Raw genomic sequence first — 72,089 nt, 5'->3', positions numbered from 1 at the left:
TGAAATCCAGACCTGTAGGTGTAAGGGGCCTGTCATCATGAAATGTGACACGTTGCCAATGTGGGTCAATGGAATGAGGTATTAGGTCAAGGGGGTTACCTCAGTCATCATTCCAAATGTATTCCATGTAAGGACAGTCACGGCCACTAATGCGTGTTCAGACTCTTTCAGTGTTCATCGAAGGATTCATAGATCCACTTGGAAAATACTCTTGGAATCAGTTGTAGCACCATCTGCACCAGTCTGGCCCATAGTAATGACAGGGCGCAACTCAATCTCAGCTCTTGCTAACTACAAGCAGAGCATACTAATCCCACCTGAACATGAAATTTCCAGCATTTCAAACTATCATTTTGCAACTTGAGGAAATTCCATATGCATGCTCAAGGCTGCGCAGCACTTTGAAGATGTCTGTGAACTACTGGTAGTTCATAGGCAACATAATTTTTTGAGACATGATCTGGACTAAGTAATAGGTAGGAACATACACCTAGCAAACAACATTTTCAGCAGTTTAGTCCAGGATACATTCCCACCTCATGCAGTAAGGGCCAGATATGTGTTTGCAGAGTTAGCATTCTCTGGGTGCTAAATTAGTTACAGGTACCATGTAAGATATGATATTCAGTACACAATGTATAGTGCTGGCCAATCCCTGACATTATTACATTATGTTGGAAACACAATACTTTACACGAGTAATCAGATTGTTCAGTTAGACTCTGAGGCGCAATGTTACCTGTGGGAAAGAAAATTATGAAGTAAATTATTGAAACATACGCATGTGAGAGATTTACCTGTTTCTCTGGTGAGCCATAGAGTTGGCCATAAAGGAAAAAAAAAACGCTCCAGCTCCTCTGCTGACACGGTACAGGCCCTCTAAACTGCTTGGCTTGCAATGATTGCTCCCAGAGGGGACAAACAGCAGCTAAAATGAAGGAGGTCTTGATACAAGCAGAGTCAGAAGGCAAGTGAGTTTTTTCCAAATTGCAGCAGCCAGCTTATATGGACACAGCCGTTGGCACTCAAACACTACAGTCACAAATGTTAGCCTATGACTCTGTCCGTTGTGCACTCATCCATCCCCTGCACAGTTGACTTCGTCAGAGGTGTCAGACACACAATGTCCAATATGTGAGGTCAGGCAGCCGCGATCATTGCAGTTGAAAATGCTATAAGGGAGAATATTAATTATGCACCACCACCACAAATGAAGGATCACATCTCTTAACATGTGAATGACCATTGACAAATAGTTTTATTAAACATTTCATCTGTCTGGTGCGTTACTGTGCTTTTAGGCTTGACTAGCGCAGTGTACTGTACACTGCTGTTGACAGCATTTTCTCCAGTTCCACATTTTAATAAGAGATAAAGAGGTGTAAATAATACAGCAGTGAGGTATAATTTATACATCAATGAACAAACAACACGTCTGGGCAACAATGTGGATTCGTGATGGATATTGAACAATACACAATTTAGAAGGAAATGTCTATTTTGAAATCTGAAATAGTTTTGTACTGTCCCATCAGTTTTGGCTTACTATTCACATATGTTACTGTGGACATTGTGACCAATGACCATGTACGGTTTCCATTCTCACAAAGCTACTCTGGGAGAGGGAGAAGATGACAGCCTCCAGTGAACCGCCCATTTCCAGGCCTTCACGTAATGGAAAAAAGGGACATCACCTGCATGTTTTGCTTGAATAGACAAACCATTCTGTATCTTTGTCAGAAGTTGGAGCTTGATCTCCTGCCTCAAAACACAAATCCCACATGTGTAACACCAATAATGAAAGTGATGGCAGCATTGGATTTAGTGGCAACAGGCTGATTTCAATAAACAGTGGCATTATGTGGTGGTATGACCCAACCAAAATGCTGTCATGTGCTAAAAGATGTGCTTTCAGCAATGGTGAGACACCTTGACAGCTACATCTGGTTCCCCAGGTGTGAGCATTTAGCCAATGTGAAGGCTGGATTCTTTGGACTTGCTAGGACACCACATGTTGTTGGAGTCATTGATGGCACAGATATTGCCTTATTTCCACCACATAAACATGAGCAAGTTAATAGAAATTGGTAAAACTTTCATTCTATCAACTTCCAACTTGTCTGCTTGGCAGATTTGTACATTTACAATGTATGTGTCTGCTTCCTATGATCTTCCCATGATTCCTCTGTCATGAGCAATAGCACAGTACCTCAGCTGAAATCCCAACTTCAACAGGGAAGGGTCTGGCTTGTGAGTAAGAATGATCTGAACTCACGTGGAGGTGATGTCAGGTAGTATAAACAAGAAGTATGTAACTTATTGTTTCACCTCTAACTGTCTTCCTTCTAGGAGACTCAGCCTATCCCAACTGGTCATGGTTGCTGGCCCTGATATGGAATCCTACAACTCCAAGGAAAGCTGGTTCAAAGAGACTCTTGAAAGGACAAAGCGGCCAGTGGAGTAGGGTTTGGGGCACCTGAAGGCCAGATTCTGTTGTCAAAACTGGGGAAGCCCTTCTCTACTCACCCAAGAAGGTGTGCCAGATCACGGTGGCCTGCTGCATGCTCCACAACCGAGTCCTGTAATGGAACATATTATTTATTACAGAAGACGGAGACCCTGAAGTACCACCGGGTGAGGATCCTGGAATGCAAAATGATTATGATAGTGGTGAGAAGGAAGGAGCTGACATGTGGCAAGATCTCATCAGCATCTTCCTCTCATGAGTATAAGTATATTGGTAACATGTCATAACTTGTACTGTGACAACAACTCTTGTTGTGATGATGAGAAGAGTATAATATGGGAAAATGTCATGGAGGGTAAGCTCTAGTTAATCCAGGTGGAAGTTGTTTTGTTGCACAAGGTTATGACACATGGTGATTACTTGTGTTTTGCTTTGTTGTGCTCTGATTTTTTGTCATGGAATGCATACTCCAGGAGTTGTCTATCTAAACTGTCTCACCTGTATGTGTTGACAGTTAATTTTCATTTCTTGCCTGCTATCTTCTCAGGTATTTTCACTATGGCATCATCTTTCAGACATTTTAGAGTTGTGACATTTGTGAGTATATGGTGCTGTTTGGATTTACAATGGGGACAATGGTTGTTCCTGGGTATGACAGGGACAGCATTTCGATGTGAAAATCAGGTAAGCTTGCATAGTTATAAGATGGATGTAGTGATGAAATCAGTTAAATTGTTCCTTGTCATGTGGTGCTCCTAATTCAATGTGTGTGCCACTGTATGCTACAACAAAATGTTATGATGGAGGCAAAACACGCTATCGTCCCTCCAGATTAGCTAAATGGTCATTGTGTGTGATGCGTATGTAGTTGTTGATGTCTCTCATCATTGTAGGGAAAGGTGCTTGTAGGACAACACAAATATTTGTTGTTGACATTCCACCAGACGCTGGGAATATGGTTTGCAAAGATCCTGTGTTCAGGCAATGTAGTACTGCCATGTGCATGTCTATTGGTGTTATTGATGGGGGATTACCAAGGTGTGATGGTTCCAGCTGGAGACATAGACCAATTAAAGTTTGCCTATTCATAAAGACATTATCAGATGTATACTCTCCTTCCATGTTGTGCATGTTTGCAAAATTAATTGGGGACACTGTTCAAAATTATTGGTGTCATGTTTAATTTGCAAAGTTTCTGACATGATGCCTGGCTATTGGTGGTACAAGAGCTGAAATTTATTTAAGTTGGGATATGAGTACACACTGGTATGAATGTATTTGTGAGAGATGGTTGTTGTCCTTGGCTAAACATTGTACATATCCAACAGATCCATACTTACACAATTACATCTCAGTGAATTATCAAGTTCATGTTGAATTAATGCATACATTGCTAGATGTGAGATGGAAGGCAGCAGGTAATGAGTTCAGTACTGGTAGATTTATTTTAGTGAACACAGATAAAATAAACAATGTGTAATACAAACATGAAAAAATGATTGACTCCCAAAACCTGGTCGCTGGTGTCCTTGGAGCGAGCGTCCACAGCAGCCTCACTCTGCCTACCCACAGTTACCATACTATGACTCCTCTCACCACAAGCATGTGCCCTTGGCTAGAGTGCCCACTCCCACTGGTTGCTGGCTCCTCTGTAACTGGGATGGTGATTGTCACATCAGGATCCACATGATGGTGGTTACAGACATTGTCACAGAGTCCGCCCCTGGAACCACTCATACTTATTAAATCGATTACACCTGAGCACCCATCTAGAAAGCCCCCGGATTTAGACCTTCCCCAGGATGGGCAAAAAGTGCACTCTTCACATTCTATCATGCAGGGCATGAGCCTAATGGGGGTGGTGGGCTCCCCGCCACCAAAAAAAAGAGAAGGGAGGGGGGAAAAAGCAGATGGGTACTTTAGATCAAAAAAAGGGATGCAATACACACAAAAGAAAGGGGGTGAGCAGGTGGCTGATGACATTTTATTGGAATGCATTTTGGGGAAGAACATACTAAATTATTTTATTCACAAAATCGACTTTTGCAGGCTCACGTGGCCAGCTCATCACCCCAAATAGCAAATAAAGAGACACTTATGCTAGGAAAAACCCATAGCGTGGAGGTAGCGAGGGAAGTAGATATTGGACTGCATAGCCCAGGCATGAGAGAGATTGATCCACCTCCAGTACAAGCCAGAAATCCTAAAATATAGCATAAGGGCACCTCTAGAGACCAAAATTTGGTTCATCCTAAGCGCTTAATTTTAAATTCCTTATGTTCTAATATTATTGCTGATTTGGAAGGGGCCCTGCATTTACCACCTGAAAGTTTGATGTATGTTACAGTATTAGAAAATGTGCCTCTTTTGACTGGGGGTGATATTTTGACAAAAGCTCTGATGAGAAAGCCAGCCCACGGGTGGAATCTAGTTTCCCATAGGAGGTAAATAACACAACCCTCTTTGCGCGAAGAATGAAATGGGTTGGTCCAACAAAGAAATCCTCTGCGGTAGACTGCATCATGATTAATTTCAAAGACCCTTGGCTGGTGAGGTGCCTATTGGTGAATTTGGATTATTGTGCAGGGGCTAAATAAGGGATTCAAGTTAACCCGTTATTTTTACGATCCACAAACACAAAGCATAAACCTAGGTTTGCCGTCCATATGAGCTCATGTAAATGTTCCAATCTCAAATCATTTCGAGATATTGAGCTCCTTAGACACCCATGATTGACTTTCGAATCATTTGGAATCCTTGCACGGAAAAGGCAATTTAGGTGGCCCAAGAGGATAAGCAGGTCAAGAAACATTCTTCCCACCAGGAGAGGCTGGCTCCCTGAGTTCTCCACCCAGGGACCTTGCCTCAACCCCACTTTTGGAAGAGCTAGAAGACAGATTAGCGAAAAAAAATAACATAACATTGATTAGTTGGAACATTTTGGGAGTTTGGGCTAAAATACATAATCCAGACTGGTTAAACTTTGTGTCCTTATCTACCTCCAGGAGACATGGTTGGTTGATCCTTTTTATATGGATGGTTATTTAACCATATACCAACCAGTGATCCCTTCTTGAGCAAGGAGGGCCAGAGGGGACCTTGCTATCCTTATCTCCCCTATCTTAGTAAAGATTAAGGCAACCTTACAATGGTATTCGCCTTACTTCATGTTTGTTTTATTATTGACCTAGGGGAGGAAAGCTATTATTTAAATAACTTTTTACAGTAATGCACCACACGGTTCCTTAAAGATAATTCTTGAGGACATAATGGATTGCCTCAATTCCTCCACCTGGCTTCAGGATAATGAGATAAATATGCTTTGGGTAGGAGATTTCAATATGCCTTTATGCCAAGTAGAGGATTCTCATTTGTGTACGTTTTTGATTGAGGATAGAGAAATGGTGACCCATTTTAGACATGCAGAAGCAGGGGATGCTTTGAACACTTATTAGTAAATATGATTTTTTGTTCCCTATGAAGGTGGTGTCTCAAAACAATTATAACATCCCTACATTTATGGTGAATTCTCAAGGGAGTTCCATAGATTTTATTCTTATCAATTCAGATGCCTCCTACTTCATCCAGGAGTTAAGATCACTCCACATTGTGTCAGTGACCATAACCCTTTGTGCATCAAATTAGTTTACAATATTAAACTAGACCTAAAGAACAGGGAAGGGGGCAGAATACATGCTTTTAATAGAAATGCAGGTATGCAAATTAAATGGGAAAAGGTGGATCAAGTAGTGTTTAATCATTCAAGAGAATTAAAATTCCATCAACACTTGTTTAACACATCCACCAAACAATGAGCGTGTAGTTCAGAAATATAAGCAGTTGAGTGGTGCCATTTCTGTGGCACTAGTTATTGATAGGTTAAAATCAGTACCAATAGTATACCGTTTGTTCCATTCCATGTGCACGGCTGGGCATTAAAACTCCAAAAAAGTGTTTAAAGCAATTCCTGGTTCCCTTGAAGAAGTTAAAAAGGTAAGGTGCCGGTATAAGGCCACATTACAAGAGAGGAAATCTGAAATTAGAGTTAAGGCTTCGGAAGATCTAATGGCAGCCACCCAAACGAAGGGTACCTCCAAATTTTGGTGGGTGATAAATCATCCATATTTTTCTGAGCAAAAGACAAAATCATTTGAATGTCTGATTCCAGAAGATGCATTTGGGCGTGACATTTTTCAGGGGTTTTTCAGATGGATAAAGAACAATTCCAAGAAGGGGATGAAATTATAAATCATTCTCACACAGAATTAAACCCAATGCCAGTAGGTACTCTCATTGACATACAGGAGTTTATGACAGCAATAAACCGATCTTTGACAGGGAAAGTGTCAGAGCCTGATGGGGTCTCTGTGGATCTATTGTAAACAATGGTGCATTTTTGGGGCCCTTTAGTCACATTTGTCCTACGGAGTGTAGTTGAGAGCAATATTCCTCCTTTGTGGAAATTAGCTATAATCATTCCAATTTTTAAAAAAGGTAATAAGCAAAATCGAACTTGTAATAGGATAATTTCCCTCATAGTCTCTACTGCTAAAATATTAGGACATGTGATTCTTTTACGATTGGAGTAGTGGGTGGTGGAGGAAAATATCCTTTCCCTAATCCAGTATGGCTTTAGGCCAGGTTTAAGTACAGCAGACCAAGCTTTAAATTTGCATCTCATTCTTAGCAAATATGTAATAGCTAAAAAAGGAGCCATTCATATGGCTTTTATAGATCTTTCAAGCACATTCTTTCTGGTAAATAGAGAGAAGCTTTTGTATATAATGGAGTCCCTGGGTAGTGATCTAAAAATGCTGAATTTAATAAAACACCTACATGCGGACCTTAGAGTGACAGTGTGGTACGTTTCAAAAGGTGAGTGAACACTCCCAATTTCATCAAGTCGGGGAGTAAGACAGGGATGCATTTTAGCCCCGTTTTTATTTTTGATATATATAGATGGCTATATGATTACCTGCTTCGGCATAGCAAGGAGCTCCCTAGGATGGGGCAGAGACAGTTCCCAGTCCTTTTATATGCAGATAATGTAGTATTGATTTCACGAACAACAAATGGTCTTCAAGGTCTTTTAGATATTTTTTAGTTTTCATGCACGATTTAGATCTAGTAGTGAACATTGCTAAATCCTATATAATGACAAGTGGCTCCTGAACACAAAGACTAAGAATGGGTGGGACTGTCCTTAAAAAGGTGAAGGACTTTTATTATTTAGGTATGCATTTACGTTTCCCTCTGTTATGGAACTCCCACCTCAAGGTTAAGAATCAACAATTTGAAAGGAATATAGAGGCAATCTTTCGATTCACCCATAAATTAGGCCATAAACCCATACCACAGACAGTGGCCCTCTATAAATCTAAGGCCCATATTTATACCTTTTTAGCGCCACATTTGTGTCATTTTTTTGATGCCGAAACAGCGTAAATTTACAAAATACAATTGTATTTTGTAAGTTTGCTACGCTTTTGTGTCAAAAAGCAGCGCAAATACGGCGCTAAAAAAGTATACATATGGGCCTAAATGTGTAACGGCAGCCACTAATGGCTGCACATAGATTGTTGTTGGTACCTAAGATGCAAAAATATTATTTGTCATGAGAAATTAGGTCTACAGTATTTAGAGGATCCAATTACTGTCTCTCCACACCTTCTGTGGATTGGATGCTGGAGAAACCCAGAGGCTAGTTTGGTGCAGGATTGCTTGACCGATTGTTCAAATTTGGCCAACATAAACAGGATTCCGTGGCTCACATATTTAAAAATGCCATTTCAAAATCTGGGCCTCTGAAGCTTGATCTCAGACCCTAAATCTTTGGCTGAGAATGCAAAAGAGATAGTGAAACAACATTACAGGGAAAATGCTACGACCTATAGACTTCAGAGTGCTCTGAAGATGAAAACAGTCAAGCCTTATATTCGGATTTCAACTACAGATGCCATGAAGCTTATCTAGCCAGGTTTCAGAATCCATCAGTATGTTCTGTTCTAACCTTGGTTAGGCTAAGTTCAATCCATTTTAGAGTGGCCTTCCCCATGCAATGTATTAGGGAAAAGATTTGCCTGCTTGTCCTTGTGACGCTAAGTTGAAGCAGAGCACATCAATTTATATTATTTTGCATACTGTATTCTGCACCAAGATCTGCTTTTATATTGCCAATGCTGCATAGAGCGAATGTTAGACATGCTAAGGAAGCAATGTTCGATGTACAAAAATTGTCTATGATTATAATCTGCCACTCCATACTGAATTTTAGTAGATCTGCTACTGTAATTAGGAAACAATGTGAATTGGTTGACATATCTGAATGATTGGAATTAGACATATGTTAATGAATTTGAAATGTCTTGTAAGACCCTCCTAATGATTAGGGAAGAGTATGATCTGATGGACGTAATTGAAAATTTGATATTTTAGTTTTAATTGATTTTCATATGCATGGTTTTAATGGTATAACGTATATGTTTTAGAACATCTAAATTGTATCATTGCTGTTTTATGTGATTTTATGGCAATTGCTGAATAAAGATTGACTGACTGTGGTTACTCTGGTAGGTACACAGGTTGTGGTGGATGATGTTTGCTGATGTGGTGTAGCTGGGGTGGGAGGGGTTATTGTGGGCCCAGTGACACTTACAGTTTATGTTTGCCCAGGCTAACCAAATGGACCAGCACCGTCCTCAACCAGATCACCAGGGGTATTGTCACCCTCAAAGGTTTGGTCCTGGGGTAGTGTGGATGTCTCCTCTGTCTGCAAGCTCTTCCCAAGTGTTCTGCCAGATAGACCTGTTTTGAAATAGAGAACGATGGCATTGGTGGAAGTGTATTATCTACATCTTAAACTTTTGGGGCACAGTAAGTAGACACCTAGGAGAAGAGAAAATAGATAGAGGTTACAATTGTGATATATTTCAGTGGCTTTCAAGTTGTTGACAAGACATTTGTAGACATAAAATTTATATCCTTAAATTATGCAGGTCATTATATGACCTGAGGTGTTTACCTTTAGGATTGAGGGATGAACATGGCATCTCCCCAACATTCTAGCCAACACAGTGGAGAGTTAACAAGTATATATGACCATTCCAAAGGCCTAGCTGTGTACAATACAGGCAATCACAAACCTTAGTTGAATATTTCACATTAGTCATCATGCGACTAGGGCTGGACGTAGAACTCTGCTTAGCTGGAGGAGTTTGAGGAGTTCAGGCACATCGAGTTTTGCAGAATAGCGCAGAATTCAAGAATTTTGCACTCTAGTGTGGGGAGGGGTTTGTTTGCGCTTGCAAGATTTAGTTTTGGCTCTCTCTCACAAGCATGACGATACTACTGGGCCGCTAGTGAGAATGCACAAGACTTTGAATTCTCTTGTGCTGCTTTCAGGTGTGCTGGCAGCCACAAAGGGGCCCCTGGTGAACACAAAGTAACGCCTGAAGTAGATTTTCTCATCTAAAACCACTAAATCTAGTCAGAAAGAGATTTTGACTAGATTTATTTTTCCAATGCACCATGCAGTCTGTTTCTCAGATTGAGAACCCTTCTATTATTCTTTCAAACAGGGAGGAAGTGCGTGAGAGACTGCAGCTTCCTGTTCCTGTCCAGCATGCTCCTCCAAGTGCTTTGTCCATCCCTGGTCACTTTTCACTTGGATTTCAAGGTGGAAGGATCCCTCTCTTTGACTTCTGGCTATACCTTTGGGTAAGAACTTTGCTTTTGTTGAATCACACAAGTGAGTTAAAAAACTCTTGTATAAAGATGTGCTTGTTTCACTGAGCATGCACCAGTATTTCTTTTTACTTTAATGTGGTACTTGATTTTAAAATTGTATTATATTGGGCCAGCTAGAGTTTAAGTATGGGCCTACTTATTATTTGTTTTGAATTTCATTGATTTTTCACCTTTTCCAAAGGAAATTTATTGCACATATCAGTACCTTTTCTACATGTTTGTAACATTTGCAATATTATTTTAGTATGTGGCCTAGATTTCCGAAGGGCTATTTAGCCAGTCAGCCCAATACTAGTAGTCATCAGTGCATGATATAAATGTTTCAGTGGTATATGTTTTTAGAACTAAATTTAGGGCAGGGATGACAATGGATTAAATGTAAAATGTTGGCTACTGTTTGCACTTCATTTGTTTTGCAAAAAGTGTATATTTTTGGGGGGTAATAATTCTTGATGGCATAGGAGGATGTTGTTTGACTATGTGGCTGGCAGCCATTTTATGCATGCAGCCATTGCCCCTTTGCCATAGGCTTGCATCTGTCCTTCTTTGTTCTCCTTGCTCCTTGTTGGTTGACCACATGGTTGGCAGCCATTTTGTGCATGTAGCTAGTGTCCCTCATTTTGCCATAGGCTTGCATGTGTTCTTTGTTTGCCATGCCTCCTTGCTCCTTGTTGTTGACCATGTGGTGGTCTAGCCAGTGTACCTCCCTTTGACGTAGACTTGCATGTGTTCTTTGTTTGCCATGCCTCCTTGCTGTTTGACCATGTGGCTGGTTGGTAGTCATTTTGTCCATCCAGCCAGTGCCCCTTGCCATAGGCTTGTATGTGTTCTTTGTTTGCCATGCCTCCTTGCTCCTTGCTGTTGCTGTTTGACCATGTGGCAAGTTGGTAGCCATTTTGTCCATCCAGCCAGTGTCCCTTGCCATAAGCTTGCATGTGTTCTTTGTTTGCCATGCCTCCTTGCTCCTTGTTGTTGTTTTATCATGTTGCTGGCAGCCATGTTGTGCATGTAGCCGGTGTCCCTCCCTTTGCCATAGGCTTGCATGTGTTATTTGTTTACCATGTCTCCTTGCTCCTTATTGTTGTTGTTGTTCTTTGACCATGTGGTGGGCTGGAAGCCATTTTGTTCATCCAGCCAGTGTCCCTTGCCCTAGGCTGGCATGTGTTCTTTTTTGCTATGCCTCCTTGCTCCTTGTTGTTGTAACTCATTGTTTGACCACGTTGCTGGCTGGCAGCTATTTTGTGCATGCAGCCAGTGTGCCTTTGACATAGGCTTACATACAAGCGTCACAATTATTGATACTTTTTTAAAGAGTTTTTCTATTTTTTTATTTTAATTTTTATTTTATTTTTTAATGCAATTTTTTATTTGTTTTTTATTTTATTTTTATTTAATTCTGTATTTTGCCTTGCTCCATCTATCCATATCCATCCAATCCATTCCACCATCCACCAAAGATGTACTACAGCATTTTGTTTCTTAGGTGTAATTCTATTTCCTCCAGGACACCCTGGCTGTTGAACAAGGCAGACAAATCAACAGCATATTTCATTTTGTTAATGATTGTTCTGCTTCCCTTGGACCACCTTCCCACCATAGGTTATTTAAAAGACTATTCCATTCACCCAGGTGTCTCGTTTAAAACAGATGGTGAAAAAGAAAATGCTAGATCTGCCTGTCGCGCTGTGTGGTGGTGTGATTTGCCTTTTCAATGTTTTATTAGGTATATTACATAAGTAACCTACTGAACTAAGATTGCATTTCTCTGTACTATTTTCAACCTGCAAAAATGCCACGTTTCGCTAATTACATGTTTTTCTTGCTTGGTTGTTTTTAGGTGCACAAGAGAACAGATCCCATATCACTGGCAGCACTGTGAAAGAGAAGGCCTTACAATTACTTCGGTCCATAGGCATCACACTCTTTCGCTTGTGCATCTTAGTGCCACTGCCAACCTAAAGCTTAAGATGGCCCCTAAAAAAGTTGCTCCCAAGAAAGTGGCCAGTGAGAAGAAGCAGCTTTCTGCCAGTGGCGTGTCAACTGTAACCTTTTTTGGGAGATGTGTGTCTACTACACCTGCCGCCAGGGAGGATCCTGGGAGGAACACTCCTGCTTCAAATAGCACCAACCCAACCCAAGCCCAAGACCAGGTCTGTCAGTAAGGCAGCCACTGCAATAAGGGCGAGGACGATACCCAGTGATCTTAAATTGTATTTTTCCCTTTTGCAAAGTAGTACCCAAGCATTTGAAGAAACAGAGCAAAATGGACAGCAGCCACAGCCAGATCTTCCCAAAGTTGAAACAGAACAGGTGGGGGAACTTCCTGCTGAGCATGAACCTCTTCTTCTAGAATCAATGGCTCCTGGATCTCCAGCAAGAAAAAGGAACAGTGCTACTCCACCATCTTCTCCAAGCACCACTTCAGCTGAGGATGTTAGTGACATGGAGTGGACCCCGGCAGAGTCCAGGAAATGCCAGGAGAGGCAAGGGAAAAGAAAAGTTCCAGAAAGCCTTAGAATCATGTAAGGGGATGATGATGAGGAGGAGGAGAATAATGACAAGCTAGTCTTTGTGGAAGATGGCCCAGAGGAGTCAATATTACTATCCAATCTGCTCTGAGGGATGTGGCACAGGCCGCACCGCCAGCTCCCATATTTGTAAGACCCTACCAGAGACCTGCACTAACCCATACCTCAGAAGAAGTATGCACTGCAGAGGGGCAATTGCCACACCCACCTACAGCCACTTCTTCTTCAGGCATTGGCAGTGGCCCAGTAAGAAAGTACTCTTCCCACGTTTGAGACTTTCTTACGATTAGCAAACAGGAGAAGAACATTGCCATATGCTCCCTTTTCTATACAAGTGTTCATCGAGGTAAGTCTGGTTCACATTATGATATTAGAGTCCCGACGACCCATCACGGTGGGGGAAGCTCCTTAAAAATGGCTCAATGTGGTCGCAATGGTGAAGGTGAGGAGAGGAGAGCTGGGAAACACCAGCAACAACTGGTCAAATCACGGAGGAAGCTGAGGAAGAAGAAGGCGACATCCTCATGCAAGGCAGTCCTGACCCCAGCAGTTCACTACAATAACCCACCTCAGTTACCTCACAAAAATACAGGAAGACTCAGTAACCACAGCATATGGTGTCTGCATCAACATAATACACATTGAGTCTACCACCACCTACATCTCAAAAGTCACCTATGTCAGTGGCCCCACAAAAGAAGAAAATCCTGGCTACAATTACAGGTATGTTTAGGTAGGAGGGGCCCTATGACCTCAACCACCCAATGACACACTTGTACAATGGAAAGCTGGCAAAAATGTTGGCACTGGACCTCCTCTCTTTTTTCTGTGTTTGTGGCAGCCCTCTGCCTGAAAAGGAAAGTTCCAAGCTGGATCTATTTTGCCAGACCTTCTGTTCCAGTGCTGCATCACAATGCACTGCAATTGGCTGGACAAACTTTGCAGCGAAGTGTTGCATACAGTATCCACCTGATGACAGACAAGTGGACTAGTTGTCAGGCAACTGATTACATGTGCATCATTGCACACTGGATCTCTTTTTTTTGTCGGGTAAAGCAAAAGCTATCTATAGGTCTTGGCCCTGAAGAAATTTTAAGAGCGTTCGGCAGCATGCAACAGCAGCCATTTTCGCCATGGAGAAATCACATACAGCTGCAAACGTCTTGGAGGAATTTAGGGCCAGATGTAGGAACGAAAAAATTAGCGACTCGCAATTTGCGAGTAAGTGCAACTCGCAAATTGCGTGTCGCTAATAGAAATGCAGGAAGATTGTCAGTGTACAAATTGCGACTTGCACCCGGAGTCGCAACGCAGAGAGCGAGTCCGCTGTTTGCGAGGTCACTTTTTGCGACCGCGCAAAAAACGAACTCGCAATTTGCGAGTGGGTGTCGCAAATTGCGAGTACCATTGAAATTGATTGCAGGTGCTGCAGAACACTCCAGAAACCACTCCAGAACACTCTGGAAACACTTCCTGGCACATGATGATGACATCACAGCCAGGAAGTTAACTAATACACCTGGGAGGAGGGAGGACCACACCCATTTTAAACTTCTGAACTGCACACAGGAGGAACAGCAGCTGCAATGGAAGAAACTCTTGGAAAAAGGAAACTGAAATTCTCAGAGAAGGAGCTGGAGGTGCTGACAGACGAATGCTGTCAGCACTATGATGAACTATTTGGAAAGGCAGCCCTCAATGTGCCAGAAGCCACCAAAAGACAACTCTGGCAGGAGATCCAGGAAAAAATCAACTCCCTGGGGGTGAGCCACAGGAGTGTGGAAGAAATTAAAAAACAGTGGTATGACCTCCGCTCCCGGACAAAGGAGAGGGTGGCTGAAAGGCTCCGGGAGATGAGAGGCACAGGAGGGGGACCATCATCAGTACCACCACCCACGCCCCTGGAAGAAAGGGTGGAGGAGACCCTGGAGCAGGAGGCAGTGTCAGGATTTGGAGACCTGGACACCTCAGAGCCCACTACATCAACCGGTGAGTACCATGTGATATGCCTGTACCCCTATCAATGCCATACCACCACCCACCATGTACACAGGGGCATGCTCAACCAAGATAGCTCGATTTCAGGGCTGCAAACACCAGAATGATGCATTATGGGAAATGTAGTCAAGTAGGCAGTTCATAGGCAAATGTTTATTAGGAAGTGTGCAACAGATAGTAGACACTGACAGTGTGTTCCCCATGTCCCACAGGTCTCCCACAAGACACCACCACAATCCACATCAGCCAGCCCCATGAGGACATCACAGGAGCCGCCACCACTCCCACCTGCACGACCAACACCATCCCTGTTATGTCCACACCAGCTGCAACTGTGTTCCAGGAGGCTGCGCCAGCAACAGGCAGGAGTGGCACAGTTGAGCACACAGGGCAGCCACCGCTGCGCAGGCGACGCAGGTACAGGAGATCAGGGCTGCAGGCTGCGTCCGGCCGTCAACCGACCACTAACAGTGAGGCACAGCTGCTGCATGGTCAGCGCCTGCAAAACAATATATTAGGGCGGATTAGTGGTGTGCTGCACCGCTTTGTCAGAAATAACGAGGCCAGCATGCAGCATCTAAATTCGAGAATTGACGATATTGCCACAAACACTGGGGACCTAGCCCCGTCCATGAGGGATCTGGTGGCAGGACTACTGGCACAGGGCGAGGGTGGGCGGCGCAGGGACCGTCAGCTCCTACATAGACTTGATAGGATGGCCACATCAATCGGCAGACTGGCTGTGAACACCACTGGCCTGTCGAGAAGGACAGTTGGCCTCCAGGTCGAAATGGGCCATTTTGCTGGAGATGTGGCTAGGGGCCTGGGCCGTATCACTCACGTGATAGACTTAATGGAGGCACGGCATCTGTCCAGGGGCACAGGGGACACACCCCAGGACAGCGAGGAGGGCTCTACAGTGAGCAGTGTCTCTGCCAGTGACACTAGGGTGCTCCGGAGTGGGAGTACCAGGCAGAGCACTGCAGAACCACCAGGGACCAGCCAGGCTGGCAGGGGCCGGCGAAGGACATAGACATAACACTGTCCCTGATGATGTGGCACATGACATCAATGTGCCCCATGCATGGTTTGCATTTAGATGACCATGAACAGTTATTATTTGTAAATAGTTGTATTTCTGCACAAATTAAATAGTTTTTTTGTTCCACTTAACAAATGGAGTCTTTGGTCAATAGGTGAGTATGGTTGAAGTTGACACGTATCTTCCAAAGTATTGGTTTGCGATGTGTTCCCGTCTCAGTCTGCCTTGATTAGCTATACTCCGATCCCCATGATGGCGATGTGGTTGCTCTTGCTCTTCATCCTCAGGATCTGGGTCTGCAGGGGTGAGAGGTAACCCACGTCGGGTGGCTATATTGTGCAGGATGGCGCATGCGACAACAATTTTGAATGCTGTAATGGGGGTATACTGGAAGGCACCTCCACTGCGGTGGAGGCATCTGAATCTTGCTTTCAGTAATCCAAAGGTGCGTTTGATAAGGTTCCTGATCCTCTTATGTGCATTGTTGTATCGCCTCTCACATTCATTGCTGGGTGTTAAGAACGGAGTCATAATCCATGGCCGTAGAGCATATGCACTGTCACTTGTTGGGCACAAACATTACACTGTTAGAAAGTCCTGGTTGGTGTGCACAGTGACCTGTCTGTATGTCTACAAGGTGTATGCAGCTCTACCTAGGAGGTATCCGTCTCCAAATTCCCAACGTTCCAGGCGTTGGTGTATCCCACTGTGCCTAAAAATGTAGGACTCATGGGTACTGCCTGGAAACTTAGCTACAATGTCAGTGATGACATAATGGGCGTCACAAACGACCTGAATATTGAGTGAGTGGGTACACTTTCTGTTACGGAAAAGATGTTCCAGGTTTGCAGGGGGGCATATTTGAATATGTGTCCCATCTACACACCCTATGACATGGGGGAAGTTGGCAATCCGGTAAAAGTCCAGCTTGGTGCTGTTGATTTCTGCCTCATTCCTGAGTAGGTATATGAAGTGAGACCTGTGTGTGAGTATGGCATCTAGGAATGCCCTGAGGAACCTTGACACTGCACTTTGAGATACCCCACCTGCAACAGCAATGACCCCCTAATAGTTCCCTGAGGCCAAGAGGTGCAGTGAGCATAGCACTTGCACATGCGTAGGCATGGCGCAGCCGCGCAGAGTCTGGTGTTCTAGCTGTGGTTTTAGTAAATCAATTAATTCTAGTATGGCTGCACTGCTAAGGCGGTATTTATCGTATATCTCTTCCTCAGTTTGCTGAAAAAGAGTCTGCCTTGTTCTATATATCTTCTCCTGTCTGTGGCCCCTCCTCCTCCTCTGCTGGGCTGCGTGGACTCTCCTCCTCACTGCTATCAGGTATATCTCCGCCATCTTGAGTGACCCAGATGCCTTCTGGGTCTCCTTTTATACTTTGGTTCTGGTTACCACCTGCTCTGAGTTAGTGGTAAATTGCAAGTGCAAAATGGGCTTTTTTTGCGACTAGTCGCAATTTGCGAGTTGCAATTGCATATGGTTTGCGACTCGCAAATTGCGACTTGCTATTTGCGGGTCGCAAAATGGGGTCGCACATTTTGCGAGTCGCTAACGGCTCGCATCGCTTTTTGCAAGTCGGAAATGGGGTTTTTGCATCCCATTTCCGATTTTGCACAGTCGCAAATAACGATTCGGGCCATTTGCGACTCGCAAAACTTTGCTACATCTGGCCCTTAATGACAAGGTGTCTGAATGGCTGTAACCCAGATGTCTGAGTTGGATTTGTTGCTTTGGACAATGAAGCACCCCAGTCAAGACCTTTGCAGACGTGGCTTTTTCAGGGTCCTGTGTTTTACGCACTGCATCAACCTGGTTGTGCAAGACTTTTGTAAAAAGAAGACATAGGCCCTCATTAGGACTTCGGCGGTCTTCTAAGAAGACCGCCGAAGTCCCGCCAGACCGAAGACCGCCCACCATATTATTACTGCTGGTGACTCGCAACCATAATTTGGGTGGAGAGCTGCCAGCAGCCATACTGGTGGTCTGCGTTTCATTGAAGGTTGCTCCTCCATCATCGCCACGTCATCACAACAACGCCCACCGAATTATGTTACAGTATTTGACATGGCGGTGTTGTGGTGATGGGGTGCTGCTGGTGGAGCAGGCCCCATGGATCCTGTTCCCTCCCGGACGACCACTGTGACAGGTAAGGTGATCGTCCGACAGGGGAGGGGGGCGGGGAGTGTTGTGTGTTGTGTGCGTGAATGGAGGTGTGACTGTGTGTGTGAGTGCATGTATGGATGTGGCGGTGTGGTGTGTGTCGGGGTGTATCGTGTATGTGTGCAAGTATGTGTGTGCGCGTGTATATGTGTTAATGGTGTTTGCATGCGTGAGTGGTGGGTATGTACGGGGGGCCCATGGAGTTCACGGGGTGGGGGAGGGGAGGGGTCCTTATCAGCTTTGGGGGCTGGTGGGGGCTGTGGGGAGGGGGGTGGGGGAGACCCCTATCAGTGCCAGGGAAGGAATTCCCAAGCACTGATACTGCCTAATGCCATGGTTTTGGTGGCGGTACAGACGCCACAAAAACCATGGCGGTCTGCAGGGTCATGATCCCGCAGGTGGACTAATGACGGCCGCCGGGCTAGAGACTGATGTCTCCAGCCTGGCGGTCAATACTGCAGTGGCAGACGGTGTGGTACATTGGCGGTTTGGCATGAGCCAAACCGCCATTGTCATAATTTGGCGGTAGTTACTGCCAGCCTGTTGGCCGTGCTACCGTCAAATTAACACCATCCGCCAGGGTTGTAATGAGGGCCATAGTCAACAACATGCTGAGCATCTGCAGATTCATCTGCACTTATTTCAGCCATTCTTTTAAAGCCCGGAAACAGCTGCAGATTATTCAGCGTGATAACAGAGTACCAGTTAAAGCCCTGATAAAGGAGGTGCCAACACTTTGGAACTCAACCTGCCATATTTTGCAACGTCTAAGTGAGAAGTACAAACAGGTCAATGACTATTTCATTCAAAGAGGAGCTGATGCAATTGGGAAAGCTATGACAATGGATGTGGACAAATGGGGACTAGTCAAATGCCTCAAACAGATGCTGCTCCCTTTTGAGGTTTTTATGCTAGAAGTTAGCAAGGAGGACAGTGCAATGGGCCAAGCTATCCCGTTATTGCATCTCCTACAGAAGCAGCTAAAGAAAATGTCTGAAAGGTTCACAGTCTGAAGTGCGAATGAAAACCCAGAAGTGCAAACCTTGGTTAATAGCCTAAGCTATCACTTGACTTTTAATGCAAGGCTGCAAAATTATATCATCTCATTCAAAGATTCAGTGCCAGGCTACTTGATCCACACTACTGAAAAATGAGTTCCTTTTTCTGAAGGTGATGTTTCACAATACAAGAGGTGGATTGTTGAGCAAGCAGGAGAACTGGAAGAAGAACGACAGGCAATTAGGGTCCCACTCTGCAGTTCTGGGGTGCCCCCTTCAACTTTCTAAGAGGGCAGTCTTGTCTCACATCCACCAACCACACCAACACGAAAACCGGTGACAACAACAACAGAAGGATCAGACACAACCTCTGCATTGGCTTGGTTTCAAGTAGCAGGTCTTACGTCCAGTGCAGAGTTGAAGGGCAAAGCAGTTGAGCAGGTGACAGCACCAATGACCATTCAGAGGATGTTCCAGGAGTATCTGGATGACCCGAACGAGGTGTATGTGGATCAAAATTCATTGGTGTATTGCGATGGGAAGATGCGCCAAAGGCCAGAGCTCAGCAGGCAGGCAATAGAGTTTCTGGCTTGTCCTGTAGCCAGCGTGTCTGCTGAACATGCGTTCAGTGCAGATTGTGCAGTTGTTACAGTGAGGAGGACCAGTCTCTCACCTCAAAACATGGAGAGATTGACCATGATCAAAATGAGGCAGCATTTTATGCCACCTAATTACACAATTCCCAAAATACCACAGGAGGAGAAAGAGGATGACAGGTCAGAATCGAGCATGTTAGCTGAGCAACTTCTGGGAGAACCACGTGAGTTTGAGGATTGAATATGCCGGTACCACCATAGAACTTTTGAATTATTTCTCATTCAGCTTCTTTTCCTCTTTCTTTGAAGAAAAAAAGAAAAATATGCTAGAGCAACATTAAGTTAGTGTCGATTTATGATGTGCCAGCCTGTTGGCCGTGCTACCGCCAAATTAACACCATCCGCCAGAATTGTAATGAGGGCCATAGTCAACAACATGCTGAGCATCTGCAGATGCATCTGCACTTATTTCAGCCATTCTTTTAAAGCCCGGAAACAGCTGCGGATTATTCAGTGTGATAACAGAGTACCAGTTAAAGCCCTGATACAGGAGGTGCCAACACTTTGGAACTCAACCTGCCATATTTTGCAACGTCTAAGTGAGAAGTACAAACAGGTCAATTACTATTTCATTCAAAGAGGAGCTGATGCAATTGGGAAAGCTATGACAATGGATGCGGACAAATGTGGACTAGTCAAATGCCTCACACAGATGCTGCTTCCTTTTCAGGTTTTCATGCTAGAAGTTAGCAAGGAGGACAGTACAATGGGCCAAACTATCCCGTTATTGCATCTCCTACAGAAGCAGCTAAAGAAAATGTCTGAGAGGTTAACAGTCTGAGGTGCAAATGAAAACCCAGAAGTGCAAGCCTTGGTTAATAGCCTAAGCTATCACTTGACTTTTAATGCAAGGCTGCAAAATGATATCATCTCATTCAAAGATTCAGTGCCAGGCTACTTGATCCACACTACAGAAAAATGTGTTCCTTTTTCTGAAGGTGATGTTTCACAATGCAAGAGGTGGATTGTTGAGCAAGCAGGAGAACTGGAAGAAGAGCGACAGGCAATTAGGGTCCCACTCTGCAGTTCTGGGGTGCCCCCTTCAACTCTTTAAGAGGGCATTCTTGTCTCACATCCGCCAACCACACCAACAAGAAAACTGGTGACAACAACAACAGAAGGATCAGACAGAACCTCTGCATTGGCTTGGTTTCAAGTAGCTGGTCTTACGTCCAGTGCAGAGTTGAAGGACAAAGCAGTTGAGCAGGTGACAGCACCAATGACCATTCAGAGGATGTTCCAGGAGTATCTGGATGACCCGAACGAGGTGTATGTGGATCAAAATTCATTGCTGTATTGCTATGGGATGATGCGCCAAAGGCCAGAGCTCAGCAGGCCGGCAATACAGTTTCTGGCTTGTCCTGTAGCCAGCATGTCTGCTGAACATGTGTTCAGTGCAGATGGTGCAGTTGTTACAGTGAGAAGGACCAGTCTCTCACCTCAAAACATGGAGAGATTGACCATGATCAAAATGAGCTGGCATTTTATACCACCTAATTACACAATTCCCAAAATACCACAGGAGGAGAAAGAGGATGATAGGTCAGAATCGAGCATGTTAGGTGAGCAACTTCTGGGAGAACCACGTAAGTTTGAGGATTGAATATGCCAGTACCACCATAGAACTTTTGAATTATTGCTCATTCAGCTTCTTTTACTCTTTCTTTGAAGAAAAAAAAGAAAAATAGGCTAGTGCAACATTATGTTAGTGTTGATTTATGATGTGCCAACCTGTTGGCCGTCCTACCGCCAAATTAACACCATTAGCCAGGGTTGTAATGAGGGCCATAGTCAACAACATGCTGAGCATCTGCAGATGCATCTGCACTTATTTCAGCCATTCTTTTAAAGCCCAGAAACAGCTGCAGATTGTTCAGCGTGATAACAGAATACCAGTTAAAGCCCTAATACAGGAGGTGCCAACACTTTGGAACTCAACCTGCCATATTGTGCAACGTCTAAGTGAGAAGTACAAACAGGTCAATGACTATTTCATTCAAAGAGGAGCTGATGCAATTTGGAAAGATATGACAATGGATGCGGAGAAATGGGGACTAGTCAAATGTCTCACACAGATGCTGCTCCCTTTTGAGGTTTTCATGCTAGAAGTTAGCAAGGAGGACAGTACAATGGGCCAAGCTATTCAGTTATTGCATCTCCTACAGAAGCAGCTAAAGAAAATGTCTGAAAGGTTAACAGTCTGAGGTGCGAATGAAAACCCAGAAGTGCAAGCCTTGGTTAATAGCCTAAGCTATCACTTGACTTTTAATGCAAGGCTGCAAAATGATATCATCTCATTCAAAGATTCAGTGCCAGGCTACTTGATCCACACTACAGAAAAATGTGTTCCTTTTTCTGAGGGTGATGTTTCACAATACAAGAGGTGGATTGTTGAGCAAGCAGGAGAACTGGAAGAAGAACAACAGGAAATTAGGGTCCCACTCTGCAGTTCTGGGGTGCCCCCTTCAACTTTCTAAGAGGGCATTCTTGTCTCACATCCGCCAACCACACCAACACGAAAACCGGTGACAACAACAACAGAAGGATCAGACACAACCTCTGCATTGGCTTGGTTTCAAGTAGCAGGTCCTATATCCAGTGCAGAGTTGAAGGACAAAGCAGTTGAACAGGTGACAGCACCAATGACCATTCAGAGGATGTTCCAGGAGTATCTGGATGACCCGAACGAGGTGTATGTGGATCAAAATTCATTGGTGTATTGCTATAGGAAGATGTGCCAAAGGCCAGAGTTCAGCAGGCCGGCAATACAGTTTCTGGCTTGTCCTGTAGCCAGCATGTCTGCTGAACATGTGTTCAGTGCAGATGGTGCAGTTGTTACAGTGAGAAGGACCAGTCTCTCACCTCAAAACATGGAGAGATTGACCATGATCAAAATGAGCCAACATTTTATACCACCTAATTACACAATTCCCAAAATACCACTGGAGGGGAAAGAGGATGATAGGTCAGAATCGAGCATGTTAGCTGAGCAACTTCTGGGAGAACCACGTGAGTTTGAGGATTGAATATGCCGGTACCACCATAGAACTTTTGAATTATTTCTCATTCAGCTTCTTTTCCTCTTTCTTTGAAGAAAAAAAAAAGAAAAATATGCTAGTGTAACATTATGTTAGTGTCGATTTATGATGTACCAGCCTGTTGGCCGTGCTACCGCCAAATTAACACCATCCGCCAGGGTTGTGATGAGGGCCATAGTCAACAACATGCTGAGCATCTGCAGATGCATCTGCACTTATTTCAGCCATTCTTTTAAAGCCCGGAAACAGCTGCAGATTATTCAGCGTGATAACAGAGTACCAGTTAAAGCCCTGATACAGGAGGTACCAACACTTTGGAACTCAACCTGCCATATTTTGCAACGTCTAAGTGAGAAGTACAAACAGGTCAATGACTATTTCATTAAAAGAGGAGCTGATGTCTAGTCCTAAAGTTGTTGATGTCACAAAGTTCTAGGTCCGCAGTCACGTTAAAATCTCAGATTTTTTTTTAATCCAGGATGAGAGAAATGGGCTTGCAGGATATTTGGAAAATAAGAGCTGGTACACAACGGATCTTTTCCTTCAAGAATAAGAAGTATGGTCATGCATCTAGAATAGATTATTTTTTGTTAGATCAGGGATTGGAAGATTTGGTGGATAATTAGAATATAAGGATGCACACTTGTCAGATCATTCTGCTGTTGCTATAACACTCAATCTTAGCATCAAAAGAGAGATGAGAAGGTGGACAGTAGATCGAGCATTATTATTGGAGGATGAGGTGAAGTCTCAATTGTTTATAGAGACGGAGGAATTTTTTTTAACTTTAACAACGGTTCTGCTTTAATAATCATGGTTTGGGATACGTTTAAAGCCTTTCTAAGAGGCAAAGTTACGAGTCTCACTTTTCTAAGGGATAAGAAGTATAGGTTGGAAATGAAGGTGTTGGAAAGGAAATTGAATGAGTGTGATCGCGTAGAGATGGGTGGCTTAGAATCCTTAAAGCAGTTAGAGGCTAGGAGGTCTCATCTGAAATTGCAATTAGAGGCGTTATTACTGTCCAGGTTAAAAAAACTATGGGATGTCAATAAGTTGGCTCATTTTGAATATGGAGAGTATCCCAGCAAATTGTTGGCCTGGAAAGTTAAGACGGATGGGATAAGAAATGAAATCTGAGAGATCTTTGATCAAAAGCGTCAGAGACAGTCCAGTTCCCATGAAATTAGGGAGGTTTTTCAAACTTTTTTTTCTGATCTATACAAAGATGATTCTATGGTAACAGATGAAGAGGTTCAAAGTTGGTTGGAGGCGGATACACTTCCTAAAATTTCAGACATAGAGAAGGAAATGATGGATCAGAAATTTAGGATGGAAGAGATCAAGTCAGCACTTATGTCACGCAAGGGGGGGAAAGCTGCTGGCCCTGATGGTATTCCAGTTGAATCATATAAAATGTTGGGGGATGCTATTGTCCTGAAAATGTTGGCTTTGTTCGAGGAGATATATGATAAGGGGGAGGCACTACCAGAATCATGGAACAGCACTATAATCACAGTGGTTTTGAAGCCAGGCAAAAGTCCAGTTAGGTGTGAGTCGTACAGACAGGTGCTGGCAGAGCGATTAAACAAAGTGGTGGGTGGTCTCATACATTAGGACCAGGAAGGATTTATGAAGGGGAGGTATTTACACAAATTGACAGGGAGTTTAATAAGGACAATTATTATCGCCACTTCAGTTAGTCTCCCTTTAGCTGCAATAATGTTAGATGCTGCAAAGGCATTTGATAGGGTGAATTGGGTTTTCCTTTTCAATATTTTAAAAGAATACGGTTTTGAGGATAAATTATGTCGGGCGATGCGTTTAATTTATTCGAAAGCTGTGGCTAGGGTTCTGGTAAATGGAAGTTTGACTCCTCCGATCCAAATATTAAGGGGTACGAGACAGGGATGCCCACTCTCGCCACTATTGTTTAACTTATATATCGAACCTCTTGCTAGAAGAATTAGACAGGACCAGAAAAAACCTTCGTTTGCATACGGGGAGTGGGAGAAAAAAGCCTCCCTTTAGCAGATGATTTGTTAGTTTTTACATCGGATTTACATACAGCTTTACCAGCCGTTTTGGATATAATTAATAATTTTGGTAAGGTATCGGGCTATCAGATAAATGCCGACAAGACTGTAATAATGGCGTGGAATCAAAGTAGGGGGAATTGGATGAGTAAAAACAAAATGAGGTATCTTGGTATTAAGATACTCCAAGATATTGAGCAAATAGCAGAGGCAAATTTTAGCTTGTTAATGAGGGAGTGCTGTAAGCTCATGAAAAATTGGATGTATTTACCTTTATCAATTCTGGGTAGAATTAATTTAGTTAAAATGATAATTTTACCTAAAGTTACTTTCTTATACAACACAATTCCTTTGTTGTTTGATAAAGTTTTGATTGGCAAATTTCAGCAAGAAATAAATGCATTTATCTGGGCACAGAAGGGAGTGAGGATTTCTTGGAAAAAGCTGCGGAGGAAAAGGGAAAAAGGTGGATTAGCATTACCGGTTTTGCTAGTGTATGGTTGGGTGTTTCAACTTAAGGTCATGATTTTAGGCTCTGCTTTAGGTACCACAGACTTGGGTTGAATGTTTAACCTCTTAGCTGCTGGGCCTTTTCCCCCCCAGTGCTGAGCCCTTTTTTGGCTATTTGGGGTAGTTCGCGCTTAGGCCTTCATAACTTTTTGTCCACATAAGCTATCCACGCCAAATTTGCGTCCTTTTTTTCCAACATCCTAGGGATTCTAATGGTACCCAGAGTTTGTGGTTTCCCCTGGAGGAGACCAGGAAAATAGCCAAAATACAGTGAAAACTTTGTTTTTTCCCAAAAAATGGGAACAAAGGGCTCCCGAAAAAGGCTTGTGGTTTTTTCCCTGAAAATGCCATCAACAAAGGGTTTCTGGTGATGAAATCACTATCTTCCCACCTTTCAGGAACGGGCAGACTTGAATCAGAAAAACAAATTTTTCAACACAAATTTGGCATTTTACTGGGACATACCCCATTTTTACTATTTTTGGTGCTTTCAGCCTCCTTCCAGTTAGTGACAGGAATGGGTATGAAACCAATGCTGGATCCCGGAAAACTAAACATTTCTGAAAACTAGACAAAATTCTGAATTCAGCAAGGGGTCATTTGTGTAGATCCTACAAGGTTTTCCTACAGAAAATAACAGTTGAAATAAAAAAATATTGAAATTGAGCTGAAAACAACAGCCATTTTTCTTTATGTTTTACTCTGTAACTTTTTCCTGCAATGTCAGATTTCTGAAAGCAATATACCGTTTTGTCTGCTGGACTCTTCTGGTTGCGGGTATATAAAGGGCTTGTAGGTTCATCAAGAACCTTAGGTACCCAGAGCCAATAAATGAGCTGCACCCTGCAGTTGGTTTTCATTCTATACTGGGTATACAGCAATTCATTTGCATTTTTGAAAACTAGAGACCTAGGGGAATCCAAGATGGGGTGACTTGTGGGGCTCTGACCAGGTACTGTTACCCAGAATCCTTTGCAAACGTCAAAACGTGGCTAAAAAAACACGTTTTCCTCTCATTTCCGTGACAGAAAGTTCTGGAATCTGAGAGGAGCCACAAATTTCCTTCCCCCCATCGTTCCCCCAAGTCTCCCGATAAAAATGATATCTCACTTGTGTGGGCAGGCCTAGCGCCCATGACAGGAAATGCCCCAAAACACAACGTGGACACATCACATTTTTTGACAGAAAACACAGCTGTTTTTTTCCAAAGTGCCAACCTGTAGATTTTGCCCTCTAGCTCAGCCAGCACATAGGGAAACCTACCAAACCTATGCATTTTGGAAAACTAGAGACCTAGGGGAATCCAAGATGGGGTGACTTGTGATGCTCTGACCAGGTTCTGTTGCCCAGAATCTTTTGCAAACCTCAAAATTTGCCTAAAAAAAACACATTTTCCTCACATTTCAGTGACAGAAAGTTCTGGAATCTGAGAGGAGCCACAAATTTCCTTCTACCCACCGTTTCCCTAAGTCTCCCGATAGAAATGATACCTCACTTGTGTGGGTAGGCCTAGCGTCCGCGACAGGATATGCCCCAAAACACAACGTGGACACATCCCATTTTTTGACAGAAAACACAGCTGTTTTTTGCAAAGTGCCTGCCTGTACATTTTGGCCTCTAGCTCAGTCGGCACCTAGGAAAACCTACCAAACCTGTGCATTTTTGAAAACTAGAGACCTAGGGGAATCCAAGATGGGGTGACTTGTGGGGCTCTGACCAGGTTCTGTTACCCAGAATCCTTTGCAAACCTCAAAATGTGGCTAAAAAAACAAGTTTTCCTCACATTTCGGTGACAGAAAGTTCTGGAATCTGAGAGGAGCCACAAATTTCCTTCCACCCAGAGTTCCCCCAAGTCTCCCGATAAAAATGATACCTCACTTGTGTGGGTAGGCCTAGCGCCCGCGACAGGAAATGCCCCAAAACACAACGTGGACACATCACATTTTTTCATAGAAAACAGTGCCGTCCTGTGGATTTTGGCCTCTAGCTCAGCCGGCACCTGGGGAAACCTAGCAAACTAGCACATTTTTGAAAACTAGAAACCCAGGGGAATCCAAGATGAGGTGACTTGTGGGGCTCTGACCAGGTTCTGTTACCCAGAATCCTTTGCAAACCTCAAAATGTGGCTAAAATAACACATTTTCCTCACATTTCGGTGACAGAAAGTTCTGGAATCTGAGAGGAGCCACAAATTTCCTTCCACCCAGCGTTCCCCCAAGTCTCCCGATAAAAATGATACCTCACTTGGGTGGTTAGGCCTGGTGCCCGCGACAGGAATAGATCACACAAAGGTCAATGTTGGTCCTTACATGAGGCAGCTGTTGACCGTGGGGTGATCCATTCCTGACGCAGGCACTAGGGCCCGTATTTATACTTTTTTTAGTGCCGCATTTGTGCCGCTTTTTGACGCAAAACGGCGCAAACCTACAAAATACAATGGCATTTTGCAAGTTTGCGCCGTTTTTGCGTCAAAAAACGACGCACATGCGGCGCAAAAAAAGTATAAATACGGGCCTAGGTGTAGGCACTCAAGTGGGGTAGTGTTTTTATCAGGACAGGTGAGGATTCACTGGGTGGTATGAATTTTGTGGATCCCAGCATATTCCTGTAGTTTGTGTGACAGAAATGCGAGAAAAATAGAGTTTTTATTCAACATTTCAGCTTTGCAGGGTATTCTGGGTAAGAAAACTTTGGGGAATCCACACAAGTCACACCTCTGTGGACTCCCCCGAATGTCTAGTTTCCAGAAATGTTTGGGTTTAGTGTGTTTCTCTATATGGCCGCCAAACCCAGGACCAAAAACACAGGTGCCTGCCTTACAAAACCAGTTTGTTTTGCCATAGATAATTTTGATGTCTCCACAATACGATTTGGGTGGTGGAATTTGGGGCTGAACTAAATTGGGGAGCTCCCAAGAGAGCACTCTCTCTCTCACTGCTTGCCGCCGCATTCACCTGTTCTCTGGGTTGGGCTAACCCACTATTACCCAGTTGCACAAACAGCTTGCGAAGGGACAGCAGGACTGTCCTCATCACCTCCCTCATAATGTACTGGAAGAGGAGTTATCGAATGGGACTCCTCCGACTGAAAAATCACTCCCAGAGTCTGCGCCATTGTCCTATCCCTCAGATGCTGTCTCAGTATCTGATGTCTCAGTCTCTGATCCTATGTCAGAGAGGTCCTCTATAACCCGAGTGCAGGCAGCAGTCATCCATCAAGATGCCATCTCTGCTATTGGCTAAACTGTTGCTCTAAAACACTAGCCTACGTAGACAGTCACAAAATCGATGGTGTGTGTGAGATACGTGCAACAGTAGAGGCCACCTTACCTGCGCTTCTTCCCTCAATCAGCACGTTCTTTCAAGACACTCAAAAAACACCTTGTCACATTCCATTTGTCACAGTCTTTAGCACCTCCTGCGCCCAGTCCAACAATCATTATTGGTGCTCCCACTCCCTCCTCCTCGGATTCCCTCATTACCACCCAGCAAAAGTGCCCTTCATCTATCCATAGCCGCCCTCTGCCCTGCACATACATTTCATTGGTATTATAGCGCAGGTAATGGCTGACTTTACTAATGTACTCAGCTATTTACATAAAATACAGATTTGCTCTTTGCAGTAGGCATATAAACCTTCTGTGCTTCTTTATGGCACTAAAACTGCCACTAGACAAGTCTGACCCTTTTCCCCCCAGGGAAACCACACACATATTGACAAAAGTGATATATATATGACAGCCAATCACCTGAAACTCAACTCAAGCAAAACCGAAATAATCCTCTTTGGCCCACACAAAAACACCTGGGACCCCTCATGGTGGCCCACCAAGCTAGGCCCTGCACCCACCCCCGCCACCCACGCACGCAACCTCGGCATCACCCCAGACTCCTTCCTCTCGATGACCCAACAAATCAATGCTCTCACCTCCTCATGCTTCAACACACTCCGTATACTGAAAAAAACATTCAAATGGATCCCCACAGTGACCAGAAAAACTGTCACCCACGCACTCATCAGCAGCAGACTTGATTACGGAAACATCCTCTACGCCGGCACCACTCTAAAACTCAAGCGCAAACTACACGCATCCAGAACTCAGCAGCACGACTTATCCTCGACCTCCCCCGACACGAACACATCTCTCCACACCTCAAATCCCTCCACTGGCTCCCCATTGACAAAAGGATCACCTTCAAGATCCTCATCCTCGCACACAAATTACTCCACAACACAGGCCCTGCCTACCTCAACGAGAGTCACCTTCCACACCCCCACACGAAACCTCCGCTCAGTTGACCTCTCTCTCGCCTCTGTCCCCCGCATCAAACACACCACCACCGGGGGGCAGATCCTTCTCCTACCTTGCACCCAAAACCTGGAACGCCCTCCCAACCCACCTTCGCAAGACCCCAAACCTACTTCTTTTCAGGAAGGGCCTCAAAACCTGACTTTTCGAACAGTGAACCTCCCAGCCCCTTTCCCTCCCCCCACCCCCCACCCCAGCACCTTGAGACCCTCATAGGTGAGTAGCGCGCTTTAGAAATCTCTTTGATTGATTGATTGATATGTATAGATCTATCTCTATTTATATATCTATCTACATAGATATATCTATAGATATATCCATGTACATAGATATATCTACATAGATATATCTATATATATAGATCTATATATAGATCTATCTTTTTTTAGTTGTTGTATGGTTTCCTTGGGGGCCAAAATGGCCCCCAGGGAAACCCTACAACATCTAAAAAAAATATTGCCCCCACAGGGGGTCGCCCTGCTCACGGGCGACCCCCTGTCCTTTTTTGTTTTTCATTATTTTTATTTTTTGAAAATTCTCCTGGGGGGGGCGCGACCGGGGGCCCGGAAACACTTTCAGGAAGGCCTCGTAAGAAAGGGGAGACTCTCCCCTTTTTTACAAGGCCTTCCAGAATGTGGGGAAGGCCGTTTTCCCCATCGAAGCAGGAAGCGGCCGCAAGGCTGCTTCCTGCTTCAATGGGGAAAACAACTTTGTAACGTCAGCGTGCCTCGCGGCGCGCTGACGTCACAAAGGGGCGGGTGGGGGGTGGGGGGAGACACGGAAGCTTCCTTGTCTCCCGGGGCAAGAAAAAAATAAATAAATAATTGCACCCGAGGATTCATTTACACTTTCCCTGGTGTCGGCCACTGGTCGTGACCCGCACCAGGGAGGTAGTGTGGGCGTCGGCCAGTGGCCGTCGCCCGCATTGAAGGTGTTAAGATTGTTTTAGCTCAAGTAGGAGGGGTTAAACTATTATTTGTTCAAATTTGGGGATCCCAAATTCTTTAAAAAAATCAAGCTAAAACTTCTGAGGGATGCTGCCCAATTATGGTTCAGTGTCAGGATTGATTACTATAGCAAATGGTCACCTATTTGGGACTCTCCAGGCACGCCAGAATGTTTGAAGGATGTTTTGGCCACCCCAATTAAAAAGGCAGGTTTTAAACACTGGGGAGAGCTAGTAAAGGAAGGAGACTTGTTGTCTTGGGAGGAAATGTCGCAGAAGACAGGTGGGGCTTTGTCGAGGCTAAAATATCTCCAATTGAAAGGGTGGATAGCTAAGGATAATAAGAGATGTGGTTGGCAGTCCCAGATGGAGGGTAAAATCTTGGTAGATCCTCTCCCAAAAGAAGTTGTGGCATTGTGGTATTGGGAGTTGGTAGAGGCTGGGGATGGTAAATTTAATCTGCCTAAACAACTTTGGGATGATGTTTTTTCGGAGTTACAGCTAGGGGAGGCTTGGGAGGTGTCTATGCGCACTCTAAATCAAGTGGTAAAACCTGCTCCGTTTAGACGAAATCATATATTTACACTACACAGAGCTTTTTTCTCTCCATACAGATTGTCTAAGATGGCAAAAGGTGAGGTGATCAAATGTGGAAAGTGTGGGATGGAAAAGGCGTCGGACGTTCATATGTTTTTGCGAGTGTTCGGCGATTCAACTTTTTTGGGACGCAGTGAGCCATCGATTTCGGAAGTGTTGGTGGCTGAGATTGAGATTACCCCACTATTCGTTATTTTTGGCAGATCGGAGTAGTTAATAAATTTAAGGGCGGATGTGCAGAAGTGGGTATTTTATGCAGTTTTATTAGCTAGAAGAGAAATCTGTAGGAAATGGGTGGGTAGTATTATTCGCTCTTATAAAGAATGGTTGGACCAAGTGGAATATGTATTTAAAATGGATATGGTAATGGGTATCACTAGGTCAAAGAAATTCTGGCTACCTTTTAAAGCCTGGTTGGATGCGCTATTGGTGAATGCATAACATTTTGTCTGATGATTATTTCTTCCTTGTGGTCTCTCAATTTTTCCTCCTTTATATTTAATCGTAAGGAGGATTTGGTGAGAGAGAAAGAAGGAGGCCCTTTTTTCCTCCCTGGGTCAAGGAGCATGGACTGTATCAAAAAGACATTGCCCACCGCCCCCCTATCGTCGGTGTTCATGGCTGAGCGAGCACACAGAGCCTTAGCCCCCCCTCCACTGCCGGGGGCTCCCCCTATAATGATTATTGCCAAGATCCTCAACTACAGAGGCCAAGACATTATCTTACAGGAAGTGTGCAAACACGGTGACCCTAACTACAAGAATCACACTATACCTTTCTTTCCTGACTACATTAGGGTGGTATAGCTCCAAAGACAATCGTATATAGGTTTAAAACAAAAGTTAAAAGAATTTGGTTGCACCTATATGTTACTATACCAAGCCAAGTTGAAGTTCCTCCACGCAGGCCGCTCGCATTTTTCCAGACTCCTGAAACAGTCTGGGATTGGTTGGAACTGAGAGATGGTGAGGGACCCCTGGAAACCCCACACAGAGGGATCCACAGAGGGAAACAGGGGGAAGGTGATTTGAAGGCCACTGCGAGCAGGAATAACAGGCGTCGCCGCACAAGCCATGTTCACAGAGTGATAGTGCACCAGATGGTACCCTGAGTATGGAACGGAGAAGACAGGAGTGTGAGGAGGCCAGACTGTTAGTGAAATCCGTCCCCTCAGTGGCATCCATGCGTTCCAGATCACCATGCGGCGAGGATGGCCTGACTCCAGACTGAGACATTGCAGACACACGAGAGATGTTGAAGAGACACAGATGGAATTCTGGAGCTCATACCTGGCTTGGATATATTGACCTCCCACTTCCTGCTCTCCTCCCTCTTACTCACCCCCCTCTTTTCTATCACGCCGCCTACCAGTGCGGGGGAGGTGGAGACTCGGATGTCAACAAGGCACCGGGAGGGTGTGATCTAACATGCACGCTCTCCCCCTTTGGCCATGACTAAACTTGCTTTCCTATCTTTTCTTTCTCAAAGTGGCGCATGTCTTGTTGTTGTTTATGATTTTTGGCAGTACTAAACTAAGTTATTCAGGTACAGTGTGTGCGTGGTTTGGATGGTAGTGTGAGGGACATTTGAGAACTACTTGTGCGTTGGTTGCACCATCTTGAATAGTGTCTTGCTATCGAGTGGGGGCAGTGATTCGCTCTCCCTCTCCTCTGGACTCTGGAGTGGATAGCGGGGTGCACACACAGATTGGGCAGACACTAGTTGTGGGAGATGTTTACATGGGGAGGGCTGAGGGTGTGGAATGTAGCTCACGATTGGAGTTAGAGTTCTGTTTTATACACTTGGCAAACTGTATGCATTGTGAAGAAGAGAAGACATGGAGTTACACTGTCAAGAGTTTGCCAGACCGGAATGCGAGGCTGGTGCGGATACAGATGGGGGGGTATACATGGGGTGAGGTGGCGTGTCAGTTGGCATGGATAATGATGAGTACCCTAATGCGAATTGTTACATGGAACGTGAGGGGGCTGAACTCTTTTGTAAAGTGCTATAGAGTGCTCACCTACCTTAGACAAATAGGTGCCCACATTGCCCTCCTACAGGAGATGCACTTGATGGATAATGAAGTGCAAAAACTACAGAAAAAGTGGTGGGGACAGTTATATTCGGCAACATATTCATCCTATGTTGGGGGTGTCTGTCCGGGTTACTCCTGGGATCCCATTCCAACTAAAAAGTCTAATGGCGGACGTGCAAGACTGCTATTTATTCTTACATGGAGAATTAGCCGGGTGCAAACTCTGCGTTTTAAATATATATGCCCCCAAATCAATGATGCAGAGTTCTTTCAAAAGCTCCAAAAAGAATTAGTACTCTACATGGGGATGCCCATCATCTGGGTGGGTGATTTTAATTGTGTGTTGCACTTTAGATAGGAACCCGCCAAAACTGGGCACTAAGCCTCATATGACTGCCAAGCTCCGCAAGGTCATGATTAGCCTGCACTTCGTGGATATAAGGAGGGAACTACACCCCACATCCAAAACATTTCCTTGCTACACACCCACACATGGGGCTCATAGCAGATTGGATAGATTTCTGATAGCAAATGACGGCATGCTTGATGTCCGTCGAGCTGCCTATCAGGTTAGATTCCTATCCGATCATGCCCCTCTGTTATTAGAATGCAAGACACACGCACCCAAGCCAGTGATCCCCCATGGCAAATGCGGCCTGAGATACTCGGGGACCCTGAATATAAGGGAGACATACAGGCAGCGCTGAATGGATATTTTAGCGTGAGCTGGACCACGACCCAGACACGCGGCATACAATCAGAGGCCCTGAAGGTCGCCATAAGAGGCAAAAGCCTTGGTAACTCATATGTTATTAGGAAAAAACTGGACTGGGAGCTCAAGCAGCAGGAGGACATCTTGGCTGCCCTCCAGCGCCAAGTCGACAGCACGGACGCATCTGAAGCTGACTGCCGTGTGGTGCATGGAAGAATAGGGGCCATTTGGAATAGGCTGGATAGTTATGTCCATAAGGACTTTAGACAGCGGCTGTATCATGAGGGGGACCGCTATCTTGGCTACTCAGGTACAAATGCCATATACCATTATTACTGTCTCTCTTCAGACTGTCCGGGGAAAGGTTTTTGGGGCAAGCATGTGTGAATCTACTTTTGCGAGATCACCTAAAAAGAATAGATGTCAAATGCGTGGGTACCTAGAGGGGCTGTGACTTCCACGGCTTGCTGAGGCTCGAACTGAGGAGCTAAAGTGGGATGTGTCGCTGGAGGAATTACAGGAAGCCTTGGGGCCATGACACATGGTAAAACGCCCAGTCCTGATGGGATACCAGTTGAGTTTTACCGAACATATTCTGCAACAGTTCTTCCCTGATTGTTGAAACATTCCACGAGGCATGTAGAGAAGGCACCTTGCCAACACACATGAGGGAGGCATTGATAGTTATGATACCGAAACCAAGGAATGGTGCAGCTGACCAGGGCTCCTGTAGGCCACTGCGATCATAGTCTACTCTCCCAAACCTACAAGACTCTAAAAAGGGATAGGCAGATAAACATAAATGGGGCAAGAGCTCGATGGGATGCAGGCCTCGGAACTCCACTTACTGATGGAGAATGGAATAAGACCTGCTCACTAGTGCAGGATGGGACTAGCAATGCTGGATTTAAACTGATGCACTTTTACTATCTACATTGGGCATATCTGACACCGCAACACTTTCATATACTATTCCCATCACCACCTGACAGATGTGCTCACTGCAGCATGTCCCCAGCCACTTTTGAACATGTAACATGGGCATGTAGCTCCATTATACACTTTTGCCGCCAGATAGTGCAGATATTGAGGGATGAAATGGCTGTGAGCGTGAAGGTAACAAAGACTCACTGCTTGCTGGGACTTCTTTCCACTCCTAAAAAAGGGCGCAAAATGGCATATAGATTTGCGCAGCTGGGGCATGTTTTGGCCAAGAGGCGCATTGCGATCCAGTGGGCAAACCCGGTCCCCCCAACGCTTGATACGTGACAATCTGACCTAATTGAGTGGGCAACTGCTGAGGAATGCCGACTCCGTATGATACATATGGATGAACATGCTGAGCAAGATCTGGAGGTCTTGTGTTGTATGATCGAGGGGCAGCATGGAGAGCCCGTGGTGGAAGGGGAGGATTCCTTAGCAGACAAACCAATAGTTAAGAGCAGATACCGACATGCCCGATTGGGGTGGATGATGAGTGGGTGGATGATGATATGCACCTTTCCCTTTGACTCTACTTTCTACTTCGTGGGGCTTCCCCCTCCCTCTTTCCTTGTTCGAGGTACCTGTTTTAATGCTGGTTCGATTCCGCTGGCCCCCGTAAGAGCCTTTCCGTTCTGAATACTGCTGTTGGTCAATTAGAAGGTGACAGCTGCTCTCTCTTCATGTTTTTATCTGGTAACACGCATTGCAGTATCATTGTTTAATTGTTAAGATTTAATATACTGTACACTGTGGCTGATATGGATAGACTTGCTCACTTCTACTATATTCAAGTATTACGCAGCTTGTGATAGACTATTATACAGCCACTACTGTATTGTTCGGCCATACGCTCTGTATTGTAGCATTATGTAAAAAGATGCGAATTGTAGAGCTAGCATCGACTAGACATCATACCTGGAATGGTAGAACTAGATGTGGTGCTGATGTACGGTGCAATTATGTATAGGTTGTTTTACATTGCATAAATAAAACTCCTCCAACAAGATTTCAATGCATTTCAGCCAAATCCTTAAGTGCCTCCTCCAGACATATAGGGGGTCATTCTGACCCTGGCGGCCGGTGGCCGCCAGGGCCACCGACCACGGGAGCACCGCCAACAGGCTGGCGGTGCTCCCACGAGCATTCTGACCGCGACGGTTCAGCCGCGGTCAGAAGCGGAAAGTCGGCGGTCTCCCGCCAACTTTCCGCTGCTCGGGGGAATCCTCCATGGCGGCGGAGCGCGCTCCGCCGCCGTGGGGATTCTGACACCCCCTACCGCCATCCTGTTCATGGCGGGAAACCCGCCATGAACAGGATGGCGGTAGGGGGTGCCGCGGGGCCCCTGGGGGCCCCCGCAGTGCCCATGACAATGGCATGGGCACTGCAGGGGCCCCCGTAAGAGGGCCCCGCAAAGTATTTCAGTGTCTGCTTTGCAGACACTGAAATACGCGACGGGTGCAACTGCACCCGTCGCACCCCTGCAACTACGCCGGCTAAATTCTGAGCCGGCGTCCTCGTTGCAGGGGCATTTCCTCTGGGCCGGCGGGCGCTCTTTTGGAGAGCGCCCGCCGGCCCAGAGGAAATGTCTGAATGGCCGCCGCGGTCTTCTGACCGCGGTGCGGTCATTTGGCGGCGGTACCTTGGCGGACGGCCTCCGCCGTCCGCCAAGGTCATAATCAGGGCCATAGTGAAAGAGAATTTTATAATTAAAACCACAATTATATGTAATAAAACAAAGTAGAATACTCAAGGTGACAAAAAATAGATAAATAAAAATACTGGCCCTGGGAACTGGTAGTTGCCATATACTAGGGATGTTTACTTAGATTAAATGTGCCAGTTAGATTCATGCCACCTTTACCATGTTTGAAAGCAAAAGCACAAGCACGTTGCTACTGGTTAGCAGGGGTGAAGTGTGCAGTCCTATGGCCAACTAAAATGGTTCAACAAAAGAAGGTAAACATCTGGGGGAAAACCATACCCAACCTCCCCAAGTGCTCAATCATCACCTCACACCTTAGGAACCTCCACTAGCTCCCCGTCCAGAAGAGATGCCAATCCAAAATCCTTACACTCACATACAAATCTCTCCACAACCTTAAGCCGTCCTACATCAACCAATGACTGAGCTTCTATGTCCCAATAAGACCACTACACTCTGCCTTGCTAAACCTCGCACACACCCTGCATCCATTGCAGCTACAGCAGAGGCCACTACTTCTACACAGCAGCCACATCCTGAAACAGCCTACCCCTCCACCTCTGAACAGCTCTCTCTCTGGCAGACTTCAGAAGGAGACTCAAGACGTGGCTTTTGGATAGAGACACAGCACCCTCAGGGTACAGATAAGCTTAAAGGTGACAGTGCTGTGCTTTACAAATGCTATGATTGATTGATGGTCATTTCCAACAAGCAAACAAGCAGGGAAGCAGCCCTAATCTAGCAAAGACACAGCCCTAAAGCATTTACTGCAGCATTTACTGCAGCCGCCTGTTTGGCATTTATTAGTGGCAGGAAGTACTTTGTGTTTTACTTTTATCTGTGTGCCTGTTCTCAGTTTTTTCATGCATTGTACAAATACGGGGGCAGTCCCACTAAGTGAGCCCTGCGGCAGGCTAAGAGATAGAGCAGCGATATTTTAAAACATAGTTACCTATCACACGTGCTGCTTTTGGCTGTAAATATAGCAGACTTTATTGACATATGGAAAGCAAACAACTAAATAAAAGGAAATAACATACACTGAGCAACAGAACATGGCATATCACAACAAAACAGAACAGCACAGCAACAGTAGAACAAAAAAAACCATAATCCGATAACTCAGCAAACAAAAAGACATCAGAACAAAAAACAACTGAACAAAAACATGTCAAAATGTCACAAAGCAAATGTGCACAAATATTCTTGTGACACATTCCCAACTTCAGAATTGTGTTTTCATAATACATATTTAAATTATGTTTAAAGAAAGAACTACATTAATAGAACCAATCGAAATAGTTTTGCGATCTGGCCCAGAGGTTTTACAATTGATGAAGTACACAGCTTAGACAACACAGACTGACTTGATGAGAGAAACATATCAATTTAGACCAATGGTTAAATTACTTACTAGTAATTTTCCTTTTTCAGATTTTCCCTTCCTCGTCCAAGTACTTAATTGAACAAGCTTTTCATCATTTCCTGAAAATGATCAACTCTTCCCAAAAATATTTTCCTTTTTCTGTGAAGCATAACCGTCACTCCTCCTTAACTAATCCAACTGTTCTTCCACAATACTTTTTGACTAACCACGTCTCTTACCAGATGGCTGATGTATGCTTAGAAGGGGGGAGCATGGGAGGGTCTCAAGTACTGAAATGAAGAAGGAAAATTAACAGTAAGTGATCAAAGCATTACATGCTCATCTCCTTTATTGTGCCTTTCCTTATTATTCTGGGGCTATACATAAACAATATGCTTTGATCACGGTCTGATGAATCCAAACAAGAAATATACCAGTGAAAACACCACTAGATGCATAAAAATGAATCTGTATGTGAAGACAGAACTAATTGCCATCAGATTGAAAAGCAATGGCCAAAGAAACATTCTCATAAGTCAGCTGTCTTAGAATTTCTTTTCTAAAACATAATTTAGAACCCTGTGGTACATTTACTCTGCTGTGAGTCATACAAGTAGAAGGAGTAGCCCATAGAGCATCTTCACAACTGCATGTAATAGAAACACCTGCCCATTCTTTCAATGAGGCAGCCATGTCTCCAGTGAAATGAGCTTGAATTGACCCTGGAAGATCCCTACCAGAGTTAAAGAAAGTTAGAGTGATGATTGATTTAATTGATTGGCTAAGTGTAGCCTTTGAAAGTTTACAACCTCTAATAGCAGCACCAAATGTATGTAAAGTTAGTCATTGAAAATCATTAGTCCAGATAAAATACCCCTGCGTTAACCAGAAAGTACACTTATTAGTCATGATCTGAAGTGCAAAGAGAACTCAAAATAGGAAGAAAAACTGCTGTTCCTAATAAAAAGCAGAATTAATTTCTGGAGCAAAAAGGATCAATACTCAGCACAATCATATCCTCAAAAATATTCAGATGTGCATGGAAGCAAAGCAAAGAACCTAATCCACCAATTCAAGCCACCACCAGGAAGAAAACCTTCAAGGTTATACAGTTATAAATGAGGGTTATGTAAACAGGGTAAAACCAAAAGAAGACCCCAAGAAGTACAAAGAACTTAGTTTTGTGCTAACACCATGAAGCTATATAAAGTTCAGAGTTCATATTTTCAACACAAGAAACCCTCCCCTTACACATTTAAATGCCTTAATAGAAGATAATTGATGCTACAAGGTGGCCATTGACAGGTTTTAGTCAAAACCATCTTGCCAAAACTGATAATTTCAGATGGACAATTTAGAGCAGAAGCATTTATTTCAACAAATTATCCGTCAAAACAGGCCCAGTGATATGTATAAGACTCTAATCTCAACTAGCCCAAACAGACAAGCACAATGGGAGAGAAGTACACTCCTTCATGAGTGGTCAAGACTCAGGCTCTCATTATGACTTTGGTGTTTTTTTGGAAAGACCGGTGTCGTCGGGGGCACCCAAGGATTTCTGCCGTGAGGTGCGACACTGGAAATGCCAATACCCATCCCCTCCCGGATGACCACCTCACCCCTGACAGGTTAGTGGACCGTCCAAAAGGGGGGGGGTGTTGTGTGCATGTGTGTGGTGTGTTCGTGTAGCAGTATGGGAGTGCGTGAGTGATGTATATGTGCATAGAGGGTGTGTGTGTCTGAATGGAAGCAGAGGGGAGGGGGGTGTCAGGGAGCAAGGGATTAGGTGTGTGTATTGGGATGCATGCGAGTAGGGGTGTTTGCATTGGTGCACGCAAGTGAGTGGTGGTGTTTGTCAGATAATGTGTTGATGCTTGGGGGTGTATGTCAAGGAGTGTGTTGATGAGAGGGGTGTATGTCACGAAGTGTGTTGATGAGTGGGGGTGCATGTATGAAGGTGTACAGATGAGTGGGGGTACATGTGCTGTTACCAACAGGGTTTTGGTGGTGGTGCGACCGCCACAAAAGCCTGGTGGTGTGCATACTCATAATACCGCCGGAGGTCTTACAGCTGCTCCGGGTTGGAGGAGCTCATATCTGGCCTATCGGTCCATCCGGCCTGGCAGTCCAACTGCCCTGGTGGTATTGGCAGCATTGTGGCAGTTTGGCTTTGGCCAAACTGCTGCAATCATAACACAGTGGTCTTCACTGGTAACCCGGCGGCGGTCTTCAGACCAACACACTCGTAATGAGGGCCCCAAACTCCATACTGAGAGATTAGACATCAATACATGACCAGAAAGAGAAGGATAAATTAGAAGAATAGGAGAAATAGGAAAACATAATTCCTCCCCATTTCAAGAACCTATAAAATAGAAAAGCAGGTGATTCTTGGACAAGGAGAAAGAACCACAATGATTTCTCCCTGATTTTGCTGTATAGTTGTCTGAATCCTGGGAATGAGTGACTGGAGAAAAAGTGTGCAAGATTATCTTTAGCCAGGGGTAGAGAAGGGCGTCCATCACCACCGGATCCTGCATTCATGTGTCTGCTGGTATATGGATGCTGCAGTCACAGGAAACCAACATGGTCCCCAACACCACTTGTTTCCTTTACCCAAAACACTATAGCTGAAAATTGGGAGCAAAAACTAAGCTCTCTAATGGAAAAAAGAAAAAGGGCACAAATAAAGCCGGGATTATAGAGGTGGCATGATGACCAGGTTTCACCAAAACAGAAAACAGCTTTGGCAAGGGATGATAGGTTTGAGAGAATGAGGGCATGCCTGCAGAGAGAATGAGGGAAATATCAGTCTAGTAAACACTTTGAGGAAGAAGGAGTTGAGAAGGAAAATGATTTCATAACAGGATGCATTATCAAAATATTGACTAAAATAGTTATGGAGTATTCTGGACCATACATTAGAAGCATCGCATTGTATGTACCATACTTTTCCTATATTTGATGTTCATTATCGGTATGCCTTCTATAACCCTGGAGTCTCTTATCACAAATGCAAATGATTCATGAACTACTCAAGGCTCTGGACAGGGCAGGCTGCATTACAGAAAGTGTTGTACAATTGTCTGCAGCCCCTTCTTTGATATTACAGTGCCCGAGGGCACTTGGAATATTATGGTGCCTGGTAGTCAATAAGTGGGAAAAAAACTTTCAGAAGCATATAGTAGGATATTAGTAGTTCATACACTCATTTGCATATTAACTTTTTGTGTATCATAGCTATGCCCATGTCCATGAAATATTTTTTTTAAATATGCTGTCAACATGAGATGATTAATTAGAAAAAAATGATAAAAAATTACATGAATGTCAGCTGGGTAATTTTCCAACAAATGTAAACAGAGGGGATCAGTGAAAAATATAATTGAGACACTTCTATCAGGGAAGAGAGCAAGGGATAAAAGTAAGGTGGAATAAAAACAATAACAATAGACACAACTTCACTAGTTAGCAACCACCATCAGCTCTACATCATCATACCTGTTCCAGGGGCATAAAAACTAAAGTTAGGTTTTAGCAGAAGTGTCCCAATAGTCCAGGCATGTCCCTTGCTCAAGTCAGAGACAACTGCAGATTTGAAAACTCATTTCATAAGAGAAAGAGGCAGCATAGTATAATGAAAACAGGCCAGCTGATTTGGGAAAGTCTGTTTTTATCTCAATGTGTAATAACATATGCCAGGCGATATGCTCCATAAAATATGTTCAGCATATTAGTCCATCAATAGATCTGGGTGACAATTTGTTACACGATTCCCATTGCCCTAATTTCTACAAAATAAAATTGATGAAATCTATGCAATATTTAAATCCTCAGTGCTCAACATAGAGGTCACAGATCCAGCTTAATAAAATCACCCTCAAAGAAACTGTCCAAGCAATAATCAATTTCCAGGTGAGTTACCATTTGACTTCTGTTCTCCTTATATTCTAGAAAAATTTAGAAGTTTCAATAGTTATCAATATTTCATTACATGAATTTACAACTGATGAACTTTCAGTTGGTAGAAATTGGACTATCATTTTGCCGTACAGCAAATTTAGATTACGATCATACTCAAATAGACCTGTTTCTCTTCATTAAAAAATTGAAACTGTTACAAATTGTTAAACCAATAGGTGAAAATGTAGATGTTGCTCACAATGGTGATTAGGACACAAAAAGTATAATGAATTTAATTAAGTGTGCATGGGTGATATTGATGGAACTACATGGACAGTACTCTGGATAACCTATTGTTATCAGGTCGGTGGTAATATGGCCGTTTGGCCAAGACATCCTTAGCTTCGATAGATGAATATGCATTACTGGGAGCCATTAAAAGCTCATCTAATTTGTGATTGTGACTTTATAAAGGAGTGTAACAGGACATATAATCATTGTAATGGCAAAATTAAGGCACATTATGGCCCTCATTACAAGCCTGGCGGACGGGGGAAAAGTGGCGGTAATACCGTCAACAGGCCAGCAGAAAAAAAATGGAATTATAACCGCCATGGTCATCCGCCACTTCTCCACTCTGACCGCCAGGGTGGTGACGACCGATGGGCTGGAGACTTCGGTCTCCAGCCCGGCGGCAGTCACCAGACTGCCGGCGGTATCACGACCCTGCATACCGCCATGGATTTCGGGTGGTTTGGAACCGTCACGAAATCTATGGCGGTAGGCACTATCAGTGCCAGGGCATTCCTTCCCTAGCACTGATGGGGTCTTCCCCCCCCTCCCCCAACCCCGAGTCCTCCCCCCACACGCCCCACCCCTCTGCCACCCCCAAAGGTGGCAGGACCCACCTCCCCACCCCTTCCCCCAACATCCACAGACACACACACCCTCCCCACACCCAACATGCACAGACGCACACCCCAACATTCACACATACACTGCAACAACACATACCGGCACACATACAACAGACGTGCACACAGACATGTACCCATACATTTCCCATACACACAACACCCCCTCTACATACTCACATGCACACCCCCATGCACGCACACAACACACAACACCTCCACCCCCTCCCCTAACAGACGATCAACTTACCTTGTCCGTTGATCCTCCGGAGGGGACGGGATCCATGGGGGCTGCTCCGCCGCCAGCTCCCCGTCACCAGAACACCGCCACACCAAATCATGGAACGTGATTCGGTCGGCGGTGTTCTGAGGACAGGCGGTGGAGGTGGAGCAACCTCCACTTCCCTGCCAACCGCCAGTGTGGCTGCTGGTGGCTCTCCATCCAAAAAATGACAGAGGGCTGCCAGCAGTCATAATACGCCGCACGGCAAACCACCTCCACTGGCGGTCTTCAGCACGGCGGTTCCCCTGCGGTCTTTGAAAAAGACTGCTGAGGTCGTAATGAGGGCCTATGTTCTTTTCATGTTTTGTATTACTGATTATATTAACTGTTGTCATACAATAACATATGCAAGCATATGGGAGTACTTCCTGTATGTCTATTCCTTTATTGATAGATGAAATACAAAGTCACATGATCCCAAACTGATATTTATTATGTAAATTAAATTACTTAACAGATGAGGAGGCAAAAAAAATAATTACTGATTGGGAAAGTGAGATTGTACACCTACGATTCGGAGAGCTGAATCAAACTTAAAGTTCCCTTTCATAATTATGCTTCAACTTACTGGTTTTAAAGTCAATAGAGCGTTGGGTTAGGCTATGACAGTTTTCATTGAAACAAGTTGCCACAAATAAATATATGTGTAAATATATATAAAAATATACGTTTGAACAGAATTTGGAGTGAGGTCATTCTTGCATCTTCCGACACCATGAAGAATGCAACCCTTGGATGAATATATGCATATTGTGTATTCACACAGCTATATCTATCTATCTATCTATCTATCTATCTATCTATAAAAACATATATATATTGCTTTGGAATCTATTGCCTATGTCAATGCCTATTGGTAATGCTATGCCATTGGCTAACTTTATAGTCTGATTTCCTTGCTTCTTACACCATGGCCATCTTGTGTTTATCCCTCCGCTAATGCATAGCCTCCTTATGATTCTATTTGACTCCATCCAATGAACTGTCTTTTTTTGTGGTTGCTCACTCTCACAGAAGTGTATTTATCACCCTTCTCATGCTCTCCATGTTACTGTGTTCCTTTTGTGCTTCTTCCCTTATCATATATTCTTTTCCAGCTCTGTCCTTGCTTCCCATTGCCCCACCAGCATGTCCAGCTTTTTAACTACCTTTTTAACTAACTGCTGATACTGCATTTCTTCCACTTCCTCCTATTTTGTTCAATGCCCTTATGATGTTCTGGTATGTGTTGGTCTTGCTGCCTCTCTCAGTGTGAAAATCAAATCATGTTTCCTTACTGAGTCATACTTACTTTCCTATGTATCACAGTACTGTTGTTTTTTATATATGCTAAAGAATGTATCAACAGTTTATAATCCAATAAGGGTGTTTTTCTTTGGTTTGAAACATACAGTAGCTTCAACTATGCTTGCTAATTCTGAAGTTTCAAGTAGGCCTGGAAGCCATGTTATTTAAGGTTGCAGATTTGCACTTGCACAATAAGTACAACCTTTCTTTGAAACTTGCCACATAAAGAGGGATTTTAAGAGAATGATACTAATATTGCATTCAATTGACATAATCTCCTCAAGTACGTCTTCTGCTTCTTCAGGTAGAGTATCCTGAAACCTGCGCTTCTTGTTGAAAGGAACACATTTGTCACGTCAGTAGGAATCATAGACTTGCACTGGTAGAAAACATACCTACTAGTAAATGTTATGCTTTTTAGTATTATGCACCATACCCAGTGAACGCCCTGGTCAGTTGAAATAATGTTGTTTAATCACTTGCTGTGCTGCTTGCTATTTTGCAATAAATGCAAGTTGAACTTTAAAATTTTCAATGCTTTGTGTTTTATTTTTAATATTCACCTCTCCATCTCAGTTTCTCACTCTTTCTATACATCCCCCTGAGCAGTGTCTGGGACCAAAGGTTATAAATAGCAAGATACAACAGACATTTTCTGTTGCAACTATCATTAAACAACTTGAGACTGTGGCTTGGTGACCTTTTAAAAGAAAAAAAAACACTTGAGGATAAACATTTGCCTTGCTTGTCGGTGGGTGAGGGAATTTCAGAAGTACCGCCAATTTTTTTTAAATAACATTTAAAAGAGGGGACATTTTCAGTAGGATTTGAGGGCTCAGAGCCAGAGTTCACCAACCTTGAGTGACACTGCTAGGTTTGAAGAGATGGCATGTGGACCCTTGTTCACCCCCTTTCCACCTCTGGCGAGCAGATCAGGTCCAAGTAGAAAAACACTATGGTGACAAAGAGGCCCACTCGGGGCTCACACAGGAACCAATATTTATACAAGAGGTTCTTCACCTTTTGACTTATGTAGATCCCTACTGAATCACTAGAGGAAGCCAGGATTCCCCTCTCCTCCTCTGTGATTCAAATCATTACACAAATGGAAAAACAAGTATATATTGTATAAGTACAAACAATTGAAATATTTTATATAATTTGCAAAAACCAAGGTAAAAATACAAATTTTAAGGGGAAGGTTGGCACTTTTCAGAGACTAGATTCTAGCATATATCTTTGTCTTTCTTGCTCATGCTACAAATCTTTTTTCAGAACATACCAGTGTTGCTTTAATTGAGGACACCAGTCATCCATTCTAGATTCATTTTGATGTACTTGTTCTACTCACACAAATCAGGATGAGGTTTCAGACTTGATTTTAAGCTTTCAGTTTAAAATTCCATCACATTTATAAAGCATTCTAAACTTTGTTGAGAATGTTTCTTTTTTATTTATATGAACATGACATGGTTAATCTGCTAATATTTAACTTTCCAAACATTAGTGGTCCCCCTGAGTAGGTTGAGTGGAGCTCTAGGTATCAGTGGATCAGTTAACCACTTTATCATACCAATAGCTAATGCCTAAACTTCTTAAAGCATTATATTGTTGATTAGGCACTCAAACAAATATAATTTTCATAGTTATCTCATTGACCATGTTAATGAAAGTTTACATCCAGAGTGAGCTCATGAGCATTGCATTTGATTTGAGAGTAATGGTTTGCATAGCTGTTTTGCAAAGAATCATGGAATGGGTAGATAATTTCAGTGACTTTTTATTATTCATTTGAAGCCCTAACAGTAGTTCAACTTACATTACATATATACACATGTGTGACCTGAAATAATGTGACTGTGATCTTGGAAAAATGAAAATACTTTTTATCTGTTCAACACAGCCATATATTAGGTCATGCCACCTTGCATCACACAGCATGGTGACCATCTAGAAAGGACAGAAATGGGCTTCTGAGGTGGCCAGTTGCTACTTTTGTCTTTTCAAATGCCCTGGCATTAGAAAAGTGTCTGGCATTGGCAAGGCCAACATCAGTGGGAAGCAAGACCAGAAAAAGAGAGAGAAAGAGAGAGAAAGAGAGAAAGAGAGAGAAAGAGAGAAAGAGAGAGAAAGAGAGAAAGAGAGAAAGAGAGAGAAAGAGAGAAAGAGAGAACGAGAGAGAAAGAGAGAAAGAGAGAGAAAGAGAGAGAAAGAGAGAGATAGAGAGAGAGAGAGAGAGAGAGAGAGAGAGAGAGAGAGAGAGAGAAGGGAGAGAAAGGGAGAGAGAGAGAGAGAGGAAAGAAATATGGTGAGGTTGGTGAGGGATGGAGGTAACACTGTGGGGGATGGGGACAGAGCCTGGCGACTTTAGGTACAAGGGAAAAATCAACCTAACTAGGGTGATGAGTAAATAATGAGCTGTTGCATTTCATGAGTCGTACGATAATTAAGAAGATTCATTTGTATATGTTGACTGTTTATAAATCTGGTTTTCTTTAACAACATTGATTATCATGGATAACATATCACTCACCTCAGTTTTACAATTTTATTTTGGTGAGTGGTGCGTCAAAATATTGAATGACTGGTGAAAATGTGATTTGTAGATGTGGCAGAGATTTTCTTGAAGGATACTTTAACATACACATCTGGCACTTCTTGATTGTGAGCTTTGAGGTGTTCCAGATCAAGTGGTTAGTAAGAAAGGAATATTATTTAGTTAACTCTTCAGTCAAAAAGAGGAGATTCTAAATAATGCAGTTCAACTTGGACAACCCATAAGCCCAAATTCCAATATTCACACTAAGTATCACATGCACCTCCTGTGTTAGTAGTCATGTGTCCAGGTTCCTCCAAACTCCTTACTGTGTTACTAAATTCAGGATACTCATTTAAAATTCAATTCTCCATTCCCCAATGCTTGAAAACTGATTAATTGAGCAGATTGTACTTTGATTAACAGTGAAGATTGTACTTTGCACCTAGTCTGACTTCTGATGAGTAATTCTAGTTCATATCTACTGGATGTTTTTACTATGTATGTCTTTTCACATGGACAAATGATGTGAATTACATTTTTGATATTAAAATTTGTAAATTCTTTGTAGACATTCTTTATGTACAGATAAATGCTTTCTGATAATTCACTTGATTGAAAGAGTCACCGCACTTCCACTAACCAAGTATTAGATGTAGATTTCACATTTCTGATGGACTGTGGTCTCATTTTCAAAGTGATGAGGAATTGAACTCCACTGTGTTGTAGATTTTTACTTCTTTTAATGGCAAAAGGTCTCTTGTAAAATGTGCTTCCAATTTTCAGATATTTCTGATTTTGCTAGTTCCTGGACTTAATGTTGTGATGCACATTAGTTGCTTTGGCCATTGTTCTTCTGGGGACAAGTAATGATTCCCTCAGAACACACCCAGTATACTTGAAGCATCAATCAACAAACAAACCATATGAGTTGTTGGGCTTTTTTGCTTATGCAGGGTCATCCCCAATCTTTTTGCCTCCTGCCTCCTAATTTTTTCTGACCTGTTGCTGTTGGCGTTTGAACTCTGAGCACTTTACCACTGCTAACCAGTGCTAAAGTGCATATGCTCTCGGTGTAAATTATATGTGATTGGTTTATCCATGATTGGCATATTTGATTTACTAGTAAGTCCTAGTAATGTGCACTAGAGGTACCAGTGCCTGTAAATCAAATGCTACTAGTGGACCTGCAGCAGTTGTTGTGCCACCCATATAAGTAGCTATGTAATCATGTCTCAGACCTGCCACTGCAGTGTGTGCAGTTTTACCTGTAAATTCGACTTGGCAAGTGTACCCACTTGCTAGGCCTAAACCTTCCCTTTTGTAACATGTAAAGCACCCCTAAGGTAGGCCCTAGGTAGCCCCAAGGGCAGGGTGCAATGTATGGTTAAGGTAGGACATATAGTAATGTGTTTTATATGTCCTGACAGTGAAATATTGCTAAATTCGTTTTTCACTGTTGCAAGGCCTGTCCCTCTCAAAGGTTAACATGGGGGCTACCTTTAAATCTGATTAAAGTGTAGATTCCCTTTGGGAGCAGATGGACATGTGGAGTTTGGGGTCTCTGAGCTCACAATTTAAAAATACATCTTTTAGTAAAGTTGATTTTGAGCTTGTGTGTTTGAAAATGCCACTTTTAGAAAGTGGGCATTTTCCTGCTTATACCATTTCTGTGACTCTGCCTGTTTGTGGATTCCCTGTCTGGGTGAGTTTGACAGTTGGGCTGGTTGCACCTCACACTAGACAGTGACACAAAGGGAACTGGGGTGTAGTCTACATTTCTTCATGAGCCATCTGTGCTAGGAGGGAGGGGAGGAGTGGTCACTTACACTTGAAATGGCTGTGCCTGTCCTCACACAATGCAGTCTCAGACCCCCTGGTGAGTGTCTGGGGCCTGGCATGGGCAAGGCAGGATTTCACATTCAAAAGAGACTTTACTTTGAAGTAGGCCTACTTCAAAGGAGAAATTGGGTATAAGAAGAGCACCCAAAACCACAGACTTTAGATCACTTCTGGACATCAAGAGGAACCCCTGCCTGGAGAAGAGCTGAAGAGCTGAGAAGTGCTGCCCTGCCTGTGACTGTGCTTTGTGGAGCTATCCTGCAGTTTCTGCTTCTGCCAGAGTAAGAGGGCAAAGACTGGACTTTGTGTGCCTTCCTCCTTGTGAAGAAAACTCCAAGGGCTTGATTTAGAGCTTGCCTCCGGTTGTTTGAAGTCTCAGGGACAGCAAAGACTTCTTTCTGTCAGCACCTGGAGTCTCTGGAGAGACTCCTGCTCTTACATGTGGTGCTCTATCCAGTCCCTGGGCCCTTGAAAGGAAAGCTGGTGGAAATCCAAGGAAAATCGACTTCATACGACTCCAACCGACGCCGCTGCTGAATCCGGTGATGCCGCCTGCAACTGACTTTGTGATCTTCGCTGGAACGCGACGACCTTCGTAGGCCCGGTGCCACTGCAGCCCCACTGAAGTCCGTGATCCGTGGAAGTCGCCGCACCACGTCGTGACCGACGCCGCTCGAAGTGTGCGGATTCAATGTTTTGCACAAGTGCCGTGATCCCTGACTTCGCGCATCGACATGTTTTCACTCTTCACCAAAGATACTGTACTTGGGGGTCTACGTGACTCCGTGTCCGGCGCTACTGGTGTCGGCTTGTTGGGAACGACTCCGTCACGACGCCACGTTAACACCTCATCGAAGCATTTAGTGTTTCTAAGCACTATTTTTTTAGTTTAATCTTTAAAATTTCATAACTTGACTTGTGTATGTCGGATTTTTTTCGTTTTCTCATGGTCCTCAGACTTTACCCCAAGGAGAGGATCATCTTTTAGGCTAATAGTGTAGTGCAGAAATGTATTCCATTCAATTTTTAAATCTGTTTTGCCTAAGGAATTGACCCATATATTGACCCATATATTTGCTGAAATGTAGAGACAACTTTGTCAGGAGAACGTTGTACAGCCAGACGAATCTTTGTGAGTTTCTTCTCAAGTCCCATTCCAGATAGGCAGTATGTTGCCTAGGTAGCTCCTCCAAATAAAATATGTTTTTTAAATGGAACACCATATTGTACCGTAAATAATATTGGTGGCTCAAAGGACACCCCATAGCTCTGCCCTTGAATTGAAAGTAAAATTGGCTTTCAAATTGGAATTTCACATTGGACAAATTATTTATTGCCAAATCTAGGGTGACTGTCATTGGTCTTTTTTCTAGGAAACATTCTGTTACTTCCATTAAAATTTCTTCTCAAATTTTTAGGGATAGCATTTCCACATCTACAGTTGCCAAAAGCTGTTCCTGTTCATTCACCTCCTCGGTGCGGACCAGTGGCCGATGCCAGGGAGAGGTTTTAAAAATCCTTCGGTGCTTTGCACCAGAGGATTTATTTTAATTTCAGACTCCCTCAGGAGACACTGAGGAGCTTCCCTGTCTCCCCCCCCACCAACCCCACCCACCCCGCTGTGACGCCAGCGTGCCGCGATGTGCGCTGACATCACAGTTTGTTTTCCCCACCTGAGCAGGATGTGAAGGTAAGGCCGATTTCTGCCCCAGTCGGGAAAACGGGACAGAAAGGGCCTCCCCACCTTTCAGGAAGGCAAGATTCTCCCATTTCAAACGAGGCCTTCCTGAAATGGTTTCCTGGCCTGACCTGGGATTGTGCTGAGACTGAGAGAGAGAGAGAGAGAGAGAGAGAGAAATCACTTGTGTCAATGCATGTGTCATTTCCCTGAGGATTGCGACCAGCCCCAGAGAAATAACACCACATATAAAAAAACAAATGTTTATATATATATATGTACTTGACCAGTCCAAAGCTGTAATACTGTGCCTGGAGTGGTAAATGGCTTTTGTCATTTCACAGCTCAGCGAAGGTGACACTGTGTCAATCCTATGCTTAAAGATTTTGCTGTACAAACGGCAAAAGACTTTGGGCCTGATTACAACTTTGGAGGAGGTGTTAATCCGTCCCAAATGTGCCGGATATACCACCAGACGTATTACGAGTTCCATAGGATATAATGGACTCGTAATACGGCTGGTGGTATATCGTCACTTTAGGGACAGATTAACACCTCCTCCAAAGTTGTAATCAAGCCCAATGTCCCTTATCTAGCTCGGCGTGGATAGCACTATGCTGATCCTATGCTTAAAAGCTTTGCTGGATAAACAGACATTTGAGGTGAGCAAATCTAGAATGTCGTTGGTGTTCTAGAGTGCTTCTTGTTGGAGCTGCTCTCCACCTAAATTTGGGAACTACCCAGAGTTCTCGTTTGTATTTTGCATAATTTATGCATCACTCTAACCCTAAAAGGGTCTTGTTTTGATTTATACTGGGTGCTCCCTTGTCTCTAGACAAAGCTAAACCCCTCTGAACAGCTTTAATGAGACTGAAACATGTGTTAGGGGTTGCTTTACACATTCCAAGTTGGCTTGGATGGTATTTGATAAACACAAAAGGGTATGGGGTTCACTAATGATACGGAGCTATAACCACAGGAGATTATCCACGGGTTCCTAGACCTCACTGGGTGTCAAAACGTGGAGTGTGAGTACTGTGGGATGGTGATGGATAGGGGGAGGGGGTATTTCCTTTACAGACTAGGTGGGATCACACACTATATAGTGTCATGCTTCATCATTTGACCACCTAGCCCCACCCAGGTAGGACAGTGCCACCTGGGCGGACTCAACCTCACCGTTAAAGGGACGGGAGGGAGTGTGTAAATTATTATTTTCTGGAGTTAGTGGGATCCAGCTAAGCTAGGGGAAGATATAAAAACACCTAGGCAGTTACTGGTGTGTAATCTACACTTTAATAGTGGTGTCTGCTGGTGTATTAAAAACAAGGGTGGGACACCAAAGTGAGAGTAAAGACTCACTGGGTCACCAATCTAAAAATCTCCCGTGGTTATAGATCTGTATCATTAGTGAACCCCATACCCCTTTGTGTTTATTGGCTTTATATGCAGGGAGCTAATATGGGTTGAGTCCTACTAAATACTTGGTTCCAATCTCCCTAAACTCTCTGGTTGTGTTACGATTGGATGGTATTTGACCAGTCCAAAGCTGTAATACTGTGCCTTGAGTGGTAAATGGCTTTTGTCATTTCACAGCTCTGCGAGGGTGACACTGTGTCAATCCTATGCATAAAGATTTTGCTTTACAAATGGCAAAAGACATTGTCCCTATCTAGCTCGGCATGGATAGCACTATGCTGATCCTATGCTTAAAGACTTTGCTAGATAAACAGACATTTGAGGCGAGCAACTCTAGAGTGTCGCTGGTGTTGTAGAGTGCTTCTTATTGGAGCTGCTCTCCACATAATTTTGGGAACTACCCAGAGTTCCCGCATGTATTTTGCATAATTTATGCGTCACCCTAACCCTAAAAGGGTCTTGTTTTTATATGTATACATATATATATATATATATACATATATATATATATATATACATATATATATATATATATATATATATATATATATATATATATATATATTTTTTTAAAAAAAACACCAGTTTTCACACAGCACATACCCCAAATGACGCGGTTCAACTGTATCTTTTAAGCAGCAATAAAAAAAAGTCACGCTAACTCTTGTGATTATGTTTCTGCTAGAAAAGGATCTGGCTTTTGTCTAGTGCCAGTTTTGATGCCATAAGGTAGCACAGAAGGTTTATATATCCCTGCTGCAAAGATCAAATCTGTATTTTATGTAAATAGCTGAGTGTTTTCGTAAAGCCAGCCACTACCTGCACTATAATACAAATTAAATCTATGTGCGAGGGGGCCTATGGAGAGATGAAGGGCACTTTTGCTGGGTGGTAGTGAGGAAATCTGAGGAGGAGGTCATGTGAGTGGGAGCACCAATAATGATTGTCGGACAGGGTGCCACAGGCGCTAAAGACTGTGACAATGGGTATGTGACAAGGTGAAGTAATAGTGTCTCTTTTTTGTTTTTTGGAGTGTCTTGAGAGAACGTGCTGACTGAGGGAAGAAGTGAAGGTAAGGTGACTGACCTTTACTGTTGCACGCATCACGCACACACCCACCAGCAATTTTGTGACTGTTTACGTAGGCTAGTGTTTAAGAGGGACAGTTTAACCAGTAGCAGAGATTGCTGCTCTAGCTCTTACTCGGGTTATGGAGGACAGCTCTGACATAGGATCAGAGGCTGAGACAGCAGATACTGAGAGCATCTGAGGGATAGGACAATGAAGCAGACTATGGGAGTGATTTTTAAGTTGGAGTAGTCCCATCCGACAACTCCTCTTCCAGTGATTCTGAGGGAGATGATGAGGACAGTCCTGCTGTCCCTTCGCAGGTACAGTCTGTGCAGTAGGACCGTAGCGAGTCAGCCCAACCCAGAGACCAGGTGCATGCGGCAGCAAGCACAGAGAGATTGTTCTCTTGGGAGCTCCCCAATTTAGTTCAGCCCCAAATTCCACCGCCCAAATTGTATTGTGGAGACATCAAAATTATCTATCACAAAGCAACCTAGTTTTGTAAGGCAGGCACCTGCGTTTTTGGTCCTGGGCTTGGCAGCCATATAGGGAAACCTAAAAAATCCCGAGATTTGTGGAAACTAGACACCTGAGAGAGTCCACGAAGGTCCGGCTTGTGTGGATTGCCCAAAGATTTCTTACCCAGAATACCCTGCAAAGGTGAAATGTTGAATAAAAACTAACTCTATTTGTTCTTGCATTTCTGTCACGCAAACTACAGGAGTATACTGGGATCCACTAAACTACTACAACCCACTGTTTCCCCACCTGTCCTGATAAAAACACTACCCCACTTGAGTATCTGTACCTAGTGCCTGCGTCAGGAATGGATCACCCCAGGGTCAACAGTTGCCCTCATGTAAGGACTAACATTGACCGTTGTGTGATCCATTCCTGTCACAGGCACTAGACCTACCCACACAAGTGAGGTACCATTTTTATCAGGAGACTTGTGGAAATGCAGGATGGAAGGGTGTTTGTAGCTCCACTCAGATTCTAGAACTTCCCATTGCCGAAGTGTGAATTAAATGTGTTTTTTTAGCCCAATTTTGAGGTTTGCAAGGGATTCTGGTTGACAGAACCCAGTTAGAGCCCCACAAGTCACACCATCCTTGATTCTCCTAGGTGTCTACTTTCCATCAATGTATAGGTTTGGTAGGTTTCCCTAGGTGCCGGTTGAGCTAGAAGCCAAAATACACAGCTAGGCACTTTACAAAATACACATCAGTTTTCATTTGAAAAATGTGATGTGCCCACATTGTGTTTTGGGGCAGTTCCTGTCACACGCACTAGACCTACCCACACAAGTGAGGTACCATTTTAATCAGGAGACTTGGGGAAATGCTGGGTAAAAGAAAGTTTGTGGCTTCCCTCAGATTACAGAACTTTCCACTGCCAAAGTGTGCAGTAATTGTGTTTTTTTAGCCAAATTTTGAGGTTTGCAAAGGATTCTGGGTTACAGAACCTGGTGAGAGCCCCACAAGGCATCCCATTCTGGATTCCCCTAAGCATCTACTTTCCATAAATGTGTATTTTTGGTAGGTTTACCTGGTGCTGGCTGAGCTAGAGGCCAAATACACAGCTAGGCACTTTAAAAAAACTCGTCTGTTTTCAGTAGAAAAATGTGATGTGTCCACGTTGCGTTTTGGGACATTTCCTGTTGCAGGCACTAGGCCTATCTACACAAGTGAGGTACCATTTTTATTAGGAGACTTGGGGAAATACTGGGTGAAAGAAAGTTTGTGGCTTCCCTCAGATTACAGAACTTTCCATCGCCAAAATGTTCAGTAATTGTGTTTTTTAGCCCAATTTTGAGGTTTGCAAGGGATTCTGGTTGACAGAACCCAGTTAGAGCCCCACAAGTCACACAATCCTGGATTCTCCTAGGTGTCTACTTTCCATAAGTGTATAGGTTTGGTAGGTTTCCCTAGGTGTCGGTTGAGCTAGAGGCCAAAATACACAGCTAGGCACTTTACAAAATACACATCCGTTTTCATTTGAAAAATGTGATGTGCCCACATTGTGTTTTGGGGCAGTTCCTGTCGCAGGCACTAGGCCTACCCACACAAGTGAGGTACCATTTTAATCATGAGACTTGGGGAAATGCTGGGTAAAAGAAAGTTTGTGGCTTCCCTCAGATTACAGAATTTTCCATTGCCAAAATGTGCAGTAATTGTGTTTTTTCAGCCAAATTTTGAGGTTTGCAAAGGATTCTGGGTTACAGAACCTGGTGAGAGCCCCACAAGTCATCCCATTCTGGATTCCCCCAGGTATCTACTTTCCATGAATGTGTATTTTTGGTAGGTTTCCCTGGTGCTGGCTGAGCTAGCGGCCAAAATACACAGCTAGGCACTTTTAAAAAACTCGTCCGTTTTCACTAGAAAAATTTGATGTGTCCACATTTTGTTTTGGGACATTTCCTGCTGCAGGCACTAGGCCTACCTACACAAGTGAGGTACCGTTTTTATTAGGAGACTTGGGGAAATGCTGGGTGAAAGAAAGTTTGTGGCTTCCCTCAGATTACAGAACTTTCCATCGCCTAAATGTGCAGTAATTGTGTTTTTTTTGCCCAATTTTGAGGTTTGCAAGGGATTCTGGTTGACAGAACCCAGTTAGAGCCCCACAAGTCACACCATCCTGGATTCCCCTAGGTGTCTACTTTTCATAAATGTATAGGTTTGGTAGGTTTATTTGGGTGCCGGCTGAGCTACAGTCCAAAATCCACAGCTAGGCACTTAGCAAAAAACACAGCATTTTTCAATGGAAAAATGTGATGTGTCCATGTTGCGTTTTGAGACGTTTCTTGTCACAAGCTGTTAGAAATGGGTTTTTTGGTTGTCAGTCAGGTTACCCTCTGTCCAAGCAAGAACCCTCACTCTAGTCAGGATAAGTCACACACAATCCAAGATTATCCTGTGCCCACCCTCTGGTAGCTTGGCACGAGTAGTCAGGCTTAACTTAGAAGGCAATGTGTAAAGTATTTGTGCAATAAATCATACAATAACACCATATAGCACCACAAAAATACACCACACTGTGTTTAGAAAAATATATAATATTTATCAGGATAATTGTAGGTCAAAAACAAATAAAGATGCAATGTGAAATTGTAGAGATATCACTGGAAAGTGATATAAAGTGTCTTAAATCTTTAAAAAGCAAACAAAGTCTCTTTCAAGCACAAAGTACCTGGTTTGGAGTGGAAAATCTCCACAAAGGGCCGCAGAGGAAGAGATACGTGGAAAAATGGTGTGTGCGTCGATTTCTCCCCAGCACACGGATTTGCGTCGTTATTTTTAACGCGGGGAAGTCATGCGTCGTTTTCCGGCGCGCGGACAGTCTCTTTCTGTGAGTCGTGGGGATTACCAAATGTCCCGGGTCTGTGTGTTGATTCTCCTGCTTGTTTTCCGGCTGCGTGTTGTTCCGCGGGGCTGTGTGTCGAAGTTTCGCTCTCACGGCAGGCGTTGCGTCGATTTCTCCTCTGGAAGTCGGGCGGCGTTGTCCTTCCGAGGCCGTGCATCAAAGTTCCGGTCATCCCGAAGGCGTCGCGTCAATCAGCATCGGTGTCCGGCGTTTTTCTCGCCGCTGAACAAGCTGTGCGTCGAAAATTTTGGCGCACGAAGAGTCCAAATGAAAAAGAGAAGTATTTTTGGTCCTGAGACTTCAGGGAACAGGAGGCAAGCTCTATCCAAGCCCTTGGAGAGCACTTTTACAGCGGACAAGAGTTCAGCAAGGCAGCAGGGCAACAGCAAGGCAGCAGTCCTTTGTAGAAAGCAGTCAGGTGAGTCCTTTAAGCAGCCAGGCAGTTCTTCTTGGCAGGGTGCAGGTTCTGGTTCAGGTTTCTTCTCCAGCAAGTGTCTGATGAGGTAGGGCAGGGGCCCTGTTTTATACCCAAATGTGCCTTTGAAGTGGGGGAGACTTCAAAGAGTGGCTAAGAAGTGCACCAGGTCCCCTTTCAGTTCAATCCTGTCTGCCAGGGTCCCAGTAGGGGGTGGGGCAGTCCTTTGTGTGAGAGCAGGCCCTCCATCCTCCCAGCCCAGGAAGACCCATTCAAAATGCAGATGTATGCAAGTGAGGCTGAGTACCCTGTTTTGGGGTGTGTCTGAGTGAATGCACAAGGAGCTGTCAACTAAGCCCAGCTAGACGTGGATTGTAAGGCACAGAAAGATTTAAGTGCAAAGAAATGCTCACTTTCTAAAAGTGGCATTTCTAGAATAGTAATATTAAATCCAACTTCACCAGTCAGCAGGATTTGGTATTACCATTCTGGCCATACTAAATATGACCTTCCTACTCCTTTCAGATCAGCAGCTACCTCTTCAATACTGTATGAGAGCAGCCCCAATGTTAGCCTATGAAGGGAGTAGGCCTCACAGTAGTGCAAAACGAATTTAAGAGTTTTACACTACCAGGACCTGTGAACTACACAGGTACATGTCCTGCCTTTCACCCACACAGCACCCTGCTCTAAGGGTTACCTAGGGCGCACATTAGGGGTGACTTATATGTGGAGAAAGGGGAGGTTTAGGCTTGGCAAGTACTTTTAAATGCCAAGTCGAGGTGAAAGTGAAACTGCACACACAGGCCTTGCAATGGCAGGCCTGAGACAAGGTTAAGGGGCTACTTAAGTGGGTGGCACAAGCAGTGCTGCAGGCCCACTAGTAGCATTTAATCTACAGGCCCTAGGCACATATAGTGCACCTTACTAGGGACTTATAAGTAAATTAAATAGTCCTATCATGTATGATCCAAGGTTACCATGTTTAAAGGGAGAGAGCATATGCACTTTAGCACTGGTTAGCAGTGGTAAAGTGTGCAGAGTCTAAAAGCCAGCAAAAACAGTGTCCAAAAAGTGGAGGGAGGCAGGCAAAAAGTTAGGGGTGACCACCCTAAGGCTGTCAGGTCTAACCCAGTCACTATGCCTAGCCACACAAGTGAGGTACTATTTTTAATCGGGAGACCTGGGGGAACACAGAGTAGAAGAACAAGAGTTATTGCCAATTTTATTTCTCTACATTTTTGCCTTTCAAATGTAAGTGCGTAAGAAAGAAGTCATTTTGAGAAATGTCCTGTAATTCACGTTAGAATGGGGACCCCCCTTTCAGGAATGTGCAAATAACCACTGTTTCTGAACTCCTTATCTTGTGCTCATTTCAGAAAAGGTTTCCTTGATACCTATTTTTCACTCTTTATATTTTACCAAATGAAATGCGCTATACCCGGTATACACTAAAAGCCCATTGCAAGGTGCAGCTCATGTAATGGCTGTGAGTAGCTTGTTTTCTTGATGAACATACAAAACATATATATCTCCACAGCCAGCAAATAAAAAAATTATGGAAGAAAACATCATCAGAAAGGGCTAGTTTTTCAACTCAATTTCAATTTTTTTTTTTATTTTAGCTGTTATTTTCTGTAGGAAAATCTTTAAAGATCTACCCAAATGACCCCTTGCTGAATTCAGAATTTTGTCTACTTCTCAGAAATATTAAACTGTCCGGGATCTACCCTTGGTTTCATCCCCATTTCTGTCACTAACTGGAAGGAGGCTGAAACCACAAATAATAGTGAAAATGGGGTATGTCCAAGTAAAATGCCAAAACTGTGTTGAAAATTTAGGTTTTCTGATTCAAGTCTGCCTGTTCCTGGAAACTGGGAAGACAGTGATTTTAGCACCGCAAACCCTTTGCTTGTTAATGCCATTTGCAGGGGAAAAACAGATGCTTCTTCTGCAGCACTTTTTTCCCATTTTTCCCAAAACTCACAAATGTTAGCTTTATTTTGGCTAATTTCTTGGTCTCCTCCATGGGGATCCACAAACTCTGGATGCCTTTACAATCCCTAGTATGTTAGAAAAAAGGATGCAAATTTGGCATGGATAGCTTATGTGCACAAAACGTTATGGGGGTCCAAGCACGAACTACCCCAAATAGCCAAAAAAGGGCTCAGCACTGGGTGAAGGGGGGGAGGGTAGCAGCTAAGGGGTTAAGTCTCACTGCTTCCATGATTAGTGGTAGGCGGTAATCTCTACTCTGCCAGTGGAGTTTGTGAAGTTTTGAGACGTGGAGCGCAAAGTTCAGCAAACACTCCAGCGCACTCTGTGTGGTGGAATTTACCCGGCACCGATCCCCTAAGGTACTTTCTATGAAGCACCAATATGGAGTGCTGTGCAGTGCTATAAGCTTGCCCAGTATGGGGACATGTTAACTAATGTGTCACAAGTCTTCAGCAATGGGCAGAAGTGTGTCAGCTCGCAGCAATAAGACCAAAAAAACAACGATCCCAGTGTGAGATGGGCTGACGGTTGAGCAGTGACTTTATTAATATACTGGGGTAGGGCTCCACGGAAAAGAGGGCTCACTCATTTCAGAAGAAACCAGCTGCCCCAGAATAGAATGCACTACAAAGAATCAGCACATGCCACACGCCAACGCCCCGTCTCCAGATTCTCCAGGCTGTGTACACTGCAGCCAGGCACTCCCGCTGTCTTGTGTGGTGGTGAAGGGAACAGCTGACAGCCGGTCTCCGGTGCCAGGGGAGGGAGCAGTACCTCCTGGATAAGGCGAGGGCTGCTATTAAACGCAATACGGGAAAGGACACAGCATGGTCAGGTCATGGAACACAAGGATGGCAACAGCTTGCTTCAAAGTGTGCAGAGTAGACCTTTCTGTTACAGCAAGGGATGTCCTAACCACTCGTAATTGTTAGCGTTCCTAATATAAATGTTAGCAAAGCGATTTAACAACACATTACCACAGATTGTTATTTTACATTCTTATGGTCGTCAAAGTGATTTGAAGCCGTCTCCAACAATGCCAGCACTTCATAAGGGTAATAAAGCACGAGAAACACATTTAAATTACAGAAGAGAGCATGTAAAATAAGGTGTAAGCTTTAAAAGAAATGTGCTCTACTCGCAGTCTTGTATCGGGAAAGTGAATTATTGTTGAGTCTAAAAGTTGGCCAAAATTAGAGTTATAAAAATTCTCTTTTTGTTGTGTTACTTTCCCGCTTTTGTCTGTGCATGTGGCAGAGGATGCACGGTCCTTTCACTATTTCTCAGTTGTGAAAGTTTAAAGAACAAGTGATTTCAACCGAGGCAGCTGCCTGACACGTGTTATTAATTTTGGGGAGAAAGAGCTTAATTTCCATTTTTCGTACCAAAGCTCACAATGTCGACATACATTTGCCCGCATGCTGCATTGCCACAGAATGCTGTTTTGACTTTGTTTCAGGGTGATTTATTCAATTTTGGAGCTTCAGCGGGATTTCAAAGCTGAGACAAGTTTCCGCAAATGGCTTATTGAAAATGTTTTCTGTGTATAAATAGATATGAAATTGTGCAAAAAACACATCGATGTGACAGTCTGCTCCCCAAAGGCAACTTCTGAGTATTCAGCAACTGCGATTCCGAAGAAACGATTAAGCTGCAGTGCTCACAGACTGCAGTGCAGATGTAATTTGTAATCAGAGTCTTTCTTGGAACTCAAGTGTCCAGCCAGGGGCATTACGCAGGTTCAGCCTCTGTGATTGCAGTGAAGCGATTAAGCAGCGATGCGGCTGGTGTAGATGTAATCACCACAGTCTAAGTGTGCAGAATTCCGCAGAACTCCACATAGTTTTTAAATTACTCCGTGGAAAATAACTCCACGAGTTCCGCCCACTCCTATGGATAATGTTGTTTATATTGTCTTTGAAAAGTGAACGAACTGTTTTTTGTAAAAGTTGTCATGAACAAAAATTGCAGTTTGTTCCAAATGAAGGTGGTAGTACCAAAAACCATGGGTCTCAGTTGGTTTTCGTACACGCTTGTGAACTTTAAGGGGGGTATACTTTACTGGTGTTCATGGATATCCATTGTGAAAATATTTACATTTTTTCACTAGCCACCTTTCCTCTTGACCTTCCCTTAAAAGTGGTGGAGTACTGCTTCAAACTCTCAAGGCACTTGTAAGAAAGTGAAATACTAATTGGGGATAAAGGTAGTCTGCCATAAATCTCAAACTCGTTAGGTTTAGTCAAGGGTTTCAGTAATTTAATACATAGTTCATACTCTTTTAGCTAAGGCACAGAGCAGGCAGACTTGAATTAAAGAACATTTGTAAATCTTTTATAAAGTAAGAAAACAGTTAAAAAGTCAAAAACACAACACATTTAAAACCTACCACAATGCACAAAAATGGAGATACATTTTATAGACAAAATTACAAAAATCAAATAAGGGGTACAGAAGATCTGCTTTTTTAAAGATAAAAATTGTATCAAAAAGTGAAAAGCATAAAATGTAGTCAAAGGTAATAGCAGAGTGGGACCTAGGTGTGATTTGAGTTTGACAGCAATTTACCAGGTCAGCTACACGAGTACATTATTTTGCTGGGGTGCTGAAGAAGGGAAGTTTGAAAATGTTACTAAGTCTTAATCTGAAAAGAGATCACAATTTTTCTCTATGAAAACTATTCCCTGCATGGGACAAACCTGAAATTCAGTCAGACACCATGGAACTACCTGCGGCGCTTTTTCACAATCAATACCCTTGGAGCTCTGGAGTAAAAGTTGAGGCCAGCATTGTAGGGATCACCAGTCTGTGGGTGTGGGGCACCATAAAACACCCCTATTTCACTCTGACCAGTGGAGTAAACATTCCAGACAATGACTTGCAGTAGTTTCTGTGAAGAGGCCCAAAATGCAATGTATCAGGGAAAATCTAAGCTAGCTATAGTCTTTGCCCACACTCCACTTGGGCTTTGAGGTTGGGGTGGGGGGAGCGGTGTGTGTGTGTGTGTGTACACACACACACTATGGTAATACTCCATCTAACACAAAAACACACTTTGAGACAGGCACTGTACCCACAGTAAACCCATAGACCGAAATCTGATAGGAAAAACACAGGGTGCTGTAGGAATCATACAGCAGATCCCCAAGAATGGTCTTGGCATCCTGTTCTCTCCCTTTTAAGTATGCCCCTGTGTCACATGTGGCTCAACTTACCTTTTGAACTGTATTTAAATCTGAGGTGTCAAGAAAGAAGTCCACTGCCCCTGCTCTGCATATTCGGTGGAGTTCATCTGAATCATCTCTACCTATTGAAGTCAGCAAATGGTTTGCTCCTGGGAGGCATTTCATCCCTATTCATTTGTGAGCACTGGCAGAGAGCTAGAAGAGCCTTATGCTAATTAGACTCCTGACAGTTCAGGCATGTACTAACTTTCTAAAAGTTACTTTTCTTTAATATTTTTAAAAAAGGAGACTTCACCATTAAATTTGTTTTTTAATATATATTAAACAATAGTACTTTAATTAATCGTATTGTATGTCCCTTTCATGATATGCATTTTTCGTATTTTATTCTGTACTCTAGTTTTCTACATAGAGGAGCTAGGCCTGCCACAGTGAAAATTACTTTTAGGGCTTTGTCACTGGAGGGGAGTAGGACTATGGCCCTCATTATTAGGTCTCACTGCTGCGGGACCAGCGGTGCACACCACCGGATTGTGACCGCGGCGGTTTGCCCACTGCCAAACCGCCACATGCCCGCCCGTTTCACTGCTTTTCCACGGCCTGCCGGGCTGGAAGTATCCACCTGCAGCCGGTGGGAGTCGAATAACTGCTGAGGATATTCGGATTAGGGAAACCTGGGGGTCACACAGCCACGAAAATGCTGTTGGAAAGATATCCTGACTACAGAAACTTGGGTTTTTGTTGCCAGGATACCCCCACAAACACATCCACACACACACACATGCACCCACACAATCACACACAGACACCCCCCCACTCACGCACTTACAACATTCACCCCATAGACACGCATACATGCCCATACATATCACATACACACGCATACACTCTAGATCCCCACCCCCTCTCCACAACTACATACATACACAACCTCACTCCCCCTCACTCATCTTCACACAACCACACGCTACCTCAATCGTACCTCATCACGCGCACACACACACAACATATCCACATACACGCACCTACATGCATGCACTCACACCCCCTTACTCATTCACCCATGCACAAACCCCCACCCCTATCCACATGCATACACACATGCATCACCACATTTACACATAGACACACATGCACAAACACTCCCCCTCAGCCCCCCCCACATTCATGACAGGCATACACACACTCACACCCACCCATTCACACCTCCCACCCCCCTCCCCTTGCAGTAGAAACTTACCTCGTCCGGTGAGGTGATCCTCTGTGAGGGGACAGGATCCCGCGCTCCCACTGCCTGCACCGCCATGCCAGTAAAAAGACCACCACACAGAAATATTGGTCTTCCTTCTGTGGCAGCCTTTTTTCTGGTGTGGCGGTACTGGCATTGGAACCACCTCAGTGCTTCCAACTACTGTAGTGAATGCCACAAGATATCTGACTGCCGGCAGTGCGGATATCCATGGCAGTCATAACACTGTGGTCTTCAGAAAAGACCACCACCGTCGTAATGTGGGTCTATTAATTTTCTGCATATGCCACATTGAAATATCATGCACCCAGCCATGGGGCTACTGTCCTTACTTAAGGCTGACTTATTTAAAAGGATTTTACCTTCTAAAAGGATATGTTTTTTACTTACTCACACTGCAGATTTAAATTACCACAGTCAGGCTCCAAAGGTTCATCTGAAGCCATGTTTTCCTTTGTCACACTAATAGATGGCAGAATTAAGTGCTGCGGTTTATAGGAGAGATTTAGATTTTCATGCAGTGGCTGTATCCCGCACTATATTCTGTGGTCTTATAGAAAAGTTAAGGATGAGAGGAAGGAGTTCACCAATTTGGTTCATCTGTAGAAGTCATGTACTGGGGTATAGTTACCAGTGCCCTAGTGCTATTGTCAAAAAAAACAACAGCATCAGTCCATAGAAAAGGGGGTGATCATGCCAAAGAGGATATCCTCCATGTCCTGAGAACAATAGATCCTTCCTTGTCTGTGGGTTTAATGAATAAAGTATTGTCTTCTTCTAACATCTTATATGCGAGGAGCACCTCTTTAGAAAAATTCCATTTAATGCAGCATCTTTTTTCCAAATTATTTAATTCTGGTTTCCCAAATGCCATAACTTTCATGGGTGTCTTGTTGGATGGTGAGAAGAATATGGATGAATTTGAGACTTATATCGCTAAATGCATCCTGAACCCTGTACCACAGTGGTGCAAAAAAGCATTTCAGCATATTTTTTAAAACATGTTATCTCAGTGTGGACATAGATGTACTCTGTTGGGTTAATTAGCACAAATTATGGCACTCTTGTACAAGGGTATTCACTACAACTCCCATAGTTCACTTGAAGTAAGGACACGCCTATGACTTTCTCGAATGCACAGTTTGAAGGGAGTAAATATGCAGCACCAATTAAAAATGCAAAAGGAATGGTTGCAGTAGTATAAGACATCATGGTCCTAAAGTAACAGCAATAGGCTTAAGTAAATCTGACACTAACCATGAGCACAAATGTGGGCATGCATGACCAAATCCAACTGGGGCAGAACATTTCAGACTCAAGGCCAATAATGTGTAACACTGGTGCAGCCATACAGATAGAGAATTAATCAACTTCAGTGTGGTCAACAAAGGGTTTCTAGGATCACAGTGACAGCCCATAGCGTGCCTGTGTTGCAACATCTGAAAAAGGTAGGTTGGAAAGCTTTCTAACGCAAACAGTTGAACTTCATGCTTACCAGATAATACAAAATGATCACCATGTTTGTCCCCCCACCCTCACACCTATTTGAGAATTGTTTTATCAAGCATTGCACCTCCCACCTCTAAGGTGAGAACATTAAGCCTTATAGGTAAATTAGGCATCACATCAATACTCAGTCTAACCAAATTTACTTTTTCAGTCATGCAGATTACACCAACACAATGGTAAATGGGAAAGTAATCCACATTAGACTTAATGAGCCTATTTACTTTCATATCAAGATACAGGGGTGTAGGAGACACACAATTTCTGGGGGGGACAGGGACCACCTTGATGTGGGCCCCCTGCACAAAGTTTGCACCCAGAAGGGTTGCAGTGGGGGGGGCAATGGAGGGGGTGGTCGTTTCCAGTCGAGTCCTGTGTGGCTTGCAATTCCCTGTCTGCTGGGCCCTTGGCTGCCTATTAGGCAGCAACAAGCACTGTGCTGCTGTTTGCCTGTGTGAAGTCCTAAGAGGCCTGTACTGCCTGCTGGGCGCAGTGCTTCCTGTCGATTCCTGTGCTGCCTGCCATGCACTGTGCTGCCTGTTGGGAGCATTCTTTCTAGTCAGGCTGTGTCAGTCTCTGCCCCCCGCCTGCCTGTCAGGCCAGTAAGGCCTATGATTGCTGCTAGGTCCTTGTCTGACTGTCAAGTGGCAGTCTGTGTGCTGCTGCCTTCCTGTGAACTGCTGTGCTGTCTGACAGGGCCGGCATTAGTGCTGGTAGCGCCCTGTGCGACATTGTTTGTTGGTGCCCCCCAGTGACCACCTGCGCCACGGATTCCCTCACTACTATCCATCACCACTCTCTCTCAGATGCAGTTCATTAGTTTTATAGCACCACTCATACCGGGAAATATCCCTTACAACGCAATCAATGCAATGCAATGCATTGACCACGCTGACATTACCACAAATATGGAGCTAGCATGGATACCTTTACCACACATGTATTTACCACGCATATGCGTGGTTACATCATAGAGAGCGGTCTAGCTGTCCAGGTGTAACAGGGAGAAGCAGAGGAGAGAGTGGTAAGTAGGGGTGTGGCCGGGTTTAGGGTGGGAGGTTGGGGTCATTTTTAGGACAGAGTAGGGTCGGGGTAGTTTTTAGGACAGGGTGGGGTAGGGTTTAGGGTACAGGGTGGGGGTCATGTAGTATTTAGGACAGAGCGGGGTAGATTTTAGGGTTCGGGGGCAGGGGCGTCAAGGTAGTTTTCAGGGCAGTTCAAGGTAGGTTTTAGGGTTCAGAGTGGGGGCAGGGTAGTTTTTAGGACAGGGCAGGGTTACTTTTAGGGCTCAGGGCTGGGGTGTTTAGGGCTCAGGGCAGGAGGAGTTTTAAGTGATTGGGCAGGGTGGAGTATAGTATCAGGTGTAAGGGGGCAGGGCGGGGAGAATTTACCACGCATGTTACTTTACCAAACATTCTTTTACAGAGAAATTTGTTGTAAAGGCATGAGTAGTAAAGACACGGTCGTTGTTGAGACCACGATGTTAAGGCATGCATGATATACGCATATGTTGTTCCATCATTCAGCCCTCATACCAGTCTAGGGTGTCAAAGCACTTTACATCACACAGACATTATGCAGAGACAATCATCCTATATGTGTAAATCAGTGTATATGAAATGTTACATAAGACAGAGGACTACAAGGTGTAGGTGTCATAGGTCATCCATACTGGTAGCAGGTATAGTTTAAGAGTGCTTTATCCGGAGAAGCACAAACTCAGAATTTAAAACATAACACCATGTTTGGGGGCTCTCTTTAATATTAAGAATTGATTTGCTCTCAAATTAACTTGTTTTGCAACATTAAGTTAAAGAAAAAGTGGGGGGAAATCATAACGCTCTAATCTATACCTTGATGTTTGCATGCAGCTCTTTGATGAGTTCATTGCTCACTGTTCTATATTCAGTTTTAATTTATAAATTGCAGGGGACAAAAAAAGAGCTTTCTGATGTAGGAAGCTGGCCGGGTGTGTGGGGAGTACCTATGGTATTATCACCTTATACCAGGTCCAGGTATCCCCTTGTTAGTGAAGTGTAGACAGTGTCTGTAGCTGTCGATGAGCACCCAAGAATTATCTAGGACACATGCAAAGATCATGCAATACCACTGTAGTCACACAGCACTTACACACATGAATGAAACATGTGTTATAAAAATAAAGGTTATTACAGGTACACAAACACTAAAACACTAGATAGGCAATACTCCCATAGGATGTACGTAGCACACTATTATATGTACAGTAGCAATCAGAAATTGGCATAAAAAGCAATAGAAAACAGTGAAAAGCAATAGGCAATACTGAAGTCCTAGAGGGGACCAGACCATATACTTAAAAAGTGGAATGCGAAAGCCGGGTCCCCACACAAGGAAGTGGAATCAGTTGAGGGGAGCTGCAGGAACTAGGAAACCCCAAAGGTAAGTACCAGAATGCCCCCCAGCGACCAGGAGAAAAGAGGTAACTTATTGTTTTTTCCCCAATCCGCCAAAAGGACTTCAGAGAAGGATATTGCAAAACACAGGCAAGACTGCAAGAACCTAGAGGAGGATCCTGGAAGAGAAAGACCTGGAAAAGAAGGGGACCAAATCCAGTTTACGTAGGAGTGTCTGGTCGTGGCAGGAGCCACTACTCACCCATCTGTGGATGCAGGAGTTGGTCGACGGGGAGACGAAGACGGTCAGCAATGCGGGACTGGAGCAGATGAAGAGTTCCTAGGTGATGCAGTCAACATTGGTTTGGAAAACTCACCAGCAAGCCTTGGCAAAGGCAAATGTCGCAGTAGGACAAAAGTGGAGCAGCCAGGGACCAGCAAGGTCCAGGGGGACTCACCCCATGGAGGGGAGTCCCAGGGAACCCTCAGCAAGTCAGAGAGTCTGGAGAAGGAGAGGCAGCCCCCACAGAAGACCTACAGGCAAGGAGCCCAGGAGCTGCAGAGAGGCCCACGCAGCACACCTGAAGAGAGGTCCCACGTCGCAGGCAAAGCACGTTGAGGGCTGTGCTTCACAGAGAAGAGTGCTGGGGGCTGGAGCTACATAGAGCCTGAAGATTCCTTGGAGGAGATAACAACAGGCCTTGGTAGCTGCGAGAGACGTGGTGCATGGGGCACTGTCCTGCATGAGAAGGCAAGGACCTACCTTCTCCAAAGCTGGACAGCTGGTAGAGAGGACAAAGGAGACCACTCCAGACTACCACCCCTGATGCAGGATCCACACAGCTCAGGAGGAGAGGAGATCCACGCAGCCGGTCGTTGTTGCAGTTGGTGCCTGCGAATGCAGGTAAGTGACTCCTTCACTCCAAGGAATTTTCCTTCTTTCTTCTCATGCAGACTGAAGACTTGCTGCCCTCGGAGGAAGCATAGCTGGACAAATGTTGCAGTTGCTGGAAGGAGCCGGAGAAACAATGTTGCAGGACAAAGTCATTGCTGGAGCTGCAGATTGTATGTTCCTGTGAAGTCCAGTTGCAGTTCCAGTGGCCAGTCAAAGTAAATGTTGCAGAGGAGTCCTGTTGGAATCTTGCACATTGAATCTGAGGACCCACCCAAGAGGGAAACCCTAAATAGCCCAGAAAGGGAGATTGGTCACCTATCAGGGTGACCACCTAGGAGTGGGCTGTGACATCACCTGCCTGACCTGGCCACTCAGATGCTCACAGAGGCCTCTGCCCACCTTGGATTCAAGATGGCAGAATCAAGTGGCCACCTGGAGGAGCTCCAGGCATCACCCCTGGGGTGGTGATGGGCAGGGGAGTGGTTACGCCCATTTCCATTGTCCTGTTTCACACCAGAGTAGGGGTTGAGGTCCCTGAACTGGCACAGACTGGTTTATGCAAGTAGGGCACCAAATATGCCCTTCAGAGCATACCAGTAGCTTGGCGAGGCTACCCGTCCCAAGCCTTGTAACACCTATTCCCAAAGCGAGAGGGTGTTGCCTCCCTCTTCCAAAGGAAATCCTTTGTTCTGCCTTCCTGGGCATGAGCTGCTGAAGCAGCAGAAGGAGGGCAGAAATCTGTCTGAGGGGTAGCAGCAGAGTTGGCTGCCCGGAAAACCCTAGAAAGCTGATAGGAGCAATGCTGGGGATCCTCTAAGGAGCCCCAAAGTGCATGGAAGCAGACAATCAATACTGACAATAGGATTGGGGTATGATTCTGACATGTTTGTTACCAAACATGTCCAGGTTCGGAGTTGCCATTATGTATCTGGACATAGGTGGTGACCTATGTCCAGTACACGCGTAAAATGGCGTCCCCGCACTCACGAGGTCCAGGAAAATAGAGCTGGAGTTCATGGGGGCACCTCTGCTCCTGCAGAGCTGTCCTCACACACAGGTACTGTCACCCTGCATTCTGGGCTATGAGGGCCTACCATAGGGGTGACACTTACAGTGACCTGGTGCAGTGACCTGAAGTGAAAGGGTGCAAGCACCTTTTCACGCAGGCTGCAATGGCAGGCCTTCAGACACAGTTTACATGGGCTCCTATCGGTCGCATAAAACATAATACATGCTGCAGCCCATGGGGAACCCTTGATTCCCCAATGCCCTGGGTACCTGGGTACCATATACTAGGGACTTATAAGGGGCGCCAGTACGCCAAATGTGGTGTGTGTGTGGTCCAAGCAACCAAATTTAATGGGAGAGAGCACTGGGGTCCTGGTTAGCAGGATCCCAGTGAACACAGTCAAAACATACTGACAACAGGCAAAAGGTGGGGGTAAGCATGTCAAAAAGAGGTTACTTTCCTGCATCTGACAAAAGCAGTTACCCACTGACCTATTCACATTATATAGAATTGTGATCTGCATGTAGACGTTCTTCGTAGCAGGCATAGTAACCCTGTACGTTATGATAAGTCAAAACTCCGACTAGACAAATCTTCAATGTCTCTCCAGGAAGACCATTAATCACAGGAATTATCTTGAGATTTTTATTGTTGCCTGAAAACTGTTGGTGACAAGGAACACCCAGCAGGTGCTTTTAAAGTCACAATATACCTGCAAACACAGCACCCCCATCCTAAGTCAGCACCCAGTGCAGCAGCACCGGTTGCATCGCCCTAGAGCCGGCTCTGCTGCCTTACCTAGCCCTGTCCATCTCTCAGGCCATCTCGTTCTTCCTGGGACCCATGCTGTGTGCTAGTCTCTCCACTGTCTATCCGGCAGTGCCAGGCTCTGTACCACCACAGCCTGTGAAGTCCTGTAAAGCCTGTGAGCTGCCACAGTGCTGGCTTCGCATCCACAGGCCGTTGGCAGGAAATGAGATTTACAGACAGCCCTTGACCTTTAGAGCGGGCTTTCACAAATACCAGGAAGGCTGAGGGAGAGACAGGGGACCGAAATGTTGGGGGGGCAGGATGTCAACTTAGGGGAAAAGAATTAGCACTGGGGCAGGCAAGCTGGAGACAGAGGAGAGAAGAAAGTTAGGGAGAGGCCATAGAAAGGGGGGCCCTAACAAACATTGGTGCACAGGGTGCCACCTGCACGCTAAAGCCTGCCCTGCTCATATCTCACAGTAACTAAACAACACTGTTTTTAGAAAGGGAGATACTCTGCAACACACCACTGGATTTAAAAAGAAAGGGAGTTACTTGGCAATACTTTATTTAATTATCCAAACCTCCTTATCTTCTCAAATCTTGCTGCTGTCTTTAGGGTTCGATTTTCAAGGGAAGGGAAAGGTAGGCTCAGGAGGGACGGGATGCAGACAGCAATCAACAAAGGGCCTCTCGTAACCCTTTGTTCCCAGAAGTGCAGACTGCAGGCAGCTGTGGCGGCAAGGTGAGAAATAATCCCTTGTGTGCTGCAGCACAACAAAAGGGAGGAGGGCATGTATCCTGGAGGCAGGTCACAGGTCAAGTGCAGGGCCAGTATAGGTAGCGCTTTCATGCGCTAATGGCCCTGCAAATTACAGAAGAGAAGGGAACATTCTTCTGTCCCCTCGTCCCCCCCACTCTTGTCCCCCATGCCCCACCCACTCCAACATCTGGGGGGGACACATCCCTCGTTCCCCACACTTCCTACGCCCATGTCAAGATATACTTAGACTCTAATAATTAACACAAGTTTGTGAAAGTGCCTATCTTCCCTCCAAATCTGAAGGCATGGTCCAGAAGAAGACCTCTATAAATTAAACCTCTAGCATGAAAGGATGAAATGATTTATCACCCAAGGAGAAGGGTAATATTATGCACAGTCCAAGATTATTTTTCTTTTCCAAGGAACACACAGGCTTCACATATTGAATAACAGAAACTATGGAAGTTCCACCCATCTTGCTTAATCTCATTTGGGACATTATTCATTACAACTGCAGTGACTTTCCCCAAAAAATCCGAAAGAAAATTTGAAGCTATTGCTCTCTTAAGCAATATTAGTCTCTGTAATTCATGTGCATCTTTTTACATTTGTATTTAATTGTATGTCAATGGGCATTACACATTTGAGAACTACTTAAATTACTAGGTTAGATCTGGGTTGTGGTATGTCAAACAACCATTGAAGTAATGTGCAGAATCAGTGACGAATCACCAAAAATAGGTTTATGTGCAGAGTATAATTAATTGTTGGAGATTAATGGCCAACTAATGTATACAATTATTAATAATTAGAATGTTCCTCAGAGGCAGGTAAAGTTTGTGACAGCACCTGCCTGGGTGGAGTGGCTTGCTTTGTGGGTCCCCAAGAACACTATCCACCTCCTAAGCAGCAACTTCTAGGGACAATGTTGGACTCCATGTTTTCCCACAATATGTTTATAGACATGCAAGTTCAAAATAGTAAATTTCTTTCTTTCAGCCATCATCATCTGAATTTCCAAAAGGATCCACTGAATGAAAATTTGTAGTGGACTGGAATTGGAGGTTCACAAAATCAGTTAGTTGCCAGTCAATCTTTAGATTTAACGGGTACACTGCAGACTTTGAAACACAGGCACAGGCTGCAAGCCTGGCTCCCCCAGCCAATGAACCGGATGATCTCTATATCTGGGCCTCAGTCTCATTATATGACAAAGAAGGACTCATAAGTAATGCACTTTGCAGCATGCTCTATAAAAAAAATATTTTTGTTTATATGTATGTGGAATCTTTATAGCATAAGCCTAACCAGAAGAGTAGTGCGGGATCAAAGATACAGTCAATGAGCGACTGAAGAGGTGCATCCACAGCTATTTCTTAAATTGGAATAGGATTGGTGTTCTCCTCATGGAAATACAGATTTTAATTCCAGATCCTGGATGCAAAGAAGAAGAAAGTCTGTTGCCCCATTTTTTAGTCTTTTTTGCACTGACTTTTTTAATTAAAGTGTTGTTCTTGCCTAAGATGTGCCAAAAACCATAGACAATGGTGAGCTCAACAGACAAATATGTAGGTGTGCTCATCATTACAGCTTTGTTAATGATGAAGCTGGTTTTGAAGATGGTGTGAGCCATTATGTGGAGTTCCATCAGGATTGGGAGGGTGTGGTGATGTTTCTTTAGGTCCTGGATGCTATGTGCTTCAGCATGTAAGATGCCCTTCTATGGGTGGGAGAAGGGGAGTTCAGTGCTGAGTCTCAGAGGCCATGGAATAGAGTGTTACCATCTTCCAGATGTGTATGAGGGGG

Source organism: Pleurodeles waltl, chromosome 5, assembly GCF_031143425.1.
Source record: "Pleurodeles waltl isolate 20211129_DDA chromosome 5, aPleWal1.hap1.20221129, whole genome shotgun sequence".
Taxonomy (NCBI): domain Eukaryota; kingdom Metazoa; phylum Chordata; class Amphibia; order Caudata; family Salamandridae; genus Pleurodeles; species Pleurodeles waltl.
The sequence above is the reverse complement of the archived record's forward strand: the minus strand, read 5'-3'. Positions refer to the sequence as shown.